Source organism: Chamaea fasciata, unplaced genomic scaffold (assembly GCF_029207755.1).
Source record: "Chamaea fasciata isolate MVZ Bird 193981 ecotype frontalis unplaced genomic scaffold, bChaFas1.0.hap1 SCAF_5, whole genome shotgun sequence".
Taxonomy (NCBI): domain Eukaryota; kingdom Metazoa; phylum Chordata; class Aves; order Passeriformes; family Sylviidae; genus Chamaea; species Chamaea fasciata.
In genome coordinates this window covers 53,004,692-53,074,584 of record NW_027094090.1, presented here as the reverse complement: position 1 = coordinate 53,074,584, position 69,893 = coordinate 53,004,692, and the positions used below count along the sequence as shown (strand labels likewise).

General features: G+C 43.5%; 4 protein-coding genes, 1 long non-coding RNA gene and 1 pseudogene across 8 annotated transcripts; 3 read left to right on the top strand and 3 right to left on the bottom strand.

Moving 5' to 3' along the window:
* Nucleotides 1–5,572: 5,572 nt before the first annotated feature.
* On the bottom strand, nucleotides 5,573–10,691 carry LOC136290260 (killer cell lectin-like receptor subfamily G member 1). Its single transcript, XM_066184633.1, has 6 exons — nucleotides 10,616–10,691; nucleotides 9,909–10,142; nucleotides 8,888–8,986; nucleotides 8,397–8,548; nucleotides 7,854–7,957; nucleotides 5,573–6,770 (listed from the first exon to the last, which is right to left on the bottom strand). Exons 2-6 carry the CDS (start codon nucleotides 10,138–10,140, stop codon nucleotides 6,659–6,661), a joined length of 699 nt encoding a protein of 232 aa, XP_066040730.1. The 5' UTR covers nucleotides 10,141–10,142; nucleotides 10,616–10,691; the 3' UTR covers nucleotides 5,573–6,658.
* A 5,160-nt stretch (nucleotides 10,692–15,851) lies between these two features.
* Nucleotides 15,852–33,809, bottom strand: STYK1 (serine/threonine/tyrosine kinase 1). 2 transcript variants are annotated; one of them, XM_066183698.1, is made up of 10 exons: nucleotides 33,740–33,809; nucleotides 23,158–23,262; nucleotides 22,175–22,318; nucleotides 21,029–21,277; nucleotides 20,613–20,794; nucleotides 18,772–18,855; nucleotides 18,310–18,518; nucleotides 18,045–18,085; nucleotides 17,666–17,762; nucleotides 15,852–17,234 (listed from the first exon to the last, which is right to left on the bottom strand). In XM_066183698.1, exons 2-10 carry the CDS (start codon nucleotides 23,222–23,224, stop codon nucleotides 17,030–17,032), a joined length of 1,278 nt encoding a protein of 425 aa, XP_066039795.1. In that variant the 5' UTR covers nucleotides 23,225–23,262; nucleotides 33,740–33,809; the 3' UTR covers nucleotides 15,852–17,029. The 2 variants fall into 2 exon arrangements, with proteins under 2 accessions (XP_066039795.1, XP_066039794.1); XM_066183697.1 differs by lacking the exon at nucleotides 33,740–33,809 and adding an exon at nucleotides 29,941–30,032.
* Nucleotides 33,810–34,909: 1,100 nt separating this feature from the next.
* Nucleotides 34,910–37,040, top strand: SYCE3 (synaptonemal complex central element protein 3). Its single transcript, XM_066184681.1, has 2 exons — nucleotides 34,910–35,951; nucleotides 36,874–37,040. The coding sequence occupies exons 1-2, from the start codon at nucleotides 35,843–35,845 to the stop codon at nucleotides 37,038–37,040; spliced, it is 276 nt and encodes a 91-aa protein (XP_066040778.1). The 5' UTR covers nucleotides 34,910–35,842.
* Nucleotides 37,041–42,605: 5,565 nt separating this feature from the next.
* YBX3 (Y-box binding protein 3) lies at nucleotides 42,606–59,377 on the bottom strand. Of its 2 annotated transcripts, none has more exons than XM_066183695.1 (9): nucleotides 59,125–59,377; nucleotides 55,455–55,518; nucleotides 53,756–53,789; nucleotides 48,974–49,063; nucleotides 48,209–48,331; nucleotides 46,847–46,941; nucleotides 44,663–44,834; nucleotides 43,546–43,646; nucleotides 42,606–43,135 (listed from the first exon to the last, which is right to left on the bottom strand). In XM_066183695.1, exons 1-8 carry the CDS (start codon nucleotides 59,330–59,332, stop codon nucleotides 43,581–43,583), a joined length of 852 nt encoding a protein of 283 aa, XP_066039792.1. In that variant the 5' UTR covers nucleotides 59,333–59,377; the 3' UTR covers nucleotides 42,606–43,135; nucleotides 43,546–43,580. The 2 variants fall into 2 exon arrangements, with proteins under 2 accessions (XP_066039792.1, XP_066039793.1); XM_066183696.1 differs by having other exon boundaries at nucleotides 46,847–46,938; nucleotides 59,125–59,376.
* LOC136289675 (uncharacterized) lies at nucleotides 59,351–63,749 on the top strand. 2 transcript variants are annotated; one of them, XR_010720838.1, is made up of 4 exons: nucleotides 59,351–59,676; nucleotides 61,422–61,474; nucleotides 61,568–62,721; nucleotides 63,244–63,749. It is a non-coding gene; the product is annotated as an uncharacterized lncRNA (long non-coding RNA). The 2 variants fall into 2 exon arrangements; XR_010720837.1 differs by having other exon boundaries at nucleotides 61,568–63,749.
* Nucleotides 63,750–65,219: 1,470 nt separating this feature from the next.
* The window catches only part of LOC136290335 (CCA tRNA nucleotidyltransferase 1, mitochondrial-like), a 7,755-nt pseudogene continuing 3,081 nt past the window's right edge, over nucleotides 65,220–69,893 (top strand).

Genomic DNA, 69,893 nt, shown 5'->3' with positions numbered 1-69,893 from the left:
AAAGCTGCAATTCACTATGTAAAATATATATATAATAATGATGGAGGAGGTGGTAATAAAGATTAGAATCTGAAATAAGTATTGCTCCACTTTCCAGTGGTTGTTCACATGTAACATTGGAGTATTTTAGATCTCTCTCAGTGCATTTTTTTCCAAGGAGCATACAGCAGAAAATAAGCAGTGACAGGTCTGATCACATTTCATTAGTTTGCATGTTATTATTTCACACTAAGTTCTATATGCCAGTCTGAGTTCTTTCAGAAATGATCTATTCAGACTCTCAGTGACCCCGTGGGGTAGCTCTTATTGTCTCCAGCCTACTGCTGGGGAAATGGAGGTGCAGACATGTGGCCTGGCTTGCCTGGAGGCCAGACAATGAAACTGAGTTTTAAAAAAAGCCTTGTCTCCCTGATCTCTAGAACTTCTAATAACAAGCCTCTGCTCTTTACACAGCACAGTATGAAATGTGGATTCTGTACATTCATAGATCCTTCATTAATGAAAGAACCCCCTCATTAGCTCTAGGAACACAGCATTGTAACATTTTGATGTTCTGCCATTTGTGGACTGGAAAAGCTCTGATTTCTTTGCCAGAACCAGCAACAATAAGGTAGTTCCTCCTCTTGACATACTGCCAAGGAAACAGTGCTGAATTGTCTTTGAGCAACAGCTCTCTGCAAAGCTCATTGATACATTTATCTGTGCCTTCTTGCTCTGGAACAAAATAGTAATCACAGTACAGGCGGGGGGGGGAGCAGGAAGGTGCATTTTCTTCTTGTCATTCGAGTTTTGTTGAATTTTTGGCAACTTAAAAGTATTTAGCATCTGGCCTCCTATTTTACTATGAACATGTTTCATAAACTTTGCAAATTTTGACTGTTCCAGAAGGCAGAAGGAAGTGGGTATTTGGGCCAATTTCTAAGCTCTTGAAAAATCACAAAGCTGCTAAAGCAGGTTCATATTTCAACATCTTCTTTTCTTGTAATATTCTCATATTTTTCCAGAAAGAAGAAAACATCCACAAGTAGGATATCCCATGTAGAAGGAACTGTAATTTAACATGGTGCACTCACACTTCTCATGATTCAGATGTTGTAGGCCAGTTGCTCCCATAGCTTGGACATTTTCTCTTCTTTCTGCAGTTGGTGTTGCATTGTCCAAACTACAAAATTACAAAAATCTCCTCTGCAAAGAATTCTTGGTCAGAGCCTGCTCTCCAGGGAGGATCTGAACATGCCACCTGGTCTAGCAGCATATGCTTGAACAAGATAATAAGGAAACAATTCCAAAAGGGAAAGTAAGCTGTGCTGGGCAATTCAGAGTGAGGTAGCAACACGAAAAGATTTTAACTCAGTGACTTAAAACCTAAGCTTTGCTTGCTAAGGGAGATGATTTAGTGGGTGGCTGGAAATTTCTAGCTGTGAAACACACACACACACAAATAATCCAACTGAGAACTCCATTTGAGTCTGTGAGTGGTATCAGGGGCAACAACTCTGTATTGAGCAGGGTTTCTGCAGCAAGGCTGCCAGGCTGCCATGTGCAGGAGCTGCCTCACAGGTACTTCCAGACAACTTTGATCTGGATGGTCCAGAAACCTCAGCCTGTCAAAGCCAGTCAGAAGATCCCCAAAAGGGAATGTGACACCCCTGCTCAAACAGATTTAAGAAACAGCAACACCCAGAGCAGGGACATACCTGAGGGACTGTAGTTTGTGGAAAACCCATATCAGACCAGATGAAAATGAGCCAAATGCATGGATTGGCAGAGAGAAACCACTGCATTCCAAACCTCAGCCTCCAGCACCGCCCACCACATCCTTGAAGGGACTGGGAGGGATTGAGTTTAAATCATGGCAAAAACAAGGTAAATTGGGACCAAGAAGGGTGGGACTGGAGTTGGACTGAAATTGAGTTGAGAGGAAGAGGGGGAAAATTATGTTTACCTAAATATTTGTTAAATAGTTTAGTTTGGTTTTCTTGTTTTTTTGTTGGGTTTTTTTTTGGTTTTTTTTTGTTTGTTTGTTTGTTTTTTTTTTGTTTTTTTTCTCAGAGGCCGCGTCAGTAATAAAAATTTGCTCTAGTTAGTGATAAATTCAATTAAATTCTCCAACTCAAGACTGCTTTGGCCATAACAAGTGCCCTCATGCCACCTGGTAAGACTGTCCAACAGCAATCTGGTGGCACAGCTTGTGCATGTACCAGTTCCAACTCAAGTTTAGCCTTCTGTGTGATAGGGTTCCTGCCCTCAGCAACAATTGTTTTATTGCCTAATGGAGGTGGCCAGAAAGTCACCAATTTCTTCATTTTCAGGTTAGTCAAGTCTGCTTTAGATTTCTCCACGTGTTAATTAATGGTCATTTCTGGTGTCACTAATACGTTACAGTGATGTAAGGCTATTAGGAGTTCCTCTGTGTTTCTTTCTGATCTGTACCTGAATTATTTGGAACAGCAAGGAGGTAGTTCAGAGCCTTGGCTGAGCTTTCCCCCAACTGCTGTTTGTGCTTTCCTTGCTTTCCTGAGGATTACCAGATTCAGGTCTCATTTTGTCTGACTGATAATTCTGGGCATGCTGCATCACATGAGAAGCCTAACTCCCATTTCCAAAGGATCTCAAAGCGATCTACAGAGATTGATACTAAAATGATCATCCTACTTATAGAAAGGCAGCTGTTCTTTCAGCTGCAGAAAACAATCACAGATCAACTATCTACAGTGTAGAAAAACCATTAAAACACCAGGGCTCTGAAGAAGGAGAGGGGGGATGCTTTCTGCTGGAACTGGATCAATGCTGGCAGAAACACTGAAGATAACCTGCTCATAAGCATAGTTTGAAGATTATATTATTTCCCAATGGCATGGTTTTGATTGGAAAAATGAAAGATGTAAGCCGTGCGTAATGTGGGAGTTTTGAAAGCAGTAGAAATGAAAGACTAACTTACAAGGAAAGAAGAGAGAAAAATTATATTTGGAGATAGTGTGATTTCTGTGCAGTTTTGTACTGCCTCCTAAAAAGTATATAAAAAGACATGGGTTGAACTAGTCTAACCTAGTGTGAGACAGAAACCCCCCAGTTATTCTGGTTTTCCACCTTCAACAACTCTCATAAGCTTTTTCTAGTAAGAAGTCATGTCTTGGTGAAAGAACTCAAATAACCACTGCTTACATAAGATATTAATTTGTCTGCCTGGTGGGGTGTAGGAGCTGTGAATCTCCAAAGTGTGGACAGAGATTAAAAAGTCATCAGATGGGATAGATTCAATAATGTTCATGCAGGATCCAAGACCACAACATTAAGTAGGATTCACCGCTGTGAAATTTAGACAAAAACTTGTCAATTCTGCCAATATTGTGAAAGTATTTACAGCGTAAAGAATAAAACAGAATAACCATATCCTTCCAGCTGGATGACAATGACAAAGTGACTAATACACTTCTCTGGAGCAAGAAATACGGAGAGCCTTTAAAGGTTAGGAAAGAGCATCAAAGGAGCCTTAAGAACTTACTAAGAACTAGAAAAAAATATTAAGTCCTTGTTTCTGCTTTCACTGGCATTACAGAAAAGCTCCAGTTTGGGTTTTATCAGAGCCTGCTCTGCATCTAAAATCTGAGACAAGATTCTGCTCTAGGCTACATTCCTGGCACTGAGATTGGTAGAGTTGCACAGTAACATCTTGCCTTGTCTGTAAACACCAGCTTAAAATCTCTCTCCTTCTCTGGCATCAAAACAAGTAATTTGATAAAATCAGGTTTCCTTTAAGCAATTGTTTTTCCTGGAGAATGTAACACTAATCAAATGCATTTCATCAAAATACTTGGGAATTTGAAAGAAAGGACAAACAACAAACAGAACAACAAAATTAATTAGAAGGTCTGAGTCAGCTACATGCTTTATTTGATGTCAACTGACAAGACTCTGGTCCAGGAGTAATGAAAGAAAAATTAAAAAGGAATTTAAATCAATTGAAAATATCAAAATGCACGTCTGCAGAAACATTACATTTAATTAGAAGTTTATTTCAAACATATTACTTGCTGCTAGATAATTACTGTTGCAAAGCATATTTTCAAGGTTCAGAGTGCTAGGAACTGCCAGATCTGGCAGCATCTGCTCCTGTAGGAAGTTGATAAGACAGGGTTTTTTTACACACATTATATTTTCTTCTGCTTTCCAAACTAGCTGCATAAAATAGTACCTATTCTTAGAAGTTCTCAGCTGAAAATCAGCTGAAAGTTCCACCCCAAACCACAATAGTAGAATTAATGGATATTTCACCCCTCTAATACCCAAAATGCTGGCAATACAAAGAAAGTCAGATCACAGTGAAAATTTCCCTTCTTCTCCTGTGATTACTGTTACTAAACAAAATAGACTAGACATACAAATTCTTTAAAAAGTGCTGATTATCTAAACTTGTTTTTTCTCCAGTTTATTTTTCCTGACACTGTGTACACAGCAGAACTGCTCTCAAATTGTATAAAATACCATAAGAAAAAGCTTAGTCACTTAACACCCTGAAGGCAACATAGAACAGAAAGCTAACAGGGTTTTCACCAAGACAAAAAGCAAGGCAGATGTATTTAATATTCTCCCTCTGTTTTTCTGATGAGCAGCTCAGCAGTGTACAGTGCCATTAGAAGAAAGCTGTGTTATAATATTTATTTTTTCCTTAAAATGTGTATACACTGGTTTCATTCCATAGCCCAAACAATTTCCCACCTCTCCAGTGCTGTCAGTATAGTTTATAAATCTAGTAGTTGATTATGGAAAAGTCACAAACTTGCAGAAGTGACACAATCCTATTTCTTTCATGCCTCAGACTCTATAGGGAGAATGGGCAAAAATTCCATGTGCAGATAAAAGACTTGTATATTCATGAGGAACTATCATACATAATAATCAGAAGGGTGCTCCTCAGAGGCTGAAACAACACCTCAGATGAGAGGAATTTAAAAGCCAAGGATCCTGCCTGGTTTGCTTTACATTCTGCTAGGAAAAAATACAGAAAACAACAGAATTTACTAAAGTGTTCGGAGCACCTGACCTGGTTTTCTCACATGCTGTGTTGGGTTTTGTAATTCAAAGTGAATAGCTCTTACAATAAAACTAATGAACACAAACCAGTAACTTTTCAAATTGCTTCTGAATGGGTAACAATTTTAAAATAACTAAGGTAGGATGAGAATTAAACATTCTTTAAGATACCTATGAAGAATGCAGGAAAATAATAAGCTACTATTGCATAAATTTAATTAACCTTACATTTTTTTAATACCAGAGGAGTGCTAAAGATGAGATTTTCAGAAATCTTCTTTAGGCAACAACTGTTTTGTCACCTCAAACCTCCTGGGTGTTACACTAGCATCTCAGTTTTGTTGGTAAAAAAACAGCTTTATTTCTGTAACAAACATACTTCTTCCAAGTAATTCTAACAATTTGTTTTGTGACTGCTTAGGGCGATGAACCTAACAACATAATCATCGGTATTTTAAGAAATACTGTCATAAAATACCACCAGATTGTCCCTAAAAAGCCATCAGTTGTCCTGTCATGTAGTCAAGGTGTTGTTGCACAGCACAGGACATTGTGTGATTGTGGCCTACTTGTCACAAAAATTGGAATTATATTTATCTGTCCCCTGAATCCCATGGGAAGAAGTGCTGGATGAGGGGTCTCACAGGACTCACAGGACTTCTTTAGGGAGGGAGCTGTTCTAGAGGAAACTGAGCAGGGGGTGGTGCAGGGCACTTGAACCCTGGCCAAGGTGGGCTTTAGGAAAAAGGGACTGCAAGGTGAAGGGCTGCACTCATTTGGTTACAGAAAAAAGTAAATTTGTCAGTCTTTAATCCCTTGGGGTAGGAAACTGTTCAGTGGCTGTGGCTGTACTTCCTCTGCTGCAGTGTTATTGCAAAGTATTTCAGCCCCTGCTCTCCTGACTGTTCCTGCCACCAGCTTCTTTTTGCCTTTTTACAAATCAACTAATGCACTAAGCAATAATATTGGGGAGGAAAACGGAAAAAGTGACTACTGAAGAAATTGTTAGAAGCAATTCATGTTTATTTTCAGCTCAGCAGGGTAGCAGGTTCACTCTTTCACAGCTGTTAACACAGCAATGTAACACTAGAAGCCGTGCTCCGGTTTTCTCCAGGTACAAACATAAGCCACAGAAGAATTTATGTTAGAAAGGTACTGTGGACATCTTCTGATCACTTGCAAAAACAGGCCAACTTCAAACTTCAGGCTAGCTTTCAGCTTTGGGGCATGTCACCCGTGTCACAAAAGATGGAAATAAACTCAGAGCTTGCATGAGCTCACGGATTACAAGTTCACCTCTCCCTAGGATTTCAAAACAGCAGTGACAGTGCTCAAGTACCTCTGAAAATGACTGAGAGACTCAGAGAAATCTCTCCCCTCCCGTTCTCTACCACTTTGAAGGTTGTCTGTCACTAGGTGAGGGCTGTGAATGTGAACACCACCAGAGTGATCCTGAATGGAGCCAGGAGCAGCACAAAGACCTCCTGTGGCAGCTGCTTTCATTCCTTGCAGTGTGGCAGGTGGCACAGGAGCAAAGGGCACAGCTCCTCTCAGAGAAACTTTACAGGAATCAGGCTTAGCACAGCTCTCCAAAGAATACTTCCTTACACAAGGTCCACAGAGGTCACTGAGCAGATTTCTCACAGATCCATGGGGCAGAGTATTCACAGCTGGAAGCATGGATGGCACCACTCACCAGACCAGCACAATGCTGTACAGGGCTGTTGGAGTTGACCCTATGGGAAACAAAGCACACAAGCAGGGTGACATTGGAGTGGAACCCCACTTAGGCAGGGGGAAGAATATCTCACAGCTTTGGAGGGAAGAGACCTGCTGCAGTTAGACTTCATGAGCTGATGTCAGGAAGGATCCATCCTGGGACACAAGAGGTCTGGCAGTGGCACTTGTGATACCAGGAGCTCAGTGTGAGACTTGCAGTTTGCCAGTCTCACACTGGGCTCTCCATTTCCCATCACTGAAGAGTAAAATATTCTGTTCCACAAGGGATTTTTTGATGTTCTACTAAAAGCATTTGGGACAGAAAGTATAAAGTATCCCAGATAAAAAATCCAGTTAAAATCATCTGTATGGGTATGTGAACCATGGAAGCCTCTGCTTCATCAAGGTTATCCAATCAAGAATTCGTTCAGTGCAAAAGTGCATAATGAGGACAAAATGATGAAACAGAAATACACAGACACAAATATTCAAGAAATAACAAACAAAATTGCAAAGACTAAAAGTCTTCAGCTACTAATTGATGAGCCATCAAAAACTGCAGGCACAGCTTTGGACAGGGGCACCATGGGCTTTGTAACAGACAAGAAAGGTGGAGTGAAAGTGGAGCAGGAGGATTTGAGTACATTCTGTGTGTCTGTGCAAAACTTGTTGAAGAACTTCTAGGGGACGAGGAGGAAAGAGAGTGGATGAGGGAAAGCAAGGGATGGGTCTGAGCCTCTGGGAGCAGCTGAAGATTGCAGGCACAATCACTGTGTCAAAGTCCTTTGCTTGCACGTGTGCCTGTATCCATGTTTGTGTCTCTGGGACACAAAACTGGTGGGACCTAGAGACAGGGATGTAGCAGCTGTGACCATTAGCCTGGGATAGAGGCTCCCAGGTCTGTGTGCACCGTGCTGGGCTCTGGCAGCTGGGCAGGAGGACGCCCTTAGCTGCTAGAGCCCATGGCCACTCTGAACATCCCTTAGCAGCTGTGTTCACTGCTCATTGACTTTTGTCGAATACCATGAGATCTTTCATGTCAGAGGGGGGAAGGATCTCAAGCCTTTTATCTATAAGTACAAAGGAAACACCATACTCACTTTTCATCACTCAGTTTTGAGCCGTCTTCCCCGGTCCAGTCCCCATCAGTGTTCTTCTGCAAACCAATCCAGTGGAATATGGTGTGTGGTACCTGGAAGAAGTTCTAGGAGAGATGGAAAGGCAGAGAGATCAGTAGTCTCAGAGTGATCCAGTCAAGTCCTGGGCTTTGAAAGGTAAAGAAAAAAGAACTGTGTGAGAGAGGACATTATGGAGCCATTTCTGAATGTGATCACCTATCCTCTTCCTTCCTACAGGGATCTGCTTTGTGAGACTCAGCATTTCAGAGTGCCAGGCAGCTTGCCCAGCTGTGGGTTCTGAGGGCTGAACTCATGGCAAACAAAACTCAGCTGAGGCAGGCAGAATGAAGCAAGTTCCTCTTGCAAAGTGTCTAAGGGAAAGCCTTGTCTTTGCCAATGCAGGGAGGTGGTGGGTGGGTCCTAGGAGCCTTTTACACTCTTCCTTCCTCCCAGAGGGAAGGAACTGTCATAACAGTGGGACTTGCTCCCGCTTCATCCTGCCCTTGCCCCTGCAAAGGTACCCACCATTTCACTGGCATTGCTGATCACCAGGAGATGAGCTCCCTGTGCCCGGCAGGATTTCTGGCTGGAATTCCAGTCTTTCTTCTCCTTAGAGATGGAGTAACACTTGCCTCTGTAGGTCACCCACTGCTCAGGGCAGCATGCACATGGACAGCCTGAAAAAGAACCATATATGACTCTTCCCATTCGTAGTCATGCCTAATTCCTTACAAACACATTTCACAAATGCATTCTTTCAGAAAATGATTCTCCCCAGTTACAGTAATGCCATCCCTGGAGCTCTTCTGAGACTGGCAAGGAATCAGAGTCTATGAAGGAATCTGTGAAGGGCGTCCATTTTCCAGACGGAAATAGGTGTCAGAGCAAGTCTTTTTCTAAAGAGAAGAGGTCCACGTTCTTCTTGGGCCAGCAAGCAGATTTAAAGAGCTCTGCTGTGCTCCCTGACAAAGTTCTAAATTCAAATGAAGTATTTTCAGTGAAGGAGATTTATTTACCCTTGGTAATAAAATACCCTGTTATTCCCAGCAATGCCAAGAAGAGGATCCCTAGAATCACTGCAATAATCCAGCAGGTAGTAGATAAAACAGGAGAACCTAACAAGAAGAAAAAGAACAAAAGAACATAAATGTGAGAAAGGTGAGGTTTACTTAATGGGACCAGCTCTAAAAATACAATTCATGTCAAATTGCAGTGTCAGTTTACCTCAAGTCTGCACTCATGCCAGAGTCCAACAGTGTCTGACAGGGTTCTTTTCAATATTCCACACATTGATAATTTAACATTTAATAACAAATTTGCTTATTTGAAGACATGTGATGTTTCATGAAATTCTGATTTAGCAGAATCAACCACAGCTATGTGTTGGAAGCACAAAACAAGTGCAAACTAACAGAATGTAGCAATTTCAATACAGGCATGAACCACAATACAAATGTGATTCTCACTGGCAGAATTCATGATATGCTCACCATTGCAACGCTGGCTGGCACCAGGAAGAAATATGTATCAGGCTGAGCAAAATATATACTGCCACATGGTGGTCTGGTTAACTTAGAAAGACATTCACACTCTTTGGATTAACTCATGAACAAAAATTTACACAGCCAGCTGATATAATCAGCTGATCCGCCCAACTGATACAAATGTTAATCAAAAAAATTCAGTCACTGCATACTTCATCAGTACATTGCACTTTCCTTTGAGACTCCTTCCCTTGAGATTCACCTCATTATAGGGGCTTGTTGATCAGTCACAACTGAGGTTTCCATCTGAAGGAAAGTCCAAATACCATGAGTGTTTTGATATAGCATTGACAGAAATTCTTAGATCATTCTGTTGGAGCTGCAAGTCTCCAACTTTAACCTACCTTGAACTGCCCATCCCTCCCAATCTCAAACAGCAGGATAGAAAGGAAAAAACTTTAGCATACAAATGCAAATCTCTAATTCAGACATGAAATCTGCTAGACTGCTTATTTACTAATGCATGTATCTTTTCAATTATTAACAGACTTACCTTTGTTCTTGGTGTCCCCGTTCTCCTCTGCTCTTTGCCTTCTCTGTTTCTTGGCAGTTTTGTGTTTCACATTCAGATAGATGGGCTCCTTTTTATCCCCGTCACATGCTTTTAAGTGTTGCTTTTTTTTACTTTCTTTTACTTGGAATTTAGAAGTCCCATCTGCCACAAAGCCTGGACTTGGATTTCCCTGAGGGTCAGTTGAGCTTTCCTCACAGTATTTTGAAAGCATTTCTAATGACAGAGCATATTATTAGCAGAAGAGTAATATACAAGGAATGATGTCATACATCAGCTTTTTGAACACGAAATGGTTTAAGCAATGACAATAGCTCACAAAGGTTGATCTTTTGTGATTAAGTTGCTGCTCTGATGGATGCTCCATAAAGCATTGTTAGACAGGGAAACTTGCTTTGACAGAGGAGTGAAGTCATCTAGCATTCTTCACATCATATAAATAAGCAATTTAGGCTTGACCAAGATGAAAAAGGTGAGGAATTAAATTTCTTCACATAGCAAATGGGTAATTCTAGTGGGATAATTTACAGATTGCATTTCTCTCTTTCACTGCAAGCACCGTCAATGAAAGCAATGCAGGCACATTTGTTCCATATCAACATCCTTAATTATACCAATTTATTTATATCAACAACACAGCAAAACATGAGAGTTTGAGAATTGGGACAAGAAAATTGAGGTGAGGTTACCTTAACTCCACAGGAGGAAGCTGAAATGTAACATTAGAACGGGTGGTGCCTCTGTCCTACTCTCCATAAGTGACTCTGCAGGGTGACAAAGCAACCATTACCATCTGGTTGAAACAGGGCAACTGCAACATGAGAAATAAGTATTGTGGTGACCCACACAGGAAACTTGAATTCTTCCACTCCAGAGCAAAGCTCTACCATTTCAGACTTGTAGTGACAACCATGGCAACCGGTTCCTGCCATAGTTGCACCAAACTCTGTTTGAGCTGTTTTTATTGTCCCATTCATGGAACAAGAGAATGCATTGAAAAGGTTCAACCTGTAGAATCTATTACTAAAATCATATGTTCGTACTGCCAGTCCTTTTCCACAACAACAATTTCACTGACCTGTCCAACAGTATCAGCCTTTCCACTCAACCCTTTGATTTGTGTAGAAAAAAGTTGCTCACCTTTGCTTAAGGATAGGCCAGGACTTCACACAGAAAACAGAAAGTGTCGTACCTTCAGAACAGGAGACTGAACGAATCATTAGTTTTGTTAATGCTGAGAATAATTAAAAATCTGAAAATATTATTTTATTAAAATTTGTGTAATTACTTTTACCTTATAGGCTACCAGGAACATACATGTTTAATTTTAAAACATAAATATTTTCTATCCCTTTTCTTAGTTTCCTTTCCCTTCTTTTTCTTCTTATACTCCATTTATTTTTAAGAACACAGAGAAGAACTGGTCAGGGATGTAAAGGCTGGCAGTAATCATGAGATGCTGGAGTCCCTGAAAAGAAGGGGGAAATACAAAAACAAAATCACAATCAAGTCTGGACTTTAGGAGAACAGACTTTGGTCTGCTCAGGAGTCTGTGTTCACAGGAGAAATCCATGGCAGAGTCCTGTAGAGAGCCTCAGGGTGGGACTGGTTTTCAAGCATCAGCTCCTCTGAACTCAACAATGGTCTGTCCCAAAAAATCCAGATACAAAACAAAGGTGGCAGCAAATGTCTTCAAGAAGACAGGGAACTACAGGACAGTCAGCCTGACTCAGGAACTGACATTTTAAAACAAATCTTTACAAGAAACCTTTGGCAACTGAAAGGGAATCCTTGGGCTTGGACAGGTTCCTCTGTCTTGTGCTGTGTTGTATAATGAGGTCTAAAGGAGATTTTTTTACAGCCTCCACATCCAAAGATCTCCTCCCTCACTCCATTTTGTGTGGTGTGTGGTTTAAGGAGCTGACAGGTCCATGCCAACTTCAGGGACAGTCCTGTGGGAGCGAGCTGCAGGATGCTGTTGGCCCATTTTCATAGAATAATTCTGTGGCTTTTGAGATTTCCAACTCATCCAGACAGGGTAGTGATTCAGGGGGCAAAACAAGCTAGTACAGTTCCTCATAGAATCAACTGTGTACACAGCAGAAATCACACAAAGGATGAACACTGATTGAACAAAGAACTTTAGCCCTGTTTTACAAGTTTGTGGCTCCTTGTTGATTTTTGATATAAACATCAGACTTCTCCCACTTGCCAGCAAGCTGGATCTGAATTCTGCCCCTACATCCCTCATTTCTTCACTGTGCTGCTGCAGCTGGCTGTATATTCTATCGAAAAATTTAAATACAGAATGCCTCAATAAGATCAATAAAATCAATAATTCAGTGTAAGAGATTAAGTAATTACACTTATTAAACCTAACTCATCAAACTAAATGCTCTTCTCCAGCTTGGAGCTGGAATACATTTGTTCCAAAAATACACATTTAAAAAAATATACTTTGATCGCAGATAATTCAACTTGTATCTAGCTCCTCTTTTTTTTTTTTCTTCTCACAAATGATAAACCACAGTAAATTCGCACCTTGAAAAGATAACACCAGCTCACAGGAAATGCTTTTTTTCTGAGGAAATTAATTTAAACCAGGCAGAAAGCATCAGCTTGTCCTGAAGACAGGCTGAGGTCAAGAGCTGAGAGCTGCAGCTCAGCTGTGGACATGCTATTGGTGTTGTGAAAAAAGTAACAACTGACCACGACCAGACTCAGGCATAAATATTTCATTGCTCTCATTCCTGTTGCAATGATTCAGGCAGAAAGTTAAGAAAGATTCCTCCAGTGGCAACAGCTCTGCTGCAGTCTTTCCACATCAAAATATTCTCTTCTTACCCACCCAAGCCTCATCTTTCACCTCCAAGTACTGCAAGGCCATATGGGAGTTGAGCACATCCACTTCATGACAGTCACCCAACCAAGGTCCATTTAAATAAGCCACAGAGACACAGACCTGGTGCACATAAAACAACAGAGGGAGAATTTTCCACATAATATCAGAAGATGGATGTGAAATTCTGTGTTGTTTTATTTCTGAAACTGTTCTACATGAAAAGGTGAGCAAAATTAAATGTAAAATCGAGACAGGCAATCTGTCATCCCTTCATTATTCATCTTTGGTTTAACATCAGGATGAAGAACAATTCCACTCGGTGTTCCTTGTGGATCCCTTCCAACTCCATAGGCATTCTAAGACTCGGTGATTCTATGAAGTAAAATGCCCCTTGCAGAAATGGGGGCTGTTTAAAAACAAGGCAAGAGGAAAAACCCAGTTCACCTCCTCCTTTTATCATAGACAGAAGGACCTGTTAAACCATCCAAAAATATAAGAGTAACATCAAACTAATGTGAAAAAAAAGCAGCCTTTTAATGTGTCTTGGAGAGTTGGTGGGATGTTTGTGAAAACCACAGCCATCACCAAAAATGCAATTCTGTGAACACAGGAAAGCAAGAGTACTGCAGTACTTCTTTTCTGTGTGGCTGAATGGGAATCCTTTGCAACAGGCCCACTGTAGCACTAAGAAGATTTTGGAGTTCAAAGATTCTTAAAAAGGTCATATTGTTCATATGTGGTTCCAGAAAATTCCAAGCATGGTGAAGCCAAATCACACCAGGAGTATTTAGTATCCCTGCCTCCTGTCTGTTGTCACTTTTTGGACCACTTTTCTCACTCTCTGCCTGCTCTGGACAGGATTTCCTCATCCTAAGGAGATCTATTGGATCTAATTCAGTCTCTTACTGAAAAGGTGATCAGATGCCTGAAGAAGACAGGTAGAAGAGAGAAACATTTATGCACAATGAAAGATAAGCTACACTTGAGAAGAACAGAGAAACAATCCACCAGAAACTAACTAAATTATGCAGATGGCCCTGTCATCTTTGAGAAAATTAGATATAATAATTAAAAGTCAATATTTTTGATGGGAACAAAATATTCTAATTAAACAACTAAAACAAAGTCTATCACTAAAAACTGAAAAGCCATGATTCTCCACAAAACAACTGTGAAAAATTTCCACCAAGTCCTCAGTGGGTTCACTAAGGAGGAATTCATGCATGAGTCTACATTGATCCTAAAATGGAGACTGCCATGTGGAAAAGATTTCTATATAAACTACTTTAAAAAGCAGGAGAGCAGTTAAACTAGGGTAACTTCACATGTACAATTACATTTATGCCACTATAAAAATTATTCTAACTTAGATTCAGTCACTTCCAAACCAACATAAGTTAAGGGAGAAGACAAATCAGAGTAAGAATGCTTACATTCTTAGAATGAAAAAGGCCACTTTATTGAAGGGAAATGAAATTACATCTTATCAGACAGCAGGAGAAGGCCCTTCTGTGGGCAAATTCATAAGCAGGGTCTTGGCACAGATTTGCTTGCAGAGGAAACCAAAGATTTTTGTTAGAGGCTGTGAGAAGCTCAACATCTGAATTCCCATGGATTTCCTTGATCAGAACTTTCACAACAGAAATAAAATATGAGCATTTGTGTAAAGCAGAGCATTGCTTTCTGTGCTCTGAGAACAGTGCTGCATTTGTTACCTTTATGCTCTCTGTTTAACAAGGTTCCCTGTGCATTATTTGTCAGGTCTGCAGCAGCACTGAGGATGTTTTCACAGCTCTGGGATTGTATTACCGGCCACACGCCCACCTTTCACAGGCAAGACCTTTCTGAATATCCCACTCTTGAGTGGGGGGTTTGAACCAATCAAATGCATTTTAAAATGAGTGGTTTATTCACCAAAGATAATGTGAATTTGACCTAATTTACCAGGTAGCTTTTAACCTGTTTTCAAGTGAGGGAGAGAGAAGAGGATGTCATTATTTTATCATTTGGAAAAGAAGGTATCTCAGTTCTCCAGATCAGATTTACACCAATTGATTTATAAAGATCCAGGTGGCAATCAGCCAACACCATAGGAAAAGTCAGAGAGCTGAGTGCTCCCTCTTGAATGGACCTCACAATGTCCCAGTCTATAGTGCTGACATACATACTGTATGAATTCACTTGACATTTATTTATGGAAGGAAACATCACTTCCTACAAAGCCTAAGTGACATAGAAAAAAAAAAAAACAATTTAATTTGTGTCATTTTGCATTAAAAATAGAAAACTTCTTACCGTTGTCTTTGGAAGAACACCAACAAGTTTTGATGAAAACCAGAATAGAAAGAGCCATGCTAAGTGGGAGGATGCTGAGTGAACACTGAATCCACTCTTCACACAAAATGGTAAAATTATTCCTTTAATGTGCATTTAGTCTATTTTCACAAGGACCTTTAATGCTCAAAGTGCCAAAATAATAAGAAAAACAAAAACCTAAGATACTATCATCTTTAGAAACCACAAAGAGACGTGAGAAAATTTGTTTCAGACTGATTCTGCTTCTTTTTAAATGAAACCAAAATAGCCATAATTTACAGTGCCTCTAGTTTGTTACAAAGTCTGCATGTCCATTAAAATCAATGACCAAACCCAAATTTCAGGTGAGTTTTAGAGTACTCACCTGACCTGCACAGAAAGCACACTCTCCATGAAGATGTATGACATATGTGTAACAGCTTCTGCATCCACAGACATGAAGGGTTTTGCTTGGTTTTGTTTCTGTTGTTGTTGGGCAAGGAGGCATGGGAATTGTTTGTTTATGGGTTTATGTGTTTGTATACAGTGCCCATGCTCCCATGGGAAGCTACAGTATAAAGCACTGGAGAAATCCCAGATATTTATTGAATGCCACCCCAGCACATTCCCCAGGACATCACCTTTTTTAAATACCTAACTGATGCATTTTCTTGGGACAGAAAAGATGGAGGAAAATTTCCAGAAACCTCACGGTGGGTTGACTCTGGCTGAATGGCAGGTGCCCATCCAGCCACTCTATAATTTCCTTTTCTTAACTGGACAGGGGAGAGACAATATAAGAAAGGGCCCCCAGGTCAAGATGAGGACAGTGAGAGATTGTTCACCAATTACTGTTACAGGCAAAACAGACTCAAGTTGGGAAAAAAATTAGTTTATTGCTAATCAAATTATGAAGTATAATGAGAAATAAAATCAAATATCAAAACACACCTTCCTCCACCCCTCTGTTCTTCCCAAGCTCAGCTTCACTCCCAATTTCTCTAACTCTTTTCATCCAACAGGGAGAATGGGGGCTGTGGTCAGTTCATCTCACATTGTTTTTGCTGCTTCTTCCTCCTCCTCAGGGAGAGGACTCCTCACACTCTTTCCCTGCTCCAGGGTGGGGTCCCTCCAAAGGAGACTAGGTCCTTCAGGAATTTCTCCAACATGAGTTCTTCCCACGGGTTGTTTTTCATGAAGTGCTCCACCATGAGTCCCTTTCCATGAGGTGCAGTCCTTCTCCCATGAGGGCTCCTCTCCCCACAGATTCTACCAGCACCCCACTCCAGCACCGGCTTCGCTTGGAGTCACAGCCTCCTTCAGACATCCTCCTGCTCTGGCATGGGCACCTCCAGGGGCTGCAGATGGATCTCTGCACTCCCCTGCCCTCCAGGGGCTGCACCACGGAATCTCAGCTCTGGAGCCTGGAGCAGCTCCTGCCCCTCCTTCTGCCCTGCCCTGGGTATTTGCAGAGCTGTTCCTCTCACAATCATACTCCTCTCTTTCACCTGCTCTTGTGCTGTACCTTTTACACTTTCTTAAATATGTAATCAGAGAGGTGCTACCAGTGTTGTGGAAGGGCTCAGCCTTGACCAGCAGCAGGTCCATTGTGGAGCTAGGGGAAGCTTCTGGCATCTTCTTACAGAAGTCACCTCTGCAGTCCACCCCATCACCAAAACCTTGCCACACAAACCCAACACTCCTTTAAGTCAAGTTTCTCATTACATTTTCTACAGCTTCCCAAACACACTACTCCCAAACGACCACTGGCAGAATGATACCAACAGGCTGATTTAACAATAATGGTAACAGTTTCTTGTGTCTGGCATGGAGGAGAGATTTTATAGATGTTTGAAGAACAAAGGGATCCCCTCCAACGTACACACCTCGTTCTGGGCTTGCAAAATATTTAGAAAGGGAAAACCCTGAGACTTCTTTCTCTTTTACCAAAATATGAAAGGACCCTTCAGAGGATCGTGTATTCCCTCACCAGGCTGTGCACATCAACACCAGCAACATCAGCATAGAGTTCAGGCACCACTGGCTCTGGCACCTGCAGCACTGTGTGCCCATTGCTGGTCTTCATAGCTGCTTTCAGGGAGCACAAGAGGTCTGCTGGAGAAGGCCGGTGAGCTGCACACCACTGCCAGCAGGACTTCATGATGCAGTACCTGTAAACGATGAAATTATGTCTTCATGCAAAGAAATGTACCTTAGATCTTCCCTGTGGATACTTTGTTCATTTCAGACAATATCCTATAACTCTGAGGAGAAAAATCATTCCCCAGCAGTGCTGCACCTTGCAAGGAAGCAGCAGAGCAACAGAATGCAAGGGCACTTAAGGAAACAGAAATAAGTGTCATTTCCAAGAGATGGAAACAGAAATAAGTGTTATTCTCAAGAGGACAGAAAGGTTTTGGCCACAGAGGTTTTATGCACTAGAACCCAATAAGGAGATGTGGCAGACACAAATCTCAGCTAACAGGTTACTCTCAGTATAGTGTAGACTTAGAAATCTTGTGTAAAATCTCATTTTCTGTGTCTCACTTCCATTTAGCTCTGCCAACCTCATGTTCAACTGTCCATGAAGCAAGTGACTTACATGGCTTGCTGGCAGCTTGAGGGCTGCTTCATAATGTTCTGTTTCTGCAGGTATGATAAGATGTCAGAAGGTGGCACCTCAGGATACGGTGCAGCACCTGAAACAAAGGCAAAAGGAGCAATGGTAGAAAACTCTATGGCAATGGTTGCAGAGAGCAGCTTCTGTGCAAGACTGCCTTCCTTCCCTAGCAAAATCTGGTTTTTCTCCTACCACAATTCACAGTAACAGAAGGTCTAAAAGGAGTTGACAAGACTTTGCAAATTGGAAAAAAACAGGGTGCTTAATTAAATGGCCCAACTTTACATTCTAAAATTCGAGGGTTTGGGTCTCATTAATTTGCTGCTTCCTTACTTTTTTTATTAGCATTAAATCTTCTTACCTAATGTAATCATTTCATACAGTAGAATTCCAAAAGACCATCTGCAAGAAAAGAAAACAAAGCAATGTTGTTTGCTGGCTTAAATACATAAAAACAACTAGGCATGGCCTGCAGACAGGAGAAAGTATGAGCGGTAAAAGTGGAGCGTTATGCTGAAATGAGATCTGCCTTCCTGTGAGCTTCAGGACATGGAATTAAGCATGAAGGAGTGAAAGAGACAGGTCTGACAGACAGGTGAAATTTTACTCCCAAAATGAAGCCATACATGTCTGCCTTGATGGTAGGGGGTTTGCTCAGGAGCCTCTCTGGTGCCTGCCACTTGACAGGCACTTTCCGTGTGACTGAGCTGGCACCATGTGCGTGAGTTTCATAGGCCAGGCCCAAACCACAGAGCTTAGCAGTGAAGTTTTGATGAAGAAGGACATTCCTGGCAGCAATGTCACCATGGAACAAGTTCTTTTCTTCCAGATAAGCCTGGGAAATTGGAAAAGAAAGAAAACAAAATGTTTTTAAAAGGAAATTTAATTTATACAGATTTTCACTGAGTTTCACTGATGCTTGTTTTCAACACTGTGGAGCAGAGACATGTGCTCACCAACATAATGGAAGCATATTTTAACTAAACTTTTATTCTCAGTGCTTAGGCCAAGAAGATTTAACGCACCATGCAAACTTGTGTTGCAATCAAGCAAGAAGGAAAAAATGCAGCCAATGTCAGCAGACTTACCAGAGCTGCTGCAACCTGCTGTCCAACCTCATATACCTGCCTCTCAGTGAGGTCATAAGGGACACCATCCATTGCCATTACATCCTAGAGACAAAATAAGACACCTTGGTTCAGACACATGCAGTAGGATAGTGGGAGATGTTTCCTTCTAATATATCTAATCTTATGCTCCTCCTTCTCACAATTGCTCATAAATTGACTGAAATGTAAGAGGATGTGGATGGGTGATGCTGATGGTGTGTTGAGTAAGACCAGTACACTAGAGACAACTGGTGGGCAAACTGACACGGGGGGAAAAACTTACTAGATTAGAAAGAAATCGTCAGAATGACAGTGAAGAACAACAATCCACACAGGTGAATGAAAGATACATTATATATTAGAATGATGAGTAGAAAAGCACGTTTCTAACATATGAACTGGGTACCTGGTATGAGACTAACAGTCCATCTCTCCTACCACCCTGCCTGTAACAGTAAGAGAGATGAGAGAGAAAGTAAGGTAAGCACACAATGTTCTTCCTGTGCCATTTTATAGCCCACATTCTATTTAAAAACTTCCTGAGATGGTTAAGCTTTCAACATGTTCAGTAACCTTTGAAAGGTTACCTTCCATAACGGCCCTCATATGAAGTGTCAGTATCCACAGCATTCAGTGGTAAGACATTCCATTAGTCAACTCCTCACTTCCTGAAGAACCAGCTCCATTTGTTTATTTTGAACATGACATGTACTAGCTTTATTTGCTACCACCTGGACCTTCTGCTGAACAGGACAGGAAGCAATTCTGTATTTAGAGTTTCGGATGTAGGAGAGTGATGAATTTACACAGTAACAGCAGAGTTTTGTCTTCATGCCTTTTGCAACAAGGAGTCATAGAATCACAGTATATGCTGAGTTGGAAGGGACCCACAAGGACCACTGAGTCCAACTCCTGGCCCTGCACACAGGACATCCCAGCAATCCTACCCTGCCCCTAATAGTATTGTCCCAACACTCCTGTAGCTCTGACAGCCTTGGAGTTGTGACCATTCCCTGGAGCGTCTGGTCACTGCCCAACCACCCTCTGGCAGAAGAATATCTTCCTGCTATCCAATCCAAACCTCCCCTGATATTTGGCCTCTTTTTAGCTTAACATTTAGAGTTAATATTTTCAATGGGCTGCATATTTTCATACTATCAGACCTCATCCCATCAGATTTTACCTCTCATCAACAATGGACAGACATGAAACCATCATTCACAAATGTGAAACTTCTTCCTGTGCATTACTTTATTTTTAACTATGGTGAATTTCATCTGTTCTCTTTATTGACAAGTCTCTCAATCTTGAAAGATCCTTCTGCAATTCCTTTGGGTCAGCCCTTGCCACTACTAGCTGGAATCATCAGCAAGTGTCATCATGTCACTGTCATCCCATTTTTAGGTTATTAATACATGCAATGAACAGCACCATGTCCTAGATAGCTGACCTCCCTTCAGTGCAAGTACCAACCTTTCATTCTTATATTCCATTTCCTGTCTTTTACCAATTAGTTATCATCCCATGACCTTCCCCCTGTGTTGTAACTGCTCTGCTTTCTTAAAAGCATTTGGAGTTAGACATGATTTAAAACTTCAGAAATTCAGGTGGCTGTATGAATTCATTCTAATTCCAGTGCCTGCAATGCCCTTCAATGGTCTGCAAAGTAAGACCTGTGTAGAACTTCTTTGGGGCATGGAAATAGTTTTGACTGTTATAAAGGGATGCATGGAGAGATGGAAAAATCATTTATGACTTAGGGATAGACATGCACCTAAGGAATTTAAGAAGCTATTCCGTCACCACTTCTTTCGACTCACCTTCCGACATGTCCACAGAAATGTCAGCAGGTCACCAAGAGACACATCTTCCATGATCATATAAAGTGGGAACTGGTCTACACAACATCCAACCAATTCAACCAAGTTCTCATGATGGCCAAGATTTTGATGAAATTTAATCCTTCCCAAGAAATCCTTTACTTTCTGGGGACTAGCTGGGTCTGACAGAACAGAAGAAAACAAAACAACAACAAATAGAAGCAGCAAAGAACAGGTTGACAGCTAAAATCAATATGCTCAGCAATCTTTAATCCTACCAAGACATTCCTCCAAGAACATCTTGAACTTACTATACTGAACATAGCCTGTTCTTGCCCAGTACTGACGGCAGCTCTCTGCCCATGTCTGGGATACAGAAACTGTACCAAAGTGGATCCTGACCACAGGATCCTTACCTTGCAAGGCTTTCAATACCACAGTCTTAGTCTTCCCAGAGCTCCCAGCTTCCAACTGTGCCCTGTAGATGCTCCCATAGGCACCAAGTTTTATCAGCTGCAAGGTGTCTGGTAAGAGTTTCTCTCGTGGTATCTCTAATTCTTTCAGAGTCAAGGATGCAGAATTTAGCAGGCTCTCCACAGATCTCTCACTCAGCTGGATGTAGCAGTTCTCTGTTGAGCAGGGCTCCTGCTGATTCTTTTTTGTCACTAACAAAAGCATAAAAGCCAGACAGATGAACTCCTGTAATAGGTGGCAGTGCTCATCCTTCTATGCTTTTTAATTTTTGCACCACAGTGTTTTGGAAATCAGGGCAAAGTAAGGAACTGTTATTGTATCTCACTTATCCTGGCCCTTGAAGATGGGGAAAGAATATATCTCCATTCTATTTGACAAAAAGAACCAGTCTAGAAATTTCTCCCATACTTAACTACATATAGATATGTATAGATCTTTATAGATAAGGCACAATTGGACTTCATTCCCATGTGCTCAAACAATGAACATTTTCTTTTATTACCAGTTCTCAATTATTTCCCTTAATATAGGCTCAAGCGGCTGTTTCCCTCTACATACCCAAAATTAGTTCAGAACTGTATTTTCATTCCCATACAGACACACACGTACCAACAAACCTTTCCCAACCCTCTCACCAGTCCCTATTCTACCTCATGTTGCCTCCACAGGAAGAGGGAGTATAGAAAATGGATTATATAGAAAATGGCAGTGCAGAAAATGGATTAACTGGGTGTAATCTACATCAAAATTACTATAATTCATAACTACCCCAGTAAAACTCTCCTTGCAGCAGCCTCCAGGAGGAGGCTTTGCAGCTCTTGTAATGTTACCACAGCATGTTAAACAGCCTACATGGCATGATGCTTTAGATTTTCTCAGATCCATCTACACTACAGCTTCCACTACTGCTGCTGAAAAATGGAGTAAATCAGTGTTCCAAATTCTTCTAATGTTTACTGGATTGCTGAATACCACTCAGGATCCTCATAAATGGTTTTGCCTAACAGCTCAAGCGATGGGGAAATGGAATTAGCTTCTGGCCACTTAAACCAATACTCTTTCCCCTGGTTGAAAAGCTTTTCTTTTACCTTGGGCTCCAGCTGGTGCTGATTGCTCCTGCTTTGCTCGCAGGCCACGGCAGTGGAGCCAAAGGATCACAGTGAGCACAATGACAAAAAGCCCCACCAGGAGCGCTGGGACAACAATCACTTCTGTTTGATGTTCACGCACAACTGTCAGCAGAGAAAGAAAATGGAAAACCAAGGAATAAGCAGCATACTGGTTCTGTATAACCATGGAGCAACAAACCATTTCAGTAATTTTCAACCCCAAAAGCCTGTGTTCCATCCTCTGGAACAGCTGAACACTGTTAGTGCTGCCACCTTATTTTTCAAAGGTGCTGAGTACCTAAACTGCGTGAAATCACTAAGACTCCCACACCTAAGGTCACTTATATGGAGGCCAGGAATTGTAGCCATTTGAAGTACCACCCACCAGTGAAACAGAAACAGCACTGCCAGCAGGACCGCAGGGAGATGGGATGGGCTGGATATTGCTATGTCATCAAGTGCAATTACAGCTCCAGCTCCTTCCAGTAAAATTACACAGAGCATTTTAAAGGAAACTGGGTGTGATCACCTTTGGAATTTGACTGGAAGACAGTGCAATTAGCAAGGTTTGTGAAGGTAACTATCTTTCTCATGTCCCCAGATCTGGAGGTGGTCGAGACCATTTTTTCAGTTCCCGAAGATGACAGAAAGTCACAAAATCATAAAACCCATAAAACTGGTCCTTTGGAAGCTGCAGGGAATCTTTAAAGATTGCTGTACACCTCATTCGAGGTACGAAGTCTCTAACATGGCTGAAATTATGTGAGAATAATCCCGCAAGAGAGGCTTCATCCCCACAAACATTTCTCCCCTGAAACACAATGCAGGGAAAGCTCCATCAAATCTTTCTATGTGGGCTTGGATGAAGGTGGAGGAGAAGAAAGGGCTTGGCACACTTTTTATTGAAGCTGGCCTTCCTGGCCAGCATGTGAAACCTTATTAAAGGAATGTGTGAGTCCTACCACATAGCTTGTCACTGCTATTGCACTCCAGCAGCATCCGTGAGAATCTTCTCACATCCCCTGCCATGTTAGGTTACGAGCAAGCAGGTCTCCAACCCTCACTTCCTGCATAGACATAAAGAAAAATAACAAAACTTATTAGGAGAAAGCATGATGATGAAGCAACAAGTGAAGTGAATAGGAGGCTTTCTACCCCTTACAATCAGTGGCTGCACGAAGCAGCACTGGGATTGGAAGGCTAAGAGAACAACACAGGACATCCACTATCACATCCTATGGATGATGAACTGCATGACCAGAGAGAATTTAGGGTTAAGCTTGTTTTACTGTGCTTCACAAGCAAATGAGGATCCCTAGGCCAAATGGCTGGCATATGTACAAAAGTCCATAAATACAAACTTAATTCTATTTAAAGAACATCTAATACACTCCTAGCTAACACATTTTTTAGATGCCAGAATGGCTCAGCATTTTATCTTCCGGTCCATTACAAGTGAACAGATCAGCAGCATGCATAGAAAATGTCATTCTTGACTACAGTCCTTGCCACAACTCCTACTGTTGCTGTACAAGGACAAGGAGAAAAAAGTGTTGTCATTAGGGCTCTCTGGTACCGACTTCTGAGCACTGCCAAATCCGTGGGTATTCTGAAGGACAACACCTGCAAGTCTTCCACATTTGTAGCTGAAAATACAGAGCCTGTACAAGCATGCACCTTGTTTAGTCACTGCTTCTTATAAACATTGCTAAAAGTTAAGACTTAACAGCTTTGCAAACAGTATTATCTAGAACATTTTATAGGAATTGTGACTTTTATCCTGTAAGCACCTACTTTGTTTTCAGCTATGAGTTTTAGGCAATTAACCTCAATGGCAAATATAGGACATTGATTTTGTGGAATTTGGGGATGAAATATTTAACAGTTTGTTCTCATGCTTAAAATTAATGAGTGAAGTTATTCTTTACCAGTTGCACAATAGAGGCAGCAGAGAGAGGAAAATGGAATATATCTGTGCCTTAAGGTATCACAAAAAGTCTGTTTCCTTTTTTAATTTGATTTCATTCTTAATGTCCTAGCAGATTTACCTGGTTCCGAGGTATGGCTACACCAGGAATCCAGTCAGAGGAGTAGTAACACAGCAAAAATACCAAGTTTTTCAGGTACACCCTGAAAGCAAGCACACTAAAACAACCCACCTCAGCTCTAACACACACTTACACACAAATACACAGGACCAGTCCTGGCTTCTTTCATTCTCAGGTACACAGACTTCAGGACCATTAGCCAGCAATCATATTGTATAATCTAAGTCACAAACAGTCCAAGCTCCATCCTAAAACTTGCTAATGGCTTTGTACAGGTGCTTACCAGAAATGCACACTGACATTTAAACACCATGCACGCACAGGCACACAAAAGCACACACTCCCCAATTTGTGCTTACAGAGAGAGCAGCAAAGAGCCATGGAAAAAGCCCTGACACAGCAGCCAGGTCTACACTGGTCTGTAAAAAAAATTCCTCCCTACTCTTTATGTACCTCCCAGCAGTGATGCCAGTGGGTGGCACTCATGTTTTCCATCCATACTTAGGGCAGAACCATGGGATCCAGGAATAAAAACAATGGCAGTCATTGGCACTTTATTTGCCCTGGCACTCCCATGTGCTGCAATTGCTTATGGAGGTGTTATGACCGGAAAAGTTTGATTGCAGAAGCCCATTTACATTCTATGTCTCTATCCTCTAGCAATACTCAGCAAGCAGCAAAAGAAGTTTTGCTCAGTAAGGTAATTCTGAAGTGCCTTTCAGTGCTACTTTTCAGGCCAAGACCAAATAAATTCCTGTTCTGTTCTAGGCTGTTTCTGCAACTTACTTGTCTAACAGTAACATCATTGCAGTTCTCACATTCCTCTCCTCACAAGGAGAATGGTAACTCAGAAATCCACAGAACTCACATTGTACATTTAATATTTTTTGCAGTGGGAGACACATGAAAGTTACGTGGAACTAACATGTTCATGTGCAAACTCCACATGGAGCAGGAGTACTGACAGTGCCCAACTACTTATTTTATTAGATCAAGACATTTTTCCAGTACCAAGACAGGATAAAGGAAACAAAAATATCTCAAAAGGTTCAAAATCTGTACCTCAGTGGCATTCTGATTTTTCTTGCTTGTGTGTTAACACTGTACCAAGATCAGTGCTGTCTAGATCATGTGCACACATACACTGTGCTACTTCAATTTAGAATTTACATTAGAGAATTTGTGCAATTTCAACTAAATGTCAGCTTATTTATTCCACTGGATTTTTAAATATTCTTTTGCACAGACTGAATTCCACTCATTGGAATTCACAGAATCATAAAGGTTGGAAAAGACCCTTAAAATCATCAAGTCCAACAGTCAGCCCAGCACCACCACCATGATCACCACTAAACCATATCCTTATGTGCCACATCCACAGTTTTTTTGTACATTTCCAGGGATGGTGACTCCACCAACTTCACTGGGCAGCCTATCCCAATGTTTAATGACTCACAGGAAAGAATTTTTTCCTAATCTAATATAATCATCCCCTGACACAACTTGAGGCTGTTTCCTCTTGTCCTGTCCCTTGTTCCCTGGGAGCAGAGCACGACTCCTCCCTGGCTGTCCATTCCTGTCAGGGAGTTCTGCAGAGCCAGAAGGTCCCCCCTGAGCCTCCTTTTCTCCAGGCTGAGCCCCCACAGCTCCCTCAGCCCCTCCTGGTGCTCCAGCCCCTTCCCCAACTCCGTTCCCTTCCCTGGACATGCTCCAGCCCCTCAATGTCTTTCCTGCCCTGAGGTTCCCAGCGCTGCCCCAGGATGTGAGGTGTGGCCCCAGCAGTGTCCAGCACAGGGGACGGTCACTGCCCTGGCCCTGCTGCCACACCATGGCTGGCACAGCCCAGGTGCCTTTGGCCTCTTGCCCACCTGGGCTCCTGTCCAGCCACTGTGCCCAGCACCCCCAGGGCCTTTCCCAGCTTTCCAGCCCCTCTGCCCCAGACTGGAGCTGCAGGGGGTTGGTGTGGCCCAGGGGCAGAAGCCAGGACCTGGCCTTGTTGAACCCAACACAATTGTCATAAGCCCATGGATCCAGTCTGTCTGGATCCCTCTGCAGAGCCTTCTGACCCTCAACCTGAACTCAAATCCTGATGTCAAAGCTGAATATACAGTGAAGACCACAGTACCCAAAAACAGAAGAAGCAGCTGCTCTTAGACAATGGGAAATACAAGGCAAAACCTCAGCAGAAGTTAAACTACAATCACCAGCATGTGCAAACTGCTCCTAGCAGACTACTTGGTGCGCTGCACATGACACAGCAATTCCACAGCCTGGCAGCAGTGACAGGTTAATTAGCCCCCATTCTACACCAACACTGCTCCTCTGTGCACATTTGCCAACAGGATGAACACTTGGAGAAAGGTGGCATTTTGTTTCCAGCCATGTTTGCTTGCCAGGCTGTTTTTGCTGCCCTGGCAATTTAGACAAAGCACAGAGGGCAAGAGAGGGACATGAAGAATCAGCTAGAAGGTGGCAGCTGTGGGAGCGGCTTAAACCAGTTCAGGGAGACCAAATACTGAATGTGAATGTAGCTGAGCTGAATTAAGTGCTCACCGATGCCAAAAGAAGGGATTATCTTCTCTCTCTGCTGTCTTCTCATTGGTTGTTTTGCTCTCAGTTGTGCAACTGATCACATGGTGAACTGATTCAAACCACTAACCTAGCAGGAAAAATCCACTGCTTTTTTTGCCATGGTGATTTCCTGCCATTTTAGTGGTCGGTATTAGTCAGGGGTGAATGGCTAATTCATCTAAAGCTGCACTGTGAAACCACACCCTGTGTCAGCACAGATCCACAAGCACTGTGTGCCAGCAAAAGCCTTACTGTGATTTTTCCAGTCCCCTGTCATTCATTCTCACGTGGATACTGTCTCCTTAGCAATAGCAGAAGCATTCACATGGCAATGTGGTAAACTGAACCAGGAAGGTCATCTGCCCTAAAATAATCAATCCTCTCTGATATTTATGGCCTTAAAGTTCTCATCAACCTCAAATTATGTTATTTAAAGTGCCAGGACTAAGATTTAAGAAGCCTTAGGAGTGACAAACTTTGTGGTGAAGACTGAAAAGAAAGAAATATCAAGACTTAACATGCCCATGGAAAATAAGGGAACAGACAGCTTGGATACTGCCCACACAGAAGCTGCCTGCTGCTTGCTCCTGCCATGTTAAAGAGAGTAAGTTGTCCATAGTCACAGCAAATATACAGTTTTGCCCCGAATATGTCTAATTTGTGAGCTACCAGCAGTTCCCATCATCAGTGCAAACCTGTAAATCTTTGTGTAATGATTAGCTAAAGAATAACTGCCTGACTGATAAAAGACAAATCCTTAAACATTATGTCTTCTACTTAATTTCTTGCAGTGGCAGAACCTTGCTCTCCAGCTTTTCCAGTTACCATTTCACTGGTGCTTTTATTCTTTCCCTCCTCTTTTATCTGACCTTTGAACATGGTCAACAGTCAAGGCTTTGGCAAATGATCTGCACAAGCACGCTGTGCTGGCTGTGCACCAGGAAGGGAGAGGAGCTACCAGGGAATTGCAGGAACCAAAACAGCAGGAAACCACCAGATGTGGGCAGTTATAGACATTGAATGTGAGAGAAGAGGGAGAAATAAAGCACTATTGTAAAGCAAACAGTGAAAAAGAGATTTTTTTTTTTCCCCTGCCATGTCCACCGTTTACTAAAAGCAGCATCCACACAAATAAAAAACTAGCCTGGCAGGTTTCAGCCATGCATTTGTTAGACTGTATAGCCTGTCTCTTCTGCATGCAGAAGACCTTAGTGACTTTCCAACAGCCTGGCAGACCATGACATCTTTGCAAGGTTTTCCTGGCCCGTGGAGTCATCTCTCACTGCAAGGCACCTGTGGGTTACCAAGCCCTGTGCAGAATGGGCAATTCTGACCAGCGACACCAGAGACACTTCTGTCCTTGTAAACAAGGATTAAAAATAATATCCTATGACTTGCTGTAACACTGTCTCAGCTATAAAGATTCAGTAGTACAACTCACTTTTGAAACAGCTGGTAGCTGTAACACCCTGTGAGAAAACAAAGTGTTTCAAAAATCACATACAGAGACACAAGATTTTCTCTTGGTCCAAAATTAGAAGCAATACTTGAATATCAAACCTAGGCTAGCTGCTACAGAAGGATATTAAGGAAGTGGAAGAAAATTAGGCTGACCACTTTTGAAGAGCTAGACCATAGAGAAAACATCAAATAATGAGGCCCATGCTGCTATTTGAGCAGGTGGTTACTTAGAGGAAACTTGGCTCCTTTTCAGTATAGCAGAAAAACAGGCAAAGTCAACAGTCACTACTGCACTGAGAAATGAGTCAGGAGGACTCAGTGCTGCTGTGCTTTTATGCTAAAAATGTTAGTTCCAACTGGCACCATTTCAGTGGAGATATGCAAGTTCTTACAGTGCTAGGTTTTGCTTAAACTCAGATAATCTACAAAAATTAATTTATTTGTGCTGCATAAGGAAATCTAAGTACAGAAGTGTGAAATGATACAGAACCTGAATGGGGACAAAGACAAAGATATTTTTTCTAATGCAGACATGGCCTACTATAGCTTCTGGAAAATTTACATATACCTTGAACATTCCCACTGAACGGAGGCCACCAAAAGTAATTCCTCACAGGTAATCTGAAGAAGAAGTTGAAGTGATAAAAAACCCCAAGGAATACATTAAGCTGAAGCCCTTAATGAGCAGGCTATTAAAAGTCTAGAGGCCAAACTTTCAACAGTAAACTATCACCTATGGCTTCCTTTTATGAAAGCAAAATCATATCTTACTTTTGAAAATGTCTCCCAGCTGACTGAGCTCTGATTTTGCTGGTAGCTGACTATATTAAGCCTGTATCAAACCCAGCACAAATACAGAAATTCTAAAAAACTGTGACAGCAAAAGCTATGACAGAACATGAGAAGAATGTAGGATTTTTGTTTCAAAGGACCACGCATCCATATAGCTCTTGTTGTGAAAAACTACTGTGTGATAAAAATACTGCATGACATCACATTGCTACTTAATGGTTTAAGAAATCCAACAGAGATCTGCTTTCATGAATTCACAGCCACCTTAAGCTGCGTAGGCAACTTTAGTTTCAGTTTTCCCAGTTGTGGACACTTCTTGGTGGATTTAACACAGATTTGTGTTTGTAATTTCATCAGTAGCTCATGCACACACAGGTAAATACAGGAAAACCTAGATATCTGCACCACTTTGGGTTAGAGTTCACTGCCTTACAATCAATGGTAAATTAGTAAAATGGTAATTAATTCAGCCCTAGGCATGTATTACTTAACTAAAGACTGGACATATTTATACACACAAGCATAACATCACCCAGTTTCAGTGAACTGAGACTAATTTTATACAAAACTTAATTACTTTGTTAATTTCTTTCTCTTTAAAAAATGCCTGTAAGCTATTTCATTCAAATCAGCCAGTGGGTAGAGGACATCCCTCTTTTATTTTCTTCTCAAACCCCAATACCATTATGATCACAGAAATGACTGTAAGTAGCTTCACTACAAGCAGTAAGTACATGCACATTTGTACATGCATGCATACACAGATATACAGTACAGCTATCTTCTAATGCAGGTCACATTTATGTTAATAAAAGTCTTTTAAGAAATAAATACTCATGGGCTGATCTTCCAGAAGTGCTTTCTCTCACTTACCCGAATGATACCACTTTCCTTGCCCTACGGTTGTCTTTTCCTGAAGCTCTCCTGCTACCAGATCCCAGTTTGTGAGGCCACTCCCAGTAATGCTGATGATTACCTTGGTATGGTTTTAATTCTTATGACTAAGTTCCTCCTCACTGATTTTTTTACTCCAGTCCCGCCCAGCTTCGGTTCTTTGCCTCTCTGCCTCCTCAGCTGTCTCCCCAGGGATGTCCAACACACAGCTGACAGGAAGGCACACACTTGCAGAACGGGTCTGCCTGGCTTCCACACAGCAGCTGCTCATGGGCTGACTGCAGAGCCCTCGGGCAGGCACCTGCAGTGGAGTTTGAAAGGCACACCAACACAGATCAAGAGGGACAGGTTATGTAATAAACAGAATTCATACACTTCCGGTTACAGGTTCACATTTAGAATGAATGGGCTCTTGGAACAGAAAATCTGTACAGAACCCCCAGGACTCCAGAGGCTGAAAAAGCGTTCCACTGGGAACACAGTCTGCAAATGAGGGATAAGATAGAAGATTAATAATATCAAAACATGCTACAGCAGACAGCAGAAACATAGGGTTTTTCACAATCTGCCTTTCCCCCTGGTGTCCTTCCTGTTCGGGCTCTCCGTGCATTCTGACAGAACTTTGCAAAGTTTAGCTTTCCTCTGCCCTGTCCTCACACCACTCTGAGCTCCCCAATCACAGCAGACAATATTCCTGAACTTCCCTGTGACCTTTTCCTGCCATGATGCCCTTGGGGTCTCCATTGTGCTCTGCTTGTGTCCTCAGCAGCCCTGGGGTGTAATCTTCACTGTACCTCAGCATTTTACTTCTGGGGACTTTCTTCCCAACCAATCCATGCACACAAGTCCCATCTGTTGGCCTGCCCTCCCCTATCACTGATAAATCCTTTGTTAAGAGTTTCAGATTCCTGAGTCCTGGTTATATGAGTCGACACAAGATTATTTGCTTAGCTACTTCATAGGAGTGAGAGGCAGTTGCATTTCAAGAGTAAACAATATGAGACCTACTTCTTGTTGAGAGACAAACTTCATTTCACAGTCAGCAACTCAAGGCAGGTGGCTTGGGGAAGATGCGGTAGATGATGTGATCTCTGCTGTTTTAGCCAAACTCATCTACTCCTGGTTAACATTTTGTCACTGCATGTATGTTGTTGTGGGGCAAATTTTAGTTGTACCTAAATCAATACCTTTAGATATCAAAAGACAACAGTTAATTTAAGAGAGACTTCTCCTTAGCATTATTCTTCCAGATGGCATTTACCCATGCATGCAAAACGGTGAAAACCAGGAGTTTTTCACTGCTTGACTCTCTACAGACACTGGCAGGAGTGGGCAAAATAGTATCAGCAAAATAGTCCTGTGATATGGATTTTTATCCCCTGGGAAACCAGGAGAAACATCTTCCAGACTGAAAATTTTCTTGAATTAGAAAGATTCTACATTTTACATTAAGATTCTACACCTTGAATTAGATTTCTATTATAAAGATACTACAGCTGCAGAAGGTAGGCTTAGACTCTGGTTTCAGCTTTCCTCTCATTCTGGTACTAACTTGTATTGACTCTCTGCAGTGTTTTCTCCACTAAGGAGGATGGGATCTGTCTTACATCTCATTCTCCATTAAATGGTAGGTAAAATGCAAATAACAGTTCCTCATTTAAATGAGTTCCTTACTGAAATGAGTTACATTCCACAGGCACCTTCCTCAAGGGCACCTGGAAGAAAACCTATTCAGATATTCCTGTTTGAAAATATGACAACTGAAAATCTTCCTCCTTCTTTCAGTTTCTACACCTCCCCACTGTGGAAGAGAGTGTGAAAGGCAAAGGGTTAAATATTCAGGGTAGAGCATATGCAAAAACAGCAATGGCTGCAGCTTTTAATTTCCCCCTCCAGTCTCTGTTGTGCTCCCAGTCTGACTGGTTGGATAAGATATTTCAATGGTTCAGAGTTCAGGCTTCAGCCTATACAATCCTTCTCATTCATCAACAAGCCCATCCCCCTGTTTATGACAGAAGTAATTTATTGTCCTGTGAAAAACAGACTTTTCCTGCTATGTCCTGTATGTGCATCCACAAAGAAAACATTGCCTGTTGAACACCCTCTATCCTTCTCTGCTTTTTCCTTATGATTAAGCACACTGAAAGGCAGCAGACTGGCAGTTTTAACATCACCATCTTCTTCATCTCCAAGACAGCTGCAGCACACCTAGAAACCATGCTAACCACACACAGCTGCAGTACCATAGCCTCAAGATGGGTTCCGGGACTAAGCAGTAAACTTCTTATTTTCACATTCTAATATAAGACTTAAAACTGTGGCTTACAGCTGATAGACTGTGACTCATCTTTTAGTCAACTTAAGCCCACAGAGGTGTAGAAACTCAGAAGGTGAGGGGCTAACATGTAAGTCTCAAAGAATAGCAGCCAGACAGCTGCAGAGCCAACCAAGGATGGTTGGTAACAGCACACTGTGAGAAAGAACAAGATGTGGCTGGGGAAGGGGCCATGCAGAGGAAGGGCAGCACTTTTCTGGGACAAACACCCTTGATGCAGTTTCTGCAGATAAGCACATGGCACAACACAGAAATTATCTAAATGTTAAAGAAAACCTCCCATCATTATCCCAAGTGTCTGCTCTGCCTCATGAGCTTTGCCTCTCAAGGTAGTAGGTTTTCTTAATCAAGAAAAATTACAAACCTATTTTTTAATGGCAATTCTATTGTAATTTTCAGTTCAGCCTAGTAGTATTTGTTTTTAAAAATTTCCAAAGGTAGCACCATATGAAAAGAAATAAAGTAGAAAACTGAAATGACCTAAAGATTAGGCATCAATCTTCATCAGCCAGCTGAAGGTCCGGTAATTTGCTAGCACTTCCTCTATTCAGGGATTTTACTCAGCTGCATTTGAACCCCTGCAAAACTTTAGCAACACAACACTCTGTGATAAAGTTGCATTCATGCAACTTAGGTGAATAAAAACCTGATTTTATTTTGAAGATGAATTCTCATCTTCAAACCAGCTACTCAGTCAGCAGTGAAATGAGGGGTGATTGCAAGAGATGAGCAAGACTGCTGCATAAGAAGAACACTAATACACCAAATACTTTAAAAACAGGCCTCAGTTTGTGTTTGTAAGGATGAAGAGGGGTAACAACAGACAGCCCAAACGATTCAAAGTTTGGATATTGATGTGGAATGGGACGTGACTTGGAGCACGGACAATTCAGAAATGGGGCTTGATTCTCACTCTGCTATAAAACAGGTAATTCCTATCTATTAACTCTTGACAATCTTTTAGTCTTGTTGCTCTTTCTCCAGAAAAATTCTAACATGATTTTGCCTAGTCCTGCAAACACCTTTTCCAGCCCCCCCCCCCTTTTTTTTTTTTTTTTTTTTTTAATGATGCAAAGATTGTAAAATCACAGAACAGTTTGGGAAGGGACCTTCAAAGACCATGCAGTTCCAACCCCCCCTGCCGTGGGGGGAAGACACTTCTTTCCACTACTTCATACAGTCTGACCCTGAACACTTCCAGGGATGGGCATCCACGACTTTCTCAAGGCAACCTGTTCCACCTTCTCACCACCCTCACTGGTAAGTATTCTTTCCTTATACCCAATATAAGCCTACTCTCTTTAGCTATGAACCTGCTGCTCGTTGTGCTGTCATTGCCGGCCCTGGTCTGACGTCTCCCTCCATCCTGCAAGCAGGGAGAGACTCCCAGAGAAAAGCAGCAGAAGCAGCACTCAGCTTTCATACTTAGGGGTTCAGATGTACCTTCTGCGTTACTTTCAGGCAAGCTCCTGAAACCCCAGAGGCCATCTGGCGCGGCCGCTCTCGCCACGACATCAGCTGCGGCGGCGGGCCGTGCCCGGGGGCGGTGCGGGGCAGGGCTGGCGGCGGAGGGCGGCCCGTGCTGCAGGCGGGGCCGTGGGCAGGGAGGCTGTGACCGGCTCTGCTCGGCCCCCGGGGCCGGCCATCGGGCCGCGCATCGCGTGCCCTGGTGGCCAAGGAGGGTCGCGGCATCTCGGCTTGTGTCAGGAATGGTGTGGCCGGCAGGAGCAGGGGGGTCATTCTTCTCCTGCGCTCGGCACTGGTGAGGCCACACCTGCAGTGCTGCGTCCAGTTCTGGCCCCTCAGTTCAGGAAGGATGTTGAGACGCTTGAGCGTGTCCAGAGGAGGCAGCGAGGCTGGTGAGGGACTTGGAGCACAAATCCTGTGAGGAACGACTGAGGGAGCTGGGGGTGTTTAGCCTGGAGAAGGAGAGACTCCCTGGAAAGTGGCTGTAGCCAGGTGGTGGTTGGTCTCTTTCTCCAGGAAGCAACTGACAGAACGGGAGGACACAGTGTCAAGCTGCGCCATGATGGATATTTGGAAAAAGTTCTTTACGGCAAGAGTGATAAAGTACTGGAATGGTCTGCCCGGGAGGTGGTGGAACCACCATCCCTGGATGTGTTTAAAAAAAGACTGGATGTGGCACTCGATGCCATGGTTTAGTTGAGGTGTTAGCACATGAGTTGGACTCGATGATCTTGAAAGTTTCTTCCAGCCCAGTGATTCTGTGATGCCGCAGAGACCGCTGCGGCGGCGCCGGAAACGAGGGGCAGGCAGGACACGGAGCCGGGACACGGTGCCAGGTCACAGCCGCAGCCCAGCGCCTCGGAAAGCCAACCGCGCCGCTCCCCGGGCCGCCGAACTCTCCCAGGCGCTCGTTTTCGTGAAACACGGAATCAAGCGAGCTCGCGAGCGCGGGGAACACGCGGGCGGGAGGGGCGGGCACGGCCGCCGGGCCGTGTTTGGTGTCCCGTTGCCGCCTGCTCTGTCTGTGAGGGCGAGCGGCGGCGGCGGCGGCGGCGGCGGCGGCGGCGGCGGCGGCGCCCCGGGGTGGCGGCCCCGGCGGCGGCCGCAGGGTGCCCATGGTGTGGGGCAGCACCGGGGCTTGGGCTCTCCAAGGGCTCCGGGGCAAGGGGGCTGCCCCGTTAACATCAGTTTTACTTCGTTGTATGAAGTGACACTTGGAACACCCAGCGTCTGAGGTTTGGCACCGGATTAAAAGGCTGTAAAGCCATTACAAACCACACGTTGCGTTCCTTCCGTACATATCGGCAATAAAACTCGGAAAACGTACCCACTGAGTCTGAGAAATCATAGGATAAAAACTATGCGGTGTGATGTATAAAGTCACTACACTGAAGCTCTTCTGTCTCTTTCTTTACAGTTCCGTCCCATCCATTGGTGGTTTTCAGAAAAGGAAATTAAAGGCAATACTTTGTGTCACATTTTCGATGAACACTGAGGTTCTAAAACTCTATTTTTGCCCCAAGTCTTTTTACATCCTAGAATTTCACTCCCTACAGCTTAGCAGAGGTTTAGGGAATGATAATCACTTATCTGCCTCTGTAGTGACAAAACTTAGTGTTTATACTAAACCACGCTGGAGCCTGCAATTGTGAAATAAATACTGGTTACAAATGAGGCTTTTACAACTAACTTTGAAAATGAAGTTGCCCTGGGTCAGAGTATCTGGAAGAGAAGCTGGAAGACAACTGTAACAGGGTAATAAAGTTTGCTCGTGAAGGGTGTGACTCAATGATCTTTTATTACTGATACCAAAAATCTTTATTTTGCACAAGCACAGCATATTTGAGCTATTTTTTTTCTACTTAATTTCAAAATGAATCACAAATAATATGCAACATACATATGATGACCAGTAACCTGAAGGTCAGATTCTTGCTGATTTCACATGTAAATCTAAAATGTATATTTTAAAAAAAATAAAATGCTTTTATTTTTTATTGCAATGTTACTTTGTCTCAACTCTGAAAATCAACTCACTTTTGAGTAGAATAAAGTAGGAAAATCCTGGTTTCCTTATAGATGGCTGAATCAGAGTCTCAGGAAGGAAACTATGATAACAGGGGAAACAAGGTGCAGGACTTCAAAACAGATATGGAGGAAATTCTGGAGAAAATGGAAGAACTAACAGGTACAGGTCTTTATTAAGAATGATACGGATTTTTTGTACTAAAGACACTGAGGATTTTTTATATTTATTTTGTAAGCTTCTGTGTGATAGAAATGTAATTAAAACAATCACCATCAACTAGTGCCCTCGTGTTGTTAATTGTGAAAAAGCATCCAAATAATTTAGGTGGTTCAGATGGCTCAGAATTTAAAATCAATAGGTGATGGGTGCTTAGTTCAGTGTTGGTTAAAAACAGAAATACTACTAAGGTGTTTAATGTACAATTATTAAAATGTATAAAATGAGACTTAATGCTGAAAAATGGGTACATATCACCTCTCAGGTGAGTGTACATAGTGAATTCTTGGTAAAATAAAAGGGAAAGTACGTAAGTGTAGGTAAGTACATAAGTTTAGTACATAAGTGCTAAAATGATTTGCTCAGCTTTAGCAGATGCTCATCATTTCAAAATCTGTCTCATTTAATTAAGTGATTATTTCAAGATCAATTTCACTACTTAAGTTGTCCTTAAAATATTTAATCTCTTTGTTGCAGTCTCCATGATCTTACCTTCCTCTCCTTACAGAAGCTGTAACTGGTCTGAAAGGAGGAATTCCTTATATAATATTCACATATTTTAAAACAGTCTCTTGACCCTTTCCATTTGGTTACCTGTTTTGTTGTCATTTTTAGGTGAAGTGTTCATTCCCATTTCATAATTTACATCAGTGTCCTTCTATTACGAACTATTTTGAGACATTTATAAAGAAGTAATACTGAACAGTCTATTTAATCTTGAGTTTTACTATAGGCAGTTTCCATTTTATTTTCCATCCTTCTCTGAGATCTGAACTGATAATAATTCATTTTAGTAATTGAATTTATTTATTGAATCAGCCATTGCTTTTTCCTGGCCAAAATATAATACCTGTTGTGTTTGCAGTGCATGCAGCCTGGATGGCCTATGGCTGCATACCCACCCAGACCAGCCCAGACCTGCACAACGCCATGCAGTACTTGGAAGATGCCTTCCTGATATGCAAAGAGAAGATGGAGAAGAAATGGCAGGAGGTGCTAATGGAATCTAGAGGTGAAGGGCAAAACGAGTAAATTGAATTCAGTCATGCTGGCAGAATGACATTCCTTGGAAAATAACTTAGGTCCTTTTTTCTCTCAGCTGTGGAGGTTTCAGAGGCATTGTGGGAAATGGATTGGCTTTCCTCTTGCTAAGAACTACTTATTTGTGAATGTTTGTGGAAGTATTTTAATTAGATTACCCATATAGCTTTGTATAGGTGAGGGTAAAAGGCAGCAATGTGTGTATTTGCACAATGCCCATCAGTAATCCCTGCAGTGTTTGTACACGCAATTGACACACCCTCTGTTCCTTTTCGCTGGAAGATCATACTCACTCCATGGTCAATTTAACTGGAATTCTTTGAGACCTGAACAAACTGGGGGGATGGGGAGCAGGGGTACTGTAGAAGACCATCACAGTGGCATTGCACCAGCCCATGCCTTTCAAAGACAAGAGGAAGAATTGCTTATTTTCTCAAATGCAACACAGGTGAAATCCTAGATTTGCAGATAGATTGCAGTGGTTTTATTTAGGATAATAAAATAGGTGTTCAATTACATAGTTTTATTATTTAGATAGATCATCTATAGTTGATTCATCTTCTTCCATTAGATTTTTAACCATTTCTTTGAATTGGTTTCACCAGAAAGATTGTTCCTCTCAAACCATCTGAAGGTGGCACGAAATAAATTTTTTTTTACCATTATAGACTGCAGTACGTGTGGTGGCATTGCTGCAGAAACCAAACTAGCATGGTATAAAACATGCTTCTCTCCATATGTTCTTACTGTGCAACATTAGAAAAGGACAAAAAAAAAACCAAACCTTTTTTAGTCAGAATAATAGCGCCTTGTGTCTTTTGATTATACATAAGTGAGTAATTTATCAGAGATGGAAGTCACTGCAATAAGTTTTAAGGATCTTTCCTGTTATTAAAATCAGTCTCTTTTAACCAGAAAGTAAGCACGATGTAGCAAGTAAGAGCATCTCCATCTCCTGTGAAGAGGTAATTTAATTATTTAAATCACATCTAAATGATCCCTGAAAGTCTGCTAGTTTTTAGGCTGTGTATTTCTTTGAGATTGGTTAATCTAAATTCAGACAGAATGTTAATCCACTGAAGTAAAAAGTATGTAGCAAATTTGACTTTGTTTTCTGCCTTTTTTTACGGCACCAAGTATTTCAAGAGGTACAAATGGTAAGAACACACTTTGAACTCTACACTTGACTTTCCCGTGGGTAGGTCTTAACTTCTCCCCAGGATTTTCTTCCCAGTTATGTGATGATTACAAGAGGAAAGTTAGGGATAGGCATCAGTGCTTATTCCTACAAAAACTATACAGCAAGATAGTTATTCTTTTGCTATTTTTTCCCTTTATTTATTTATTGGGTTATTACTCACCATCTACCCTATTTCAGCCCCCCCTAGAGCTTGCAGCAGATCCCAGACAGCCCACACTGTCACACCTTCATTTCCTGTCACAGGGGTGCGTCTATGAGTTTCCAGAAAAAATTAAGTGGAGTAACAGCCCCATCTAGTGCTCACATAACTGTACCAGTAAACTGGATTGCTGACATCTCTGAACTCCCCAGCACCCATTTTCTGTGATGGGAAGTGTCAGCAGTTCTGTGGTGTGCAACACTGCAATGCTTTTACCAGCCATGGCACAGCAAAATTTACTGCTCTTAGGTATGAACTGCACCTGTTGGCAAGTCAAGAGGCTGAGGCCCAAGAGTAACATGTCAGAGTCCAGGGCATTCCTCTGGATGCCCTGGGAGACCACAGACCTGAGCAAGAGGGTTTGAGATCTGTGCAGGGGGGTTGGAGACCCTGGCACAGAGGTCAGGAGGACACTCCCTTAGACTTCAGTCCATGGGAACGGCTTCCAACATTGAGGGAAAAATTACAAGCCACAAAGGTGTGAAAAAAGTAGTTTAGTATAGGATAAAAAATTATGTAGTTTTGAGTTTTAGAATATAGGTAGCTGGGGGATAAGATGGAGAATTTAGGGTGTTGCCCTTAGTTCTTCCTTCTTCTCCCCTGGCCTCCATCTTTTGGTGATGGTGGCACAAAGTAGTTTAAGGAGATTGGATTAGAGTTGACCATTTTAGTATAGGTGATAGGTATTGGAATTTAAGTGTAAACAGGTGACACGTAACTTTCTGTGTAAAGGGACTGCGACATCCCACTGTGGGGGGAGTCATCTCGTGTTCTAGCTGCTGTTCAGATCTCAGTTGGGCACAGAGAACATTTTAAGATATGAAATAATCAACAACACGAAATATCAAGAAAACTAGACCTTGAAGACTCTGCTTCTTTCTTGCGACCTGGCTCGGGGCTTTCAGAGGGAAAAAGACTTTTTAACATCTTTAAGCTCGGATGCGGAGACCAAACCTGACAGTAACATATCCAAGAGCCATCAAGTGGAGCCATAAATATTTTCAATATTCTGTTTTAGAGTTTCCATGGACAATTTCTTATCAAGAAACAGATAAGACTCATTCAGAGCCTCCTGTATAATTCTAATGCTTGAAACTCTGCTCTTCTCTCCAGTATAAAAGGGGACTGAAATGGGAGTATTTCACATATCCACTAAGGTGTCCTGACCTCATCAGAACACATCTTAGAGCTCTATTTAGAATATTTATTTAATTTACTACTACTGCCTTCCACTTCTTTATTATAGCCCCAATTCAGATTATCTCCGCAAGGCTCAAGAATCCATATGAGCTGTTTTATGTTTTAGCATATTTTCAAAATTTTAGTCCAGATTCTTGCAGCAGTTTTTCCTGGAACTGAATCTGTAACACCTCTATTTACACATACTATTAAAATAGTGGGTTTTTTTCTGAACAAAAACTGTATCACATAGGCACTACTGGCATGAAAGTGGCAGTGAATAATTGATTAATTCTATGGACCTTTGTGGTCCTACTCACGTCACCATTTACAAGTCAAAACTTACAGCCAAACATGGAAGAATAATGTATTTTGACATCAGTCAGGAAATATAATGAAGCTCTGAGTCTTTCCTATTACATTTTAAAACCTTAAGATATTAATTACTCATCAGCTGGTAGTATTAAGTCATCAGGATCCATTTTCTGCTCAGTGCACCACTGTCCTGCTCTAAGACTCAAAATTCAATCATAGCAGCCTTGCTCCATTTTTGCAAACAGCACAAAATAGAAAGTTCAAGCTACCACTTACTTGATATGACCTCCAAAATCTTCTCATACCCTCTACACCTGAGGAAGGATCCCACTGCAACTTGGCTCATGCAGATGCTTTTCCCTACAACTCTGAGCATTTCAGAGCATGGACTTTCTCTCGACAGAATCACAGTGGTGCTGAAGACTCCTTGGTTCTCCAAAAAGCCAAACTAGCAGAAAGCAGAATGATGTCTAAGGCCATGGCTCTGAAACCAGGATCTGCCAAGAGGCTCTCTAAAAAAGACACAACAAATAGAGTCAGACATCCACAGCTGACTTCACAGCCCTTACAGCCAATGATGGAGCACAGGTTTTATTTCCAAAGTTTTTTTCCAACAGAGTGTTTTACTTCCAAGGCACTTGTTCCACCTGTGTAGTTCTCCCATGGCAGCAGCACTGCCCAAGACAGAAGCTTACAGTGCACCTATCTCTCTAGACTGTGAATGCCTTGTATTGCAATTATGATCAAATGAAGCAAACTAGCAGAAAGGAAGGCCTACAAAACTATCTTCTTCCTTTCTTTATCCTCCTCAAAAGCCACAGGGAATGTTTTTGCAGAACTTTAGCTACACTGCAAATTCAAAATCCATGGAGCTACATGTCTTTTTAAGAAACCAAACCAACACAACACAAACTAAGCTCTCATCTGAAGTTCTTCTTGAGGCAAAAATCTCTTCTTCTTGTAAATAAGACCCATAGTCTTATTTACACGTACACAAGCACCAGCTGTCAGGAGAAATGACCCTCATTATTGAGCACCAGGTTTATATTTTTTCCAAGCAAATTCAACCAACAAGAGCATAAGTGGCCTAGCAAAGGAACAATTTATGCACAACCCAAGACATCTAAAATGTAATTTTAGTAAGTGCTTTAAACTTTGCTAGAGTTAAGCTTATATTTTCATAACCAGGGAATTAAGGGATGAAGTAGGTTATGGCAGTCACTGGCTTCTGGTTTTATACAAACATTCTTACTAAAGGCAGAACAGAAATAACAAATAAAACTCAATGCTAGGACATTACTTGTATCTGTTCCTCACTTTTGCTGTTCATGAAAAATTAAATAAATAAATAAAAAGAAAGAAAAAAAAGTTGCTAGTTAGGTACTTTTGTTAACCTGATTCCATCTGACCTACATTTTTGCAGAGATTAAGAAAATTCTCTTTAGCCTGTCAAATCTCTCAAGGAGAAAACACCTATTAAAGGCAGTTCAAGTAGTTCTTATGACAAGTTCTGCAGTAATATTTCATTATTTATGAATATCTTGCATCTGCTTGGTATAGTGAAATTATTAACTTCTCTCCAATGTGCCTGCACATTTAATTTAGTTTGTAACAAAATTTAAGCCTAAAAAGATTTATCCTGCTTAAGAATTTTTAAAAGGTACCATTACTTATATTTTCATCACCTTAATGCATTTTATTTTGTGTCAAAACAGACATTTCTTTGTCATCCAAATAAACCAAGTCAATTTACTTCACGACTCATAAACAGGTTCCTAATCCCTCACAAATCAGTCAGCTGTAAGCAGTGCAACTCAGGCACCACTAAGTCTTTTCCCACCCTCCTCCCCAAGGCAAAGGCAACAGGGTGCAAGCCCAGAAGCTGGAAGCAAAGGGCATTCAAGTGTAATCATGCCCTGCACACTCTGCTTAATTCCTGAAGAGTAACAGGAATATTTGTTTGAGAAACAAACATACTTATCCAAGGTTTGGCTAACAACAACTGCAAGACAGGAGCATGAGAAACGCTGGACTGAACAATGAAGGACACAAGATATGCACCCATATTTCAACAGCTGGAAGCAGACTGATAACACCTGGCAGACAGCCAAGTTTTAGGGAGGAATATTAAAAAACCACTGATATAAGACAGCTCAGTACTTTGCTCATTAACACAAGATGGTACAGGTACAGAGATTTTACTGGTTTGAAGTAAAGAGTAGAGAAGCCAGCCAAACATCATTCAGAACAGAAGTTTGGATAAAGTGGTAGTTACTAGACCAGTGTCCTTCTTGAGCAGTCTCAAAACTTGGATTCGACTGTTTACAGAACACAAAAGCCTAGGCAAACAGATGAGGAAAAAACATTCAAGGAACTCACTCTACATCCCCCAAACTCCTGCCATGAGACAGTAACAGGAAAACTTAACCATTAAACATCACTAGAGTCAGAGGAACAGAGGGAACACTGTGAGTTATAGCTCTGCTTTGTGATTTCTTTGCAGAAGTTGTTTTGTATTCAAGTATATCCACCTAACCATGCTCAGGTATCATCCAGCAAGACACACCGAAGAGGCAGCTCTCTTTCACATAAAAATGCTGAAGCAACAAGATTAAAATAATGTATTTTTTAAAAGAAAACATGAATAAACACATTAAGCCGATTTTTTGGTAGTTGAAATCACTTTTATTTGTGAGGAACGTCACCCATGCTGCACAGTTTCAAATAGATCTTAACAAGGAACGCGGTAGTTTGTCCTCCCCATGTCCTGCAGTGAACAGGACTGGCACAGAAAAAAAAACTCACACTTGGGAGGTTTAGCACCAGCATCCAATAAAAAAAGCATTTTATTTCAATTTTAGTTCTTTGGTAGTTTTTTTTTTCCCTTTTCAGTTTGATACCAAAAGAAAAATTGAAAAAACAATACTAGCAAAACAGTGAAATTCTAGGGAAAAAAACCCCAAAAAACAAAAAGCCCCACAGTTGCTGTTGAAACTAGGGAGGTTGTTCTTTCTGAATCTCGCTCTCTTTCTCTCTTCATACATCTATCTCGTAGGCGTTCCCTGGATCTCAGCTGCTGGTAAATTTTCTTTTACATTTTAGTATTTCAAATCTTTGCTTTCGTCATCACTGTTGACAATTTATTGCTTGTGTGTTTCTTTGGTGTTACTTTTGAGTTGTACTTTAGGACACCTGTTGAAGAGCCAAATGTTAAAAAAAATGCAGTTTAAGTTTTACTTTCTCAATAAATAGACAAGGTGTCAAAGGAAAAGTGTTCTCACAGGCAGAATAAGCACAACTGGCTTATCCTGTCCATAACAAGGATCTTCCTAAAATAAAACTACTCATCAGCAGATGCTATTACTATACAGACTAGAGAGCTTCCTGGAGAAAAAGGAATCAATTATAAAGCAAAACTTACTTTGTGACAAATACAGAGGCAGAGGGGAGAAAGAAGAGAAAAGCAGCATCTTGGTTTGCCTCTGCAGCAGTCTAAGAACTTATCACAAATATGAAGCGATACATAAGGGAATGTGGCCAGAATCCTAGAAGCATACACACTCTGCTTCCATTGGGAAACAGGAACTGTCCATATTCCTTACCTGAGCGATGGTTAAGGTGCCTGGGGAGCCGGACATTACTCAGCACCACTCTGCTCTGTCACTGGAGCAGGATTTTCAGCAGGTGTTTCAGTTGCCTTTGTCTGAGACACAACAAACTCTTATTATAGGCAAAGGCTGACCTCCACACCCTTCCTCTCTTCAGTGCTACAGCCAGCATAATGCAGGTTTTAAAACCATCAAGAAAAATGAATCTCCAGAAAATACAAAATTTTAGTGTATTTCCTGTAATTGAGTATTACACGGCAGATTCTGTCAAGGGAACACCTGAAGTAGACACTGAATGAGAAAACCTTCTCTCATTAAAGTAGAATCTGTGTTTGCAAACAGTTTCCCGAAATTATCTGGTTCAAAAAGCTCAGGAAATGGATATAGAGCTTTCAAATCCATCCCTCATGCTACATACAGAGTTAAGGTTTGTGGAAGCAGGAAAACACAACTGTTTCCACTTCAAAAATAGTTATTATAGTATGACCCCAATTAAGAACCATCCAGAAGCAATCCCTATCCCATCGCTGGTTCCTTTTAAGATAAGGTGCTTATTCTCCAAGAGGTTCAGAAGAAGCAGGCAAGGAAATCAGTGCATCAGATTTGGTCACAGACTTAACCAGCACATGAACACATTTATTAAAAACTCACACAGGGCAGAAGGTCTTGGGCATTCGCCCCATTAAAACCTCTGCTACATAGTATCATAGAATAATTTGTGTTGGAAGGGGACCTTGAAGATTGCCACATTTCAACCCTCTGCCACAGGCAGGGACATCTACTATCCCAGCTTGCTCAGAGCCCCATCCAGCCCAGCCTTGAACTCCTGCAGGGATGGGGCAGCCACAGCTGCTCTGGGCAACCTGTGCCAGGGCATCCCCATCCTCACAGGGAAAAAAAAATTTCCTCATATCCAACCTAAACCTTCTCTCTTTCAATTTTAACTCATTGCCCCTTGTAACAGGCGTGTCTCATCTTTCCCTTCAGGCACTGCAAGGCCACAATGAGGTCACCCCAAAGCCTTCTCTTCCCCAGGCTGAACCATCCCAATGCCCCCAGCCTTTCCTCCCGGGAGAGGTGCTGGTGGCTGTGAGCAGCGTGCTGTCTGTACCTCTTTGCCCTCCTGTGCCGGAGCGCTGGCTGGGCGCGGCCGGCGCCGGTAGTTGTAGGGGCGCCTGTAGCCGCGGCGCAGCGGCTGCTGGCTCATGGCATTGGCCTCGTGGTGGTTCTCCTTGTTCTCAGCCTCTCCAGCCGCCGGGGCAGGGCGTGGGCGAGGGGGCCCTCTGAGAGGGGCACAAAGAGGTGTTAAGTATGAAATAAGCCCAAGAACGGTGAAACTACAGTAATTTTAGCTCAGCAAAACCTCCCATAACCAAGTATCCTCCTCAACAGTTTAGAGTGCTAGCAAACCATCTCTTCAGGATTTGGCTGGCATGTGGTTGGAAAGGAAAGAAAGGAAAGTGGGTGTCTCTTCACTGCTGAAGCTACATCACCATATTCTGCTGTCTATCCTGCAATGAAGATGCAGTTAGCCCCTTTGAATTGCTGGCTAGCAGAAGAAACAAGCCAGTAGTGGCCACACAGGCTGATTGGGCTGAGTTGGCTTTGGCACGGCTACATAACAGCTCAGTCCTATTCCTAATTAATGGTGCAGTCCTTGCAATCCTCCTCACTTTTACCTGCAACCTTGGACCTTTTTTCTTTGCCTCATGTTGCCCCTCTTAACCAATTAGGAAAAGAACTTTTCACAGGTGAGCTGGACCTCATTAACACTAAGCTATCAAGTCCACGTTCTTGATTTATACAAGAGCATTCCACCTTATTTCTAGTATAAACAGTGTTTATAAACTGCCAAAACACAGCCAAAATCCAGTTTCCATTAACTAATCCACAGCTACCTAGTCCCAAAGGAACTAACAAAAGAGGCAGTGTCACTAGATTTAGTGCTTGTAAAGAAAAGCAACACCTGTGAACTCAAACAGAAGCATTGTGCACTGATAGGATATATCATTCCTCTCATAGGAAAATTGCATCAGAAAAATCACAAGTTTCCGTTAGTCATGGACAAGTTACTCAGCCTGTGATTCAACTATATGACGTGCAAAAGCCTCACTGGACTTGCTATGGTGCTATCTCTGACTGCCCAAAACTAATGAAGACTTTCAGGAATTAAATTTATTCAGCTTGGATGCCAACAAGCAGCAAGCATCAGTAGTATCCCATTTCCCACAGTCCTAGATAAAAGAGCCAAATTGAACATGAATATTCATAAAGAGCAAAGCTCAAAGTAGAGGTGGAAGGCTTGTGGCTTTAGACCCAGATTCCAAAAGGATGGATCCATTGTGCATGAAGCAGGCAAGCCATTACAATCAAGAACAATCTTGTTATCCCTATCAAATTCAGCTTGTTGCTGCTCTGGCATTGTTATTCACCTCTTACTTTTTGTTTTTGAACAGACATGCACATGAAAAAATGGGGATTACATCATTTTCATAGTTCATCTCTGAATTCAGTGCTGAAATTTGACTTCATAATCTACTTGATAGACAAGGACAATATGATGAGGGGCAACTGAGTGAGTGGCAGACAAACCAGCTCCTTGAGGACCTTTAAAGGTAATTTCTTCAACCCCCTTCAACTAGATCAAGTTGCTCAGGGCCCCATCCAACCTGACATTGTAAGGGGCATCAACCACCTCTGTGGGCACCCTGTTTCAGTGTTTATCACACTCACAGTCAAAAAAGTTTTCCTTCTATTTATTCTAAATCTCTTTTAGTTTAAAACCATTACCCCTCATGCTAACACAACAGGTCCTGCTAAAAAGTTTATCCCCATTTTTCTTATAAGCCCCATTCAAGTACTGGGCAGTCACCCCCCTGAGCCTGCTGGCCATGCTGCTTCTGCTGCAGCCCAGGATATCGGTGGCTTTCTGGACTGCAACTCTACATTTACCAACTCAGACACAGTTTTCACCCACCAGCACTCCCAGAAGGGTTCCAGATCAAGGATTTGGTTCATTACTTGTCCAGGAAAGTGCAAGTGTTCAGCTGAGAGGATATGGACACTGCAACTCACTTCAATATGCCGCCCAGTTGTGAGAAGTAATGGGATGCTAAGAATTCTTTGCCCTTTCTGGGCCATTATCATTCTGAACATACAAGCACATGAAACAAATTTCTCCAAGTAATTAAAATGCTTCTCACTGTCCCTACCATTTGCATATGTGTTCCCACACTTGGAAGCATGTATAGAACACAAAAACATCTGAGGAACACAGCAGAGGAACTGCACAGACCTGCGATAGCGGGGACGGTAGGTAGGATTCCTGTGCACTTGCTGAAGTTGTCCTCCTTCTGTGACCCCATCCTTGATTTCTCCCTCACCACCCTGCTACCAAAAGAAAACAGAAGTGTTGTATTTGACAGACAGTATATTAACCATAACCCTGAACTCAGGGTTATGAGTTATAGATCAGTACAGATACATAACTCATAACCATATATTCATATATTACATTATTATATATACTCATATAGTAGCAATATATCAGTACAGAAATCCCAGCATATTGGGTGAAAAGAAGCAGTAGATTCTCAAAAGGCTTAAATTTGGGCAAAGTTAAGATGAGGACAAAACAAGAGCCATCGGTGCTACTCCTGCTCCTCACAGACTAAGAAGGTGTTCTTAGAAGCATTCTCTCTGATGCATATTAAGTGCATTTCACTACATGAAGTGCACTGTAAGGGGTACATGTTATGGAGAGGCAGCTATTGATCAAGACTATTCTGTATTTGGAAAGCTAACAAGACATCACACAGAAACTTGCCACAGACCACTTCACATTCTACACAAAGCCCATTGCAAAGGGAACCCCACAAAAACATCAAGAGATTTTAAGATACAAAAACTGTATTACCTCACATCAAACACTCTTTCTACATAGTCCTTTCAGTCTTTCAGAGATGCAGTGGTTATCTTTCCCCTTCAGTTGTTGATTGATAAAGCTGCAGGTTGGTGTTTTTTCTGGTTTGATTTTTGTTTGTGGTTTGAGTTTTAAATGCCAGCCATCAGTAATGTCTGTTTTATAAAACATTACATGACTTACGGTTCCTTGTGTACTATACTTCCCTTTAAAAGAAGGAATTTAACAAGATATCTAGGAAGAGAAGTGCATCTTCTGCATCTGCTCCAGTAGGAAGCAAAAGCTGTAGCCTCCTGACAGCCCTAGTAGTCTACCTTAAGTTTCACAGTTATCCTTCCCATTCTGCACAGCTATTTTAATCACTATGACCATACACAATTGAAAACCCCACAATCATCTGTGACGCTCTCTCATGTATAAAACTGATCAGGATAACTAAATATTCAAAGGAACTAGGATAGATAGTAGGAACAGATAACATTTGACAGCAGTCAAGGTATAATTGACAGACTCAGAATTCAAAAAAATAACTCTTCTCAGTTTATGACAGCTTTACAGTACTTTTCCACTTTGCAATACCAATCTGTTCTGGTTTTCTCAAGATGCCTTGTACACCATAAGTTGAAAGCTTATTAGACCTATGTTGGATGGTCAGAAGTGCCCCAGACAGTCAGGTGAGAAACAGGCCTGCCAGTATTGTGTATGGCAGTAGCAACCCAGGGAAATTGCACTCACACTCCGAGGTGGGCCCCGGCGTCGGCCAAAGTAGCCTCGTCGGTAGCGGCGCCGGTCTGCAGCATAGCGGCTGCCTTCCACGGGGACTCCATCTGGACCAGTGACATTCGCTGCTTCTGCACCCTAAAAGGACAAAAGAAAGGCAGCCAGGGTGGTATGAGAGAAGAACAACTAGCTACAAGGAGAAGATGAAACAGGAAAGAGGCTTTTTTGCATAAATTCCAAGCTCCAGTGATTCCTTTCTCCTGCACATGGCAAAAGGGAGTTCGTTATTCCTAACCCCTTAACCAAGGGATATCATCATGAGTTAAGATACTGAATTCCTATCCAATGGGCTGAGTTCAGAGGAGGAAGCAAGAAGGAACTGACTGAAACAAAAATAACCCTCAAAAAATGTTCAGGAAAGTAGAAGCATAAGGAAATTGAAAGTTCTTACAGTTATTAAGCTACCAGACTCCAAGAAAAATTGTTCAGGGCAGTACAGGCCTCAGTTATAATTACTAGGCAGGCTGTAGGCTTCAAATGTTCTCTTAAGTAACAACTGCAGATTCTAGAAGCACTAGGATACAGTTTCCTTGTAATTTTGATACATATCTAGAAATATGCCTTAATGAAGCCTTTAAAAAACAATTTCCCCCAGAAAAGCTGCATGAATGCCACCAATCCAGTGACTAACACATCAGACAGAAACACCAGAGACACAGCTAAAGCTGTGTGTGATGTTATCTCTGTTGGACCACACCCTGAGGCTCCATGATCTCTCACCTTCTCTCCCTCGACCACATCAAATTCTACTGTCTCTCCATCGCCAACGCTGCGCAGGTACTTCCGTGGATTGTTTTTCTTTATCGCCGTCTTAAAAGGAAGATGCATTAAAATGTATCATTCTATGTTACTTATCTTACACATTCATAGCCCCACAGATGAGGGAAGGGCAGTATTTGTCTGCTACAATTCCAACTCTACACACCAGAGCAGTGACCACACTAAGGTATTTCAAATAAACTCTCTTATTTCACAGGCCCATCAATACTCAGTTCAAGGTCTCCTCTTTTCTCACTATTTATGAGTTTATAAATCAGCTGTTGCCCCAGGATCTGCTCTGTCCAGCACACTGAATACAGAAATTATTACAAATCTCTGTATGGACAGAGTTCATACTCAATGCTTGAGCTCCTCCAAGCTGTACCAAGGCAGCCCTAGCAGCAAGTGTGACTCCTGCCTTCAGTCATTAGGAGAGCTGTAGACCATCTAAACAGAATTCAAGACCCAGAGCATTTTTGTGGAAGCATTAACTATATGGTATCATGGCAAGTCATAGTAACTAGAAAAAAATTACTGTAACCCTGGTGTAACAAATTAGCATTTTATCTAAGCACTGTAAATAAGACCCCAAATATTAGGTGAGTCTGTGGTGACACAGGAATAGTACCAGAACAGACAAATGCAATCTTAGCCATCTCCTGGACAGAAAGCCCATTATTATTATTATTCATAGCTATTATTATTACAATAATAGCTATGAATAATAATACTATTATTGTTATATAAAAATAACAACATGGGTTTGGATCAAAGCCAGTTGTGTACCTCCTCAGCCTCACAAGAAACACTCAAACCTCCTGGAGCAATTTTCAGTCTGTCAGCTACAAACATCTTGCTTGTACTCTGTGGAGTATTTCTAGGACTCCACAAAAGGTTGTTAGCAAGGCAAGCAAGTCTGTTCATTAGGCAAGGCTTCACAAACTGAAGATGCCAGGGAGAAAAGACCAAGACATGCCTTGTTACAAGCTAATCCAGTAGCTATTTTCTTACTGAAAGATTATTATCTTGCATTAGATTATTAAAGACCAATTCACATTAAGTTCCCTGATGCGGGAATCTTTAGTTAGCAGGAAGGAGGGAGGTGCAGAGCCAGCAGACAGAAACACACATAGAAACACAGGGCAGAAATCCGGCTTAAGAAATGGGATGTACGGCAGGAACATAAGTCAGCTTTCCTATCTGTCTGCAGTTCAAGGAAAACTGCAGAATGACCATCAGTGGAGCTGTTACCTTTGCATAACAACAATATTTAGTCAACAACAGCCCCAAAATGTTTCCAAAGGAAGGGACAATTTATTCCATTTAAAGCTTATCTTGACCAGTCTAGGAAACCAATTTTCCTTGCTGCTGAATACAATCTCCTTTGTGTTTCAGGCAAGAGACTAGCATGTCCTTCTAGCCATACCTTTCCCTATATCCTGCAGCATCCCTGAACAGCCTGAGGAAGGATGCAAGACTGTACATACTATTACTATCAAACAAAAACATCCCAGGTGTTTGGGGTTTTTTAATACAGAAACAGAATGAGCTGGTCAAGGCAATTCCTTTGGGAATTACTTTAGTAAGCAGAGACTCCACAATTATCTCAAACAACTTTGTTTGCTTTCTGCTGATTTTTTAGTGTAACTGTCCCATTTCTAAAAACCAGACAGAAGTGTTTGCTTTTCCAGAAATGTTATATACTAGTACTAAAACCCTTAATCTGCAGCAAAGTCAATGATTTTGTACTATTTGTACTGGAACAACTGACTAAAACTTGTAAGACTTGTGCTTTGCATGTGATAGAGATGTCAATAAGCTGTATTTCACACTCCTTCCCTGTGCAGAAGAAGAAAGGACTAACAAATTTCTTTTCAGCAGTGGGTACACTTAAGAATGATGAAGCTCCTCAAATACCCTTCAAAAAGCATAATGGAAGATAAAAGCAACAGTATTCCACATGTTCTGTTCCCAGCTCTATGGGCAGAAACTTAAGAACCCAGATCTGCAATTGCCAACAGGAGGTAGAGGCTGCAGTAGGCTGGAGCTTGTTTTATAAAGGCAACCAGGACAACTTCGAGTAAATCCTAGAAATCCAAGCAGAAACTCTACAGCTTTACTACTTCAGCTGCAGATACACATCGCTGAAATAAGCTTCTAACAAGCTTAAGCCCTAAGCTTGATGAAAAGACTTTTACTCTGGGTATCCAGAGGGGAGAGAGCATTATTCTCCCTGTTACTGTTTACCAGCATCCTGCAGGCTCCAGCTTCTCTGATTCAGAAGACAGATGTTTCATATTAACAGACAACACTCAACAACAAAGCCTTTCCTTTCCCAGTGGAATGCTGATGCACAGGCAGCCAGAAGAGCCTCCAGAGCTAGTTCAGGTTCTTCTTTCAAAGAGTTCTTTCCATATGCTCATAACACATCATCAGGACATCCAGCATTGTTGCAGTAACAGCCAAAATTTGTTACACTGATTCCAGGTGCAGGTAGTTCAAGCTGTGCATGATTGACACAATCCAGTGAAGTGAAGAGAGAGATTAACTCTTCCTCACAGCTCGTTGATTTAAACTCTACCTAATTAAATGTAACTGCTCTGGCTGCTGACATTTTTCCTGTTTTTAAATTGCAAGACACACTGCAGCCCAGGAGGCAGATGAATCCCTTCTGCTCACAGCACCTGTAGCTGACTGACACAGCGCCCTGGACAGCACCTTGCACCAACCAACCAGACAGGGATGCAAGGTGAAGAACTGTCCTTCCCAAAAACACTGCCTGGGGCCCCTGCAAGACAAAGGGTTAACTCAAAGCAAGCCATGCATGCCCTAAAAAGAAAAGCATTTTAATCTGTACTAGTTATAAATAGCATCCAATAGCCAGACACCAAGCACTAACCCCCATTCCAATCATGAGATCAGCCCCGTTCCCTGCAGATGCATGCAGGGGAGGCAGGGAGAAGCTGTATCTATTCAACCAGGTCAGCCTTATTCTGAAGGGATTAGGAATGTAATCCAGCCCCTCCCAGGCACGAGGGAGGGGTAAAGCAGGCACTATCAGTGCAGAGGGAGCTTGAAGCAGGATGCTTGCTCACAGCATGGAATTGCCTCCCTTGTCAGAGAGCCCCATCAGGAGCTCTGGCCAGAACGTCCCAGGATCTGGGAGTGAGCACATCCGTCTACAGGATGAGGAACATCCAACTGCAGCCAAGCCAAAGCAGCACCAGAAACATCTATTCTGCCATGCTGGCCTTCCAAGAGGCTTAATTTGATGCAGGCCTGCACATGATGTGGTGTTTCTGAAACAAAGCCAGTTTTGCTCATCCCAAAAGGACTTCAGCCACAGGAGATGGGAAATACCCACCCCTCTCCACACACGCCCACCAGTTTACATTTAGGGGAATAATGTTGCATTAGCTGTGTCGTCAGCACAACAGCCATTTTCCAGGATATTGTCTCACAAGTATCAAGGAAACCTCATTTGTCTTTAAGGCAGTGCTGCCTATCCAAGACACGTTTCTCTTCCAAAACCGTTCTCACCCTCCTTTGGACAAAATCCCACCAGACCACAGATGGGTCAGCATGTCCACAGCACAGGCTGCCAAGGAAGAAAAATGACCATCAAAAATCAGTATATGCATTGACAGCTCCTGCTCTCAAGCCCACCAGCTGAACCAGGAACAGGTACTGTACAGACTTCCAAACATCACTTTCTGTCGTAACAGGCACTAGATTTATCCCTTCCAGCTTCAGATAATGGGTGTACACCCTATGACCCAGAGAAACAGTTACCACTGTTACCACAGTTACCACTATTTAGTCATCAAGACACAAGAACTAAACTAACTCTCAGTGTTGACTCATCAGCTAAAGACATATGCACATATCCTCATTTTCAGTGACCAACTCTGGGAACAAACTTCCTGGTTACATTTGATAGAAATACTGTCACTTAACCAACAGAGAAAGTTGATGCTTTCAAAGATCACATGAGCCTGCAGACATTTTATATGGGACAAACTCTAGGGGCAAGATTGCAGTTTCTGGTGAATGATGTAAAACCAGATCTAAGCCAACTAATCAGTTGACATCAGCATGAAGACAGCATCCTCTGTCTTGTCATTATTTGCCTGCAACCTGAGAGTCACAGTATAAACTTAGAACAGTCTCCTGACAAATCAAGGAAAGCTAGCCAACAAGCCTCTGGGCCAGCTCTCTCTGCTTGGGCACACAGCCTTTCTCCTCTTCTGCCTAAGAGCAGCTGTCTGGTGCAGAGACAGCTGATGGCAACCCAGGCTGGTCAAGAGCCAAACTAGATCACTTTCTCTCCAATACCAGGGAGGGCAGACAGAACAGACCTGCAAGTGAAGAGGGTAGGAAGACACAAAAGACACAAGGAGCATAAGGAAATAGGGGGAAGGACAGACAACAGTAGCAAGATATTCACAGAGGAGTCATCTCACCAAGGGGAGACAACCAAACAAAAACCTCACCAAAAAAACAACTTTAATGTTCAAATTAGAGGAGACAAAAAAGGGTTAAGAAGGGTTAAAATATCTAGCCCTTCACAGAGAAGGAAAATAACCTAATAACTCTCCCTGAAAATTTCAATATACACATCCACTCAAGTTACATGCAGAAAATACTCTGAGAAGCTAGGACAAGGATGGGTAGCTATTGCAGGAAGCTGCATTAGAAACCTATCACAGTACACATCTCTAAGCACAATTACTGCTGCCTTACCTGATGAACAAACACATCTTCTTTGGTATCATTTCTGTGAAAAGAAAGTGAGAAGTCATCAGAGTTCAGACTAAAGAGACTTAACTAGAAATTCCTGGCTTTTCAAGTGAAACCCTCTTTCTCTCATCTTGTAGCACATGCCCTGAATTCCATCCATTCTGTCTAAGCCTATGCTACCAAAACCCTGCTCTGAACTTCTATGGTCATTTGCTTGAGAACAGAAAAGATTCCAGGGCCCTCAAAAGCGTGAGAGGACAGGGGAGGTTCTCTGTAATCTTCTGGCAAACATTCAGTGTTTTCTTTTTATGCAGGGCAGAGTTGATGACTGGACTGCTTGTTTTTCACTACTCTAACTCCCGAAAAACACTTCCAGAGGGACTGCAACTTGAGCTGCTACCACAGAGGTCAAACAAGACTACCAACAGGACTGGCCACAGCTGTTAACAGAGATCTCCTTTCAGTGAAACTCAAAGCAACCAGGCACAAGAGGTGTTAAGAGAGTCCACAGCAGGAGGACCCAGACATGAATGTGAGGTTTTCTGGATTAGGCCACAGTTCAGGCTTCCACATGCAAAACAGAAAGATAAGTCTGAGACCTTGAATCTGTGTTCCCATACAATAAAAAAGAGCCTAAGCCCTGCCATCTGTTCACTCAATTCCTTCTCAGCAAACAGAACAGGTGGGTCAAAGAGTTTGTGAAGATAATGAATAATCCCAAATTGGTTGTCCTGGATTGAAATAACAATAGACTTCATGTTAGGAAGAAAGCTAACAAGTTATTACAACACAACCAGGTGAAGGCTCTTACATCAACTGCTAGTACAGATTTTAAGAGGACTTCCTAATTAAAACTTTTCTTCTAAGCTTATGAAACACTGGATAATAACCTCCAGAGACTAATACCACACCACTACTGGCTTCAGATCCGTGAACATGGGGTCTTCTACCCCTTTCTGCACTGTCCAACTCACCCAATACCAAAACTCATCCATACCTGATGCATAACAGCTTGCCAGGTATGTTTTTAGGAAGACAACTGTTCAGCATGCAGCACTTTCATTCCTCAAGAAAGCACACAAGACATTTAAGCCCCTCAACCCCAAAGATACTTTGGCCTTAAAAGCCAGAGTTTCCTCTGGTAAATTAGAAGCATGGGTCTTCTGCACGTAAGGCTGCAGTATGATCAATCTCACCTACAGCTGTTTGGATTCTCACTGCCCAGAGAAGAGGGGAAAAAACCAAAAGATACAAAGAGAATTTCTATGAAACCCAGGCCTGGCATATCTTCAGATATGAGTATCCACAGGAGGTATTCTCACCAAGTTAACACTTGAAGTTTACCCAAAAGTATTTCCCCTCATCCTCCTCCCTTTCTCAGGCCTTCGAAAAAAACCCAGGCAGTCACTAAAGCACATGCAGTTCATTCAGGGTGTAGTAGAAGTAAACATGAGAAACAAGTAACAGACTAAATTTGTAGTGAGTTTGACCCTTTCTGTTTTCTCCCCGTACACATAACCTTTGATTGGGGGCTGAGGTGTTTAAGAAAGAGTTTGCTGAGTGCCTGGCCTGAGATGACTATCAACTGCATGAACTTGTAGTCAGGTCCTGAGGTCTCTGTTGCAATTAGTAACACATGGCCTATCATGTGTACTACGAATCCTAGCATAGCATAAATACAACTATCAGAATTTAAACATACCTGTTGATAAAGCCATATCCATTTCTGACATTGAACCACTTGACTGTGCCAAGAACTTTGGTGGCTGGAAAGAAAATTACATAAGTTAATCTAAAATATAAGGAACTACAATAATATTATATAAATACTTCTATAATTGCGCATGAAGTGGCAACCAGACTTATTCTGTTCCCTTAACACTCAAAGCGTGCCTTCATCTCCCAGTTCAGTTCATTCTAATGCAGTAACAAGATGCAGTGCTTTAACACACTGTTCTTCAGCCAAGGGTTTACCACACAGCACAAAACCTAGCTCTATTTTTCAAATTGACCATCCATCCTTTTTTTTATTTCTTATCCCAGAAAAGGGCAGCAAAGCTGACAATCTCACTGCCATTCATCAGTTCTCTTTAGGTTAGTAGCTAGACATGAAACATAGCTGAAGGAAGCTGTTTAAAATTCTTCTCTTTCCCTTACAGTTACCCTTCTTTCTCCTTAGAAACCAGAACTGCCCAAAGAAGCAGTATCAAGTACTGTGCAACCCTCTCAAGCGGAAAGGCAGCACATCCTTATTCTGGAAAAGCTCCTTCTTGCATTGTCAGCATCACACTAACCAAGTAAGACCCCACAAGAATTTTCTTTGTTTTTAGTACTGCAACTGCTAAGATGATCTGTGATTGCATAGTTACAAAGTGACCAACTTCATGTTCCATGACTTTCAGGATCAAGGCAAGCTTATGTCTCAACAGTAAAGCAGCATCTACTTAAGAAGCCACACTACAGTGTCTTATAGGACCTGACAAAACCTGTTTCTCCAACTTACAGGAATGTGTAGGAGGAACTTGACAGTGATGGAGGCAGTTCAACCCCTCCTTACCTCACAGCAACTGCATGGACACCACAAACTTGTACTTTCCAAACATCCAGTAACAGGAGAGTTTTAGACTCTGTAATTTAAGAGCTGTTACTTGTTAACACAGCTTGATTACAACTACCTATGCGACCTGTGCAGTCCTTACGTGAAAAGGGTCTAGTCACCTACAGATGACTGCTTGCTAAAAACCTCACATATGTGTTTTGGGGGTGGCAGGAACCCAAGAGGCAATTAAAAGGAAAACAGACTAAAGAATCTCCAGTTTAGAAGTCCAAGCCACTCTGCTAGAGGCAAGAACACACTGTAAATTATTATCATCATTTACTCTACACCTGTATTCTTTTCTAAATATTCACAAGGAGATGACAGAGCCAGACAGACCTTTGGTGTCAAGGAGTCTTGCCATCCACATACACCCCTCAAGTAAGAACATCTGACAACAGCAGTGCATTGTAGCACTGTTATTACTGTCAATAACAGGCCCTTTCTCATTGCCCTTTTGGAAGTTAAGTTTTTGTTCTCCTTTAATACACTTTTTAGTCCAAAATGTTCTCATTTAGAAGCAGTGAAGTCTTAACATGACTGAGACATTACCTGGAAAAAAGGATTCTGCCTAGTACCACATACATTCCCAAGAATTCTTGTTTACCGGAACAGAAAAACATTGTGTCAATGCCCAACACTGGTTCAGTAAACAGTGTTCAGCACCAGTATTGACAGCTGTGCTTCTAGGTTTAGTTTCATAGAGACATCACCACATACAGACACTTCCTGCTACCACAACGGCATTGGCTACAAGAGCTCTCTACACTCACACAAATCAACAGGAGGTGATGGGGGAACACAGAAATAGTGCAAACAGTACCTGCAGGTTTCAGCCTGCTTTGAGAAACAATGCCGGCACCACTGCTTCCCTCAACATCATCCTTTCCCTCCCCTGCAAAACAGCTTTGGAATCTGTAAGCCTACTTCAACCAGATTAGGAAGAAACCTAGGAAGCATGATAAAAACCCTCAGAGGGGTCAAGAGGCTGGGGAAGGAGAGGCAATCAAAACTCACTCTGTGGCCAGCTGGCTGCTGCTAAGTGGAGGAGTATGCACACTGTTTAAAAACAACATTGTTCCACCAAGGAGACTTCAATATATTCCCCCTAAGACAGTGTGCTAGAGCAATACTATTCCCCTAAGTATCACTGTGGGCCAAAAGAACCTCAGATGGCAGCATGACACTGAACATCCATGGCACAGTCACTGGTAAGCCTGAGCAGGGAACTCTGGTAAGGAAAAGGACAAGCCCAGAGGAAAATACAACAACCAGTTAAACTGATGACTCACAGAAGGCAGTTGATATGCTGACGTACATCCCACCAGCAAGTAGAAGCCCATATATTTCTACAAGATGCTGTACTCTTATGCTATCAAAGGAAACAATCATCAGCCACTCCTCCCCATGACAAAATAGCCTTTTAACAAGGAGGGCCAAAGCTTCCTGTGACCAGGAGAAAAGAGAAAGCTGAGTAACCTTTACCCATATTCCTAGAAGTCAGGCACTTGGATGCCCCAAGCAAGCATAAGACTTGGCTTCTAACGGGATCTTTGTAAAAGAAGGCTTAAGTGAGCACACCTACACAAGAGACCATTAACAGGGACATTTGAGGTGGACTTTAACATAAGTCCATTTTCAATTTGCATTTACAGTGACCATTTTCCTCATCATTCCTAATAAAAGTTGCCTATTGCCTAGCAATAAGGCCATTTTGCAAAACCATCACCACGGTGGTTTTCATTTTCCTGCTACTTCAGGAAAAAGGCACTTCTACCTTCACTTCCCCCCACCGCTTCTCTCCAAGCAATAGAAATAGGTGAACAAGGTAAAAACACTACCAGGAATGAAACAAGCCACATTAAGGCAAGAAGCAGCCAGATATACCAGCAGATATGGATGTGCTGATTCCTGTGTACTAATTACTGACAAATGAGGTAATGGGGGGAAAAAAGAATCACACAAGTTGTGCCTCCGATCTCTGTCTCGCTAGAATTCTTTCTAACTCCACTCCAGAGAAATTCTTTACCTGGCTTCTCTTTCTTGCATCAAGACCTCAGTCTTCCCCTTCAGAAGAAAAGGTTCTGTGTATCCTTAAGGAAATTTGGGACTCTACACTCTAAGTCAGCTTCAACTTTACCTTTACCAAGCCCTCGGAAGTTACACAGTTAGTACACCCCTATCGGCAGCAGTCTACAGATTGAAGTACTGTCCATTTCAACAGGCTGATACAATTTAATTAGAACGAAAAAGAGTCACACTTGCTATGCACCGGGCTTGAGCACAGGGATAGCAACATGGTATTTCGTTTGCCTTTTTACTGATAATAAAGTAGCAACTAAACCCCACCCCTCCAGAAAAAGCTCAAAACAAACAAACTCCACTAAGCCTGGAAGCATTTCTGAAGCAGTATCCTTTACGGATAGAAAAGTCGTGCCAGGACCTTTACATTAAGGAGAGGCACACATGGTTTCCAGCAGCCCTTCCCGGGGGAGATGCCGCCGGCAGGTGCCGGGAAGAGGCAGAGCCCGGCTGTGCCGCGCTCGCTGTCCCACACGGTCCGGGCCGATGAGGCACACACGGGCTCCCGCCCAGCTCCCGAGCGCGTCACGGCCGGCGCCGAGCGGCTCCCCCGGCCCGCGGGGGAGGAGGAGGAGGCGGCCCGGCCTGACTCACCGCGGGGGGAGCGGCGCGCCGGCCCGGGCGGCGGCCGCGGGCGGACCCCCTGCCCCGCCGCAGGTGCGCCGCAAAGTCGGGAGCGGGACCCGGTACTCACCCAGCACTTTCTTCTTCGACTCGGCCGCCGCGGTTGTAGCTGCGGCGGCGGCACCGGGGGCCGCCTCAGCAACAGCCGCACCCGGCGCGGCGGCGCTCTTGGGAGCGGCGTCCGGGGCGGCGGGCGCGGGCGGCGCGGCGGCCGCGGCCGGGACGGGCGGCGCGGCGGGCGCGGGGCTGGCGGTGCTGGTCTCCGGCGCCTCGCTCATGGTGCCGGGCGGAGGTGGTGGGTGCTCGGCCGCGCTCGGTCTTACTGCCCCCAAAATGGCCCCGCCGAAGTTTTAACACAGTCAGCGGGGGCCGGCACGGCACGCGCGCCGCCTCATTAGCATTTAAAGGAGACGCGCCGGCAGCCAGCGGGCGGTGCCGGGTGCGCGTCCCGTGTCGGCGCGCGTGGGGCGGCACGGCACGGCACGGCACGGCACGGCACGGCACGGCACGGCACGGCACGGCACGGCATGGAATGGAATGGCACGACATGGCATGGCACGGCACGGCGAGAGAATCTACAATCTACAACTCATCGCACGCAATCTACAACTTCTTCGTGAGGGTAAGCGGAGGGACAGGCGCTGATCTCCGCTCCCTGGTGTCCAGGGACAGGACCAGAGGGAACGGCTGGAGCTGTGTCAGGGGAGGGTTAGGGTGGATATCAGAAAAGGTTCTTCCCCCAGAGGGTGTCGGGCGCTGAACGGGCTCCCCAGGGAATGGTCACAGCCCCTAAGCTGCCAGAGCTCCAAGAGCGTTTGGACAGCGCGCTCAGGGATGAACCGGGTGGGATTGTTGGGAACGGTCTTGCGCAGAGCCGGGAATTGGACTCGGTGATCCTTGTGGGGTGCCTTCCAACTCAGGGCACATCTGGCGATTCGGGGACATGACGCTGCACGGCGTGGGTGGGCGCGCTCTCCAGCTGCTTGTCCGTGCCTGCCAGTGCGGACACACACACATGGCCACAGGTGCGCACAGGTGTGGTGTGTCTGGGTGTCTGGGTGTCTGTGCGCGGCCCTGCGCCGTCCCTGAGGCCGCCCCGCTCGGGGGATGCGCGGGCACGGCGCTGGACGGAGATTGCGCGGGGACGCGCAGGCGGGCGGATCCGCCTGAGGGCGTTCGGGGTCCGCGTGTTGGGTCCGAGGAGCGCGTTGCTGAGGGGCTCTGAGGGGCTGTGGGGTGCTGAGGGGCTGCGGGGTGTGTGCATTGGCGCGGTCACTCCTATTTCTTCCCACTTTTCTTCTCACGTCGGCACTTTCATTCCCGCGGTGTCCTCCAGCTCCCCCTCCCGCCCAGGGCATTTAGTTTTCACTCCTGCTGTCCCGCTGCTGCCTCTTTTCGCTGCCACTGCCCGTATGTCTCTCCCAGCTTCTTGCCTGTGTCTTCTTTCCTCCGCCTGTCCTTCTCCCAGGTTTTGTACAGCCCCCACGACTGTAGTTTTGGTGATGTTTCTACTCTTTTGCAGTTCGCACACACCAGCACCCCATCTTTGTTCCACATTCTCCCCATATCACTTTCTGCTTGTGTCCATCATTTTCTCCCAGATGGATGCCTGAACGGAAGCATCAGAGACATGGCCTTCTCCACTTTCTCCACAGGCAACGAAAGAAAGTGTTTCTACACACACAAAGTTTCGCCTTACTTCTCTGTGTACCTGAACACTCAAGGGCATGGTCCTGCTTGTTTTCTCCCTTTATCCACCTTCCTGATCTCCACTTCTCAACAATTTCTTGACAGTTCTTACAGCTAAAGTGAAGGGCTTTGGAGAGATTCCTTTGGTGAACATCCCTGAGACAGCAAAGTCAGCTGTTATTACAGTTCTCCTCACTGCATCCCACCATACATATAAGAAACAAACAAAAAAAAATTTATCCCATAGCTTTTAATTCTCAATGCTGTGTTCATTCCATTACTTTAAGAATATGTCCGTTTGTTTCCTTTTTATTTTTCAGGGTACATGAAAATTTCTAAGAGGGTGCTCATTGGAATTAATTTCAAGAGGGTAGCTTAATTATGTTATGGCAAATGTATAATCAGGACACTGACATGCACTTGATACATCATGTTTATTTTCAGTGAAGTTGTTATTTTTTTCTTCCTCAAATTAATTTTAGAACTTACTGAAAACCCCATACAACAAAAAAACCCTACCGTTTACAAGCTGTGAAATGTACTGTGATAGAAAATTTGCAATGCTTTCCCCTGGGTTTTTTTTTCTTTTTTTTTTTTTAATTTTAAAAAAATAATTATAGAGTAATCTTATTTTTCCTTTTCTTGCTGCCAATTTAGAATACATTTCCTCTTTTTCAGTATTAAAAGTTGTTTCAAGAATTATATAGGAAGAAATCAATCCACCATTGCAGGTAACAAAAACTTTTGCATGTGGAAAGTAATTTCTGCCTCTCTACATTCTCTGAATACTTCCCATCAACTTATTGTAAATTACTATTTTATAGAACTTAGAACAATACAGAATCACAGATTGGTTGAGATTGGCTTGTCCTTCATGTGTCTAGAAATCCAGGATTAGTTGCTCCATACCTCTCCCATGGATCTAGGTGAGTCTGACTGGCCTGTTATTCCCTTAGTCCTCCTTGCCCATGCTGAAGATGGGAGTGATGTTTGCTTTCCTTCAGTGTATCAAGAGCTGCCTTGCAGTGACATCCCCCAGCTCCCTCAGCATTCATGGATGCATCTCATCAAGGCCCATGGACTCATGCATATCCAATTTGCCTGAATATTCCTTGATGGGATCCTGTTCCACCAAGGCTGTACCTCCTGTGCTACAGCCTTTCTCTCTGCTCTCAGGGACCTGCCACTCCTGAAGGCTGCTCTTGCTTGGAAAGACTGAGGAAAAGGTGGATTCAGTACCTCAGTCTTTTCCCTGTCCTGTGTCACCAGGTCCCCTGTCCCATTTGGTAGTGGGCTCCAATTTTCCCTAACGTTCCTTTTGCCATTTACTTATCAAAGTGCTCCTTTTTGCTTTTGACATCCTTCACCACATTAATTTCCTTTTGGCATTTCCTTTGGTTTTCCTGACATAATCCCTGAGTACTTGGACAGTGTCTTTGTATTCCCCCAAATTACACATCCTTGCTTCCACCCTCCCTCTGCTTCCTTTCTAAGTAAACTGGAAGTTCAGACTCCTTAAGTGTTGGGATAATTTAATATTTCTTAATTAGATGATGACAAATTTCTCCTCTCACAGGATGCTGCCTTTTTTTCAGCGAATGAGCTGGTTTGCAATAGTCCCTTCCATCCTCCTCATTTGATGTGCAATTATTCAACATATTATGTAGCCCTCAGATTGGATGCAGAGTTATTCATTCCCTTCTTTCTCCAGGATCCTGTGGGATTAAACCAACCCCAGTGAATTTGGGGTGCTGAGAACAGGCAAAAGCATCCCATAAGGTTTCTGGATCCCATAGGTAGAGTTTATTTGGTGATTTATGGATATTAATAACTTTTTTGTTTTTATAAGATGTCTCTTCAGAGGCCTCAGGCTCTGCTGAGAAATCTGAGGGGGAAAACAGGATTCATGAAGGTTTTACATGACAGAGGATATGCAGGGTGCCTGCAGGTCTGGAGCAAGATACGCTGATCCCATAAGGTAATGCAAAGACAGATTGAACTACCAGATTTTGTAATTACAGTATGTGGTGTTCATCAAAACATAAACATTTTACAGATAAAAATCAATTTCTGTAATTGTATTTCCTGGGGGAAAAGAATTTTTAAAGAGTGATAACACCTTTCAATAAAGAAGAAAGGTTCTGTTTCAACAATTAGAGAAACTAACATTTCAACACAGCATTTCCAAATAATTTCATGTACTGAAATTATTTTACCTAATACAAAAATAATGCTGGGGTTTTTTTCTTTACAGTAAACAGTATAGTGTGTAATGTATATTACGTTTTATATTGTCAAGAGCTACTTCTCAAGGAATATCCTTACTATTGGAATGGAGGCAGTTTTACAAAATCTACTGAGTTGTTTAAGGGTTGGGGGTTTTTTTGAAGACTTTCATTAAGGGGGAAAACCCCAAACTTGACACTGACTTTAATGGGAAGTATTGTGAATTCTTTAATCTAAAAGAAATCAAAATGGTTTATAGAGTAAATATCTGCAGGATCCAGCTGTCAAATGCAAAATGCTGCTCCACCAACCAGAACGCTTCAGAGGAAGACATCAGGGACAGGTAAAGGAGGTATTACCCCTTAAAGCTGAGGAAGGTGATCTGGGAAAAGGTAACAAAGTTACTGTCAGAGGAACTGACAGTTACTGTCGCTGTTCCTTGAGTTCCTCCTTGTTCTGCCAGTACCTCCCAGCCCACTCTGAGAAACACAAAGGTGGGCCTGGGAAATACAATTTCCAGTGGACAGTTTTTGAGAGAACTTTGCGAACTGAGATCACACTAGTCAAGAATTTTAGGCGAAATAAATTAACGAAGTACTTCAAAAATTTTCAGAGTATCCATTTGGGTATGTTAAGTGGTTATAAGGTGGTCTACGTACATCTGCTCCATTATGGGAAATGGAGAAAAAATAATTCCAAAATAATCCAGAGCTTGGCATTAACCTGGGAATTGTTGGATTGAATTCACTCTGCCACACAGAGGATGTATTTCAAACCTGAGGTACCCAAGAATTATTGTTCGTAAACAATTTTGGATCCTTCCAGATGGAAGGATTTAAAGGACTGCCACAGAGATTTGTGTATTGTAAAACACAGAAAAACTTCTGAGCGAATTAATGTTGAGTACCTGGCTGGCTGTGATATATGAAAAACCTGATTCCAGGCCAGAGTTGAAAGACATGAAACTGGAAAAAAAAGGTGATGATGATGATGATGATGATGATGATGATCCTGTTCCCTGCCTACTCCTTTGTGTCCCTCCTCCTGCCAAGGCTCCTGGTGGCATCTGAGGGGTTAAGGTGACATAAGGCAAATGCACAGTAGGTGGTGTTGTCCTAGCAGAGTGTAAGGTATAGCTGGAAGGACCCGATCAAGACAAGAATTAGCTCTCCAGAGCCCTGAATTGTGTGGTGAGAGTCACACTGTCTTGCTCCTGGATCTTTGTTTATTTACCATTTTAAAGAAACTGGATGCCAGCCAGCTGCTGGCTCTGTGGGGAGGCAAAGGAACGCGATGAGTGTGTTTGCAAGTGGTAATTTATGGGATAGTCAGAAACGACTGCAGTCCAGGGCACCTAAATTTCACCTCAGAAATCCCTTCCTCAGCCACTCCTGCTGACCACAAACCACATCTTTACCAATAACTCGTACAGCACAGAGACCACACACACAACGGCACTGAAGGTGCATGTGCCTACAGTACAAAACAACAACTGAGACTGGCAGAACCCCGTCACCTCCCTGCTTGGTCAGGGCAGACAAGGATGGACCGTGAGCAGCCACCAGAGGTCTGCGGGGAGCCTCGGTCCAAGGTGGGAAGCTGCAGATCAAACCCCAGGCGGACGCTTGGCCTCAGCAGCTCAGCTCAGAACTGCACACGCTGCCTCCGTCCCTCCGGCATCTCCCTTGGAAATGGCCTTTCCCTTGAATTTCATGGTTATTTCTGACGCCATTGCCTGCCTTTGCAATCTTTTCCAAAGTGCCAGTCTGCGTGTCACAGGGGAGGTACGATGGGCAGAACGGCAGCCTGGGTCAGGCCGGCATCGGGGAGGGGCGGCCTCAGGCGGCCGAGTAGACGCGGGGCCTTATTGGTACCACACCAAAGATGGCGGCCCAGCCGAAAGTGGCTTCTGCCAGCACCCAAGATGGCGACGAAGGGAAGAAGTTAATGTGCCACCCCAAAGACGGCGTCTTAAACGGCAGCTACTTCCGCCAGCACCAAAGATGGAGGACTAACCCCCCCCCGTTGTCACGTGATACCGCACTAAAGATGGTGTCTCAGCCAAAAGTGACTTCTGCCAGTACTCAATGCGGTGGCATGAATACGAAATCACGTGATGCCACACAAAAGATGGCGTCTAAACAGGAAGTGACTTCTGCCAGCACCCAAGATGGCGGGCCGCACCGAAAGTCACGTGACGGCACGCCGAAGATGACTCGTCGACACTAGGTTTTATTTGACCTTCCGAATATGGCGGCATTCTGCGCAAGCGCCTTGGGTAGGGAGGAAAACGGCGCTCCAAAAGGACGCCGCGCCTCTCAACGGCGTCTGTTCGATTGCCTGAACCCCCCCCCGACTCCGACGCCGGCCCCGCACTTTCAGCGCGATTTTCCGCGGCGTTTCCCGGTGTGGGATTCGGGCTGTGCGGTCAGCGGCGCCGGGGGCGGGCCGGAGGCGGCGCTGATGCCGCCCCTGTCGCGGCCACGCCTCGCCACTCCTGCGACCGTCCCCCGACGGCGGGCGGGGCCGGGCCGGGCTCCCCCCGCACCGCCCGGCCCGGGGAAGTGCGGGAAAACACAAAACCACGGAGCAAGAACAGAGCAGAGCTGCCTGAGCCATCCCCCTGCCCGAGGGGCCGCAGCTGCCCGGAGCCAGCAGCGCCCAGCAGGATGCAGCTCCTCTTTCGCAGGAGGTGAGCGGTGCGGGGCCGGAGCTGGAGGCAGGGTTTGCCAGGCAGGGGGAGCGGGGAGAATTCCGGCTGCCAGCGGCTCTCTGGGAGTGCCGGATTGCCTCGAGGCTCAGGAGGCGGGAGGTGTGTCCCCTCATGTCCCCGGGAGGTGCTGAAATGCAGCTCGCAGCAGCCTCCTGTGTCTGCGCGGAACCAGCTCTAGCGCTGGTGTGAACTGAGAAATGAACATCATCACGCTGGAAACAAGCCACAGAAATGGGTTAAAATGGGGTGGACTTCCCCAAGCTTCTAAAAATAAAAATTCTTATTGGTTTTGCTTTCGGAATTCAACACTGGAGTGTTTCTCGAGGTGTTGGCATTTCTTTTAACGTAGTTTTGGTGAGGTGCTGCCTCCGTGCCTTTCTCACAGCTGCTGTTGGCTCAGCAGATGCCCCTGATTTCCCTGTGAGCCGCTGGTTTTGTTTGACTGCTTCTCACAGCCCAGTGGTACACCGGAGACTGCTGGTGGTGTGCCCAAGGGGACAGTTCTGGTGCCATTGGAGCCGTGGGGAGAAGCCAAGGGTTGGCAGTGACAGCCTTGGGATGCTCTTCCTGAGGCGTGCACGTTCCTTCCTCCCGGGCAGGCTCTTGGCTTGGATTCCTCGGCTGTCGCTTGCCAAGCACTGGAAGGGCCTTAGTTGTGCGGGGAACAGAACATTTAAGGGCAAAGCAAAGCTGGGGATGTTCTGGCTTTAGAAGGTTACTTTAGGAAGAGACGGTGAACTGGTCCAACTGTGCCAAAAAGAGCCAGTGGGATGTGAGGGTGTGGGACACACCTGGAAGGTTCCTTGTGCCCAAAGGATCATGGAAAGTGCCGCACTAGAAAAGTCTGAAGTAAATCTTGGACTGCCTTTTGTTGGCTTGTTGAGCTGGGAAGAGATGCTGAGTGTGAAATTCCAGGGAAGCTGCTGTTGCCGCAGTGGCTGGAGTGAGAGGCAGTGGAAGCTGTTTGCTGGCTGCTTGTTGCCCACCCTCCCCTCAGTCCCCTGGAGCTCCAGGTCACCACATGTCACCTTTGCTTGTCCAAGGGTTTTTTTGCTGAAGGGTTTCTAAATGTGGCCGTGGGCTTTGCTGCAGGTGGATTTTATTTCTGTTTCAAGAAGTGTCCCCTTGTCTGGTTTGCAATTTACCAGTTCCCATGCCAGGTTAACTGCGGTAGAAGCAGGCAAATGAAGCCCAGAGCCAGGACTGGCATTCCCAAGGCCTCTGCCAAGCACAGGGGCCATTGCCTGGTGTTGATTCTCCAGTCCTGTCTGCTCTGGCCTTGTTCTGAACTGCTCAGCCATAAATGCCATTGCAGGAAGAGCAGAAAATCCCACGGCTCCTGTGGATCACTTGTCTGCACTGACTTTGTGCTGCAGCCTGAGCTGTGGGGCCTGAATTACCTCCAGGCAGCCGGATTGTTCCCAAATGCCATCCCCTGACTTGACAGGGTTGTGTTGCTCCAAGCCCAGGTGCTGTTTTAGTGGTGCTGTGGCCTCCTCTTGCCTCTGCCTGCTGTGAGCAGCTTTGTGCTGCAGCTCAGTGAAGTTGAGCTCAGTGTTTGTTGCGTGGGATTTTTGTGTGTGATAAAAGTCCCTGTCAGTTACACCCAACTGCTTCCCCTCTGGAATGGCTGCATCCCTGGATTGTGACTAACTCAGCTCTTCTGTAGCAGTTTTCTGCTGCGCTCAGGAAAGGATGGAGCTGAGGGTTCTGAGCAAAAATGATCCATCAAAGCCAGGGCAGTGCTCACAGCCTGGATCTGTCCAGCACCCCATGTTTTCAGAGGTCCCATGACTGAGGAACAGAAACAAGGAAAAGAGACTCTGTTTCTTTGCTCTCTCCATCTCAGTCCTCACAACATCCCCCACATGCTCCGTGTTCCAAGGCCCCATGTCTCTGAGCAGCATTCCTGCGCAGCTGCCACCCTTTCTTTACAAATAAAGGGCAAAGAGCATCCAGGTGCAGAGTGGTCTTCAGGAAGTGCCAATCCCTGACTATGTCTCCTGCGCTCGCTGTAGTTCTCCTGCCTGGAGAGACCTCCATGGCCTGAGGTTTTTATAGGAAAGTGATCATATTAAATTTGTCAAAAATTGATGTTCGTAGACGCTCAGTTTCTGATGAGAAACATCATTTTACTTTTGCCTTTTCCAGGTTTTTTCCAGGTGCTGCAGAGGATGAGCATCTGTGTGCTCAGACAGTGAGCCAGGAATCTGTGACTTCCACAGTGGACTTAATTTTCTTTTTCTACTCTCTTTTACGACAGGGAAAGTCACCAAAGTTGCCCCAGCAACGCTAAAAGTTTTGGTGCTTGAGCACCCAAACCCAACAGCATCTGACCCTGCTGGCCTGCCCCTGGCTCTGAGCTCATGGCCCTGCGGGCGCCGCCGTTCCAGGCGCTCTTCCTGGGGAGTGCGGGGAGGGGAGGCCTGGAAAATGTCCCTGAGCAGGTGAGTTGGCTTGGGAGGGACCTTCAAGCCCATTCTGTCCCTGCCAGCCCTGCCATGGGCAGGAACACCTTCCACTGGCCCAGGCTGCTTGCAGCCTCAGTGTCCAGCCTGGCCCTGGGCACTTCCAGGCATCCAGGGACAGCCATGGGTGCTCTGGCAATTCCATCCCAGTCCCATACCATCCTCACAGGGAAACCTCTCTCCTAAACTTACCCTCTCTCACCTTATCACCGTTCCCCCTTGCCCTGTCACTCCATGCTCTCCTCTAAAAAGGCACTCCGAGCGTTTCTCTGCTCCCAGAGCCTTCTCCAGGCCCAACACCCTCAGCCAGTCTCCAGGGACATGTCAGAGCTCCTTTTCCCCTTTGTAGGCCCATTCCACCATGCTCTGTTGTTCCCGGAGGAATTTGGGGTCGTAGCTCACTGTTCTCTGCCGTAAATAATCCGAATTCTTTCCCCTTGTCAGCCCCTGACTGTTCCCAATGATCCCCAGCCAGAGTCCCCAGGACCAACGAGAGACCTGCCAATAGCTGGGATTTCAGAAAAGTCAGTCAGAATGACAAGGAGAATACCTGTGGCTGCTCAGCTGTGCCACCAATTAGCGCATTTTGCATGAAGCTGGCAGTTAGTTGCTGCTTCCTGAATATCTGACTGTTCATTCCTACGTCTAGGAGCCTAATTTTGGGAGAAGGCATTTGGGTATGGCTAATTGTGCCAGGGGTTTATTGCTGTTTGCTTTCCCTTCCCTTCCCAGAACTGCTGGAGAAGAAGAACAATAAGCTGAGAAGAGCAGGAGGGGCCGTGAGGGATTTACTGGGCATGGTGACACCACAAGACATCCATTTTGCCACCACAGCCACACCAGCAGAGATGAAGGAAATGTTCACAGCGGCTGGGGTTCGTCTGATCAATAACAAAGGAGAAAAACACACAACCACCACTGCCAGGGTTGGTTTGGCATTTTTTTGGATCTTTTCTACCTGGCTGTGGATGTGCAGAATGTCCAGTAGAAAATTTGCTCCTTATTTGTTCAAGTATCACAGCAAGAGTTGAAATGAGACCCTGCTTTAAGGCCTGGAGTGGGTTTTTTTTGATGATTCATTGTAGAATTCAAGTAATGATCATTTTTCAATGCATGGAACTCATTGATGCTGCTGTGCCATCACCAGAAAAGATAATGTTGGCTGCCCACACACGATGCTAATGTTTCCTGCTTTTGCTTTCCTCTCAAGTTCTGTTTCCTCTGCCTTGCTCTTAGTCCAGCTCCTGCAGGAAGATTTCTGCAGGCTCTTTAGAAAAGAAAGAAAGTCAAGATTATTTCCAGAAGTTCCTATTTCTCAACTCTGTATGAAAGCACTGCACACGTTGCTGTGCGTGTGTCCACCCACTGGACACAGACAGGGGACTGAAAACATGAGCAGCTTTCGCATTTCATTGCATTTTATATTTCATTTCATTTCATTTCATTTCATTTCATTTCATTTCATTTCATTTCATGGTTGTGTTGAAGAGCAGCTTTTGCATTTCATTGCATTTCATATTTCATTTCATTTCATTTCATGGTTGTGTTGAAGTACTAACGCTCCATGAAGAGAATTTTAGAATGACTGCTCTGGGAATAGATGTTGTCACCGAGGGACGGCACGCAGAGGTGGAGTTCACCACTGACTGGCACAGGGATGCTGAGAGGAGGCATCTCACTGGTAAATCCGTGTTTTTAGGTAAATTTGAAAAACAGTTATGGAGATGAATTGGAGTGGATTTG

Excerpts from the sequence above, each read along its gene's own strand:
- LOC136290260 (XM_066184633.1), bottom strand. The coding sequence starts at position 10,140 with ATGCTTTCAAAATACTGTGAGGAAAGCTCAACTGACCCTCAGGGAAAT. Across the intron at positions 8,987-9,908 it reads CGGGGACACCAAGAACAAAG|GTTCTCCTGTTTTATCTACT; the intron begins GTAAGTCTGTTA and ends TCTTCTTGTTAG. Across the intron at positions 8,549-8,887 it reads AGGGTATTTTATTACCAAGG|GCTGTCCATGTGCATGCTGC; the intron begins GTAAATAAATCT and ends GTTCTTTTTCAG.
- STYK1 (XM_066183698.1), bottom strand. The coding sequence starts at position 23,224 with ATGGCAGGGGATGTGAGAAGATTCTCACGGATGCTGCTGGAGTGCAAT. Across the intron at positions 18,086-18,309 it reads CCTACCATCAAGGCAGACAT|ATGGTCTTTTGGAATTCTAC; the intron begins GTATGGCTTCAT and ends CTTTTCTTGCAG. Across the intron at positions 17,235-17,665 it reads TCAAGCTGCCAGCAAGCCAT|GTACTGCATCATGAAGTCCT; the intron begins GTAAGTCACTTG and ends CATCGTTTACAG.
- SYCE3 (XM_066184681.1), top strand. The coding sequence starts at position 35,843 with ATGGCTGAATCAGAGTCTCAGGAAGGAAACTATGATAACAGGGGAAAC. Across the intron at positions 35,952-36,873 it reads GAAAATGGAAGAACTAACAG|TGCATGCAGCCTGGATGGCC; the intron begins GTACAGGTCTTT and ends TTGTGTTTGCAG.
- YBX3 (XM_066183695.1), bottom strand. The coding sequence starts at position 59,332 with ATGAGCGAGGCGCCGGAGACCAGCACCGCCAGCCCCGCGCCCGCCGCG. Across the intron at positions 46,942-48,208 it reads GCCGGGGCCCACCTCGGAGT|CAGGGTGGTGAGGGAGAAAT; the intron begins GTGAGTGCAATT and ends TTCTTTTGGTAG. Across the intron at positions 44,835-46,846 it reads TACCGTCCCCGCTATCGCAG|AGGGCCCCCTCGCCCACGCC; the intron begins GTCTGTGCAGTT and ends TGCCCCTCTCAG.